Raw genomic sequence first — 70,707 nt, 5'->3', positions numbered from 1 at the left:
GTAGAGGGGACGAGTACAATCGGGATCCCTGGTAGAGGGGACGGAGTACAATCGGGGGATCTCGGGTTGAGGGACGGAGTACAATCGGGATCCCTGGTAGAGGGGCGGAACAGTACAATCGGGGATCCCTGGTGAGGGGACGGAGTACAATCGGGGATCCCTGGTAGAGGGGACCATTACATTCGGGAATACTTGGTAGAGGGGACGGAGTACACTCGGGGATCCCTGGTAGAGGGGACAAATACAGTCGGGGATCCCTGGTAGATGGGACGGAGTACACTCGGGGATCCCTATATAGGGGACGCAGTACATCGGGGATACCTGGTAGAGGGGACGGAGTACAATCGGGATCCCTGGTAGAGGGGACGGAGTACATCGGGGATCCCTGGTAGATGGGGACGATACAACAATCGGGGATCTCTGGTAGAGGGTAAACGGATTACAATCGGGGATCCCTGGTAGAGGGGACGGAGTACATCGGGGATACCTCTGTAGAGGGGACGTTGTACAATCGGGGATCCCGTGGTAGCTGTGACGGAGTACAATCGGGGATCTCTGATGTAGAGGGGACGGATACGGGGATCGGTAGAGGATATCCCTGGGGGAGGGACGGAGTTTCCATCGGGGGATCTCTGGTAGAAGTGACGGAGTACCGTCGGGGATCCCTTATATAGAGGACGCAGTACACTCGGGGATCCCTGGTAGAGGGGACGAATTCCGTCGGGGATCCCTGGTAGAGTCGACGGAGTACACTCAGGGATCCCTTATATAGGGGACGAAGTACATTCGGGAATACCTGGTAGAGGGGACGGAGTACAATCGGGGATCCCTGGTAGTGGGGGACGGAATACCGTCGGAGATCCCTGGTAGATGGGACGGAGTGCACTCGGGGATCCCTTATATAGGGACGCAGTACATTCGGGGATACTGGTAGAGGGGACGGAGTACAATCGGGGATCCCTGGTAGAGGGGACGGAGTACAATCGGGGATCTCTGGTAGAGGAGGCGGAGTACAATCGGAGATCTCTGGTAGAGGTGACGGAGTTCAATCGGCGATCCCTGGTAGAAGGGACGGAGTACAATCGGGGATCCTCGGTAGAAGGGACGGAGTTCACTCGGGGATATCTGGTAGAGGGGGACGGAGTACACTCGGGGATCTCTGGTAGAGGGGACGGAGTACACTCGGGATCCCTGGGAGAGGGGACGGAGTACAATCGGGGATCCCGGGTAAAGAGAACGGAGTACAATCGGGGATCTGTGGTAGAGGGGACGGAGTACAATCGGTGATCCTTGGTAGAGGGGACGGAGTACAATCGGGGATCCCTAGTAGAGGGGACAAAGTACAAATCGGGGATCCCTGATGGAGGGGACGGAATACCGTCGGGGATCCCTGGTAGAGTGGACGGAGTACACTCGGGGATCCCTGGTAGAGGGGACGGAGTACACTCGGGGATCCCTGGTAGAGGGGACGGAGTACAATTCGGGATCTCTGGTAGAGGGGACGGAGTACAATCGGGGATCCCTGGTAGAGGGGACGGAGTACAATCGGGGATCTGTGGTAGAGGGGACGGAGTACAATCGGTGATACTTGGTAGAGGGGACGGAATACCGTCAGGGATCCCTGGTAGAGGGGACGGAGCACAATCGGGGATCCCTGGTAGAGGTGACGGAATACCGTCGGAGGATTCCTGGTAGAAGGGACGGAGTACACTCGGGGATCCCTTATATAAGGGACGCAGAACAATCGGGGATCCCTGGTAGACGGGACGCAGCACAATCGGAGATCTCTGGTAGAGGGGACGATGTACAATTTGGGATCCCGTCCGTATGGGGCCGTGAACACCTACCAAGCTCTCATCCACCGAGTTGAAAGCTTACCCGTTTGACCTGGCGGATCAAAACTATAATATTCTCATAATTGAAGCAAGCATAGGCAAGGCATAACACCACCAGATAAAGGTACATTTTGTTAAAATAACATTGAATTTTATCAATGTGAAGCATATATACACACAAATCGGTCTTCACATAATCATAGTCCTACAATTTCTTGGTATACAGAAAAAACTTGTAAATCAGATTGCAACAAATTCTAATAAAATGTATGTTTGTTTTAAGAGGCCTTTTCCCAGATTTTGGCATGTTTTTAAGTTTTTCATTAAATGCTTTTTATGTTGATAAATGTAGACAAACTAGACATTGGATCTAAAAATTTCCAGTAATAAAATAACGCAAGAAAAATGTAACACTCAACTGGGCTCGAACTGCTGACCCCTGGAGTAAACGTGTGTCGCTTAGACCACTAAGCCATCCGAGCTCATAGCATGAGTGATGAATTTTATAGTTTATATAAGCGATTTTTGTAGTACTGTATCACAAAATATAACGACAACAACGGAACTCTCCAAATTATTCACTCGTTTCGCGTTGCATCGCTTTATACTTTTCAGGTTTTTAAATCATTAAACGATGCATATAATGGTTATTTTAGGGCATGGTAAATGTTCAGTATTACTGTTTCCTCACAAATATCAAAACGAATCTGAAACAATTTTTTTTTATTTTGTCAATTTACCAAACGTAAAAAGGACCCTGTTAATATTAATTTTTCAATATACAAAAAATATCGGGTATTTGCTAAATCTAATATGTTAACAGTTAAACTTCATGAAATATGTGCATTATATAATACATTGTATTGTATGCTCGCGTTTCTTTATAACATTCGTTCTACAAAGTTTTTTTGTTTGCTTTCGTTAAAATGTGTTAGTTGAAACTTATTTTTTTTAGCTCGATTGATGCAAGCCTAAGGCTTATTTGAAACACTCTCGAGTCCGTTTCCTGGGAATAGAACCAGTACGTGGTGTCAATGGGGAGATCGAAAGAACGCTACCACAGTGTGGATCGAACCCGTGACCTCCCGGTCGCTAGGCGGACGCCACATACTTCGCCACGGCGACCTGGTTTATGTGTCATGACCCCCGTCCACACGTTTATATGTTTGCCTTGACAAGTAGTGTTTAAGAAACTTAGAAACACGCGTGGAATACTGTATCAAACGCACGATTATCAATGCACATTTTAACAACATAACATAAATAAACTAAAATTAAGCTAGCCAATACAACAGTCAAAGTGTCAGTGGTTTTAATTATATTGTACAAGTTATTGTTTTTGTTTTTCAGGCATCAGTGTTCTAAAAAACGCTTTCTCGTGAATATTTTTCTGAGAAATAAAGGATTTCGTGATAAACGAACAATAAGCAGACAATAACAATAAAACGAGATTCAAAGATGAAGCGTCTTCCACACTCCGACAAGACACATGTGATCGCCGCATGATGGTCGCAGATATTGAATTGAAAGATAACGCGCTGACAGGGGTTTTCCACAGGCTACAAAACACTACAAAGCCTGTAATTAGTTTTCACGATAAATTGAGTTTTATAGTTCTAATTAACCGCATTACTCCACCCACCGCCGGTCATTGTGCGCGTGTTTTGTTCCTCTCGAATATCACCGAGGACGCCCGATTGTCACCCGTGTAAACACCGGTTTCCGATTTTTGGGATCACGTGGCCTGTATTTCTGCGATGATTGGCGTTATGGGCCTCGGGATAAATCTTAGAGAGTGTTCAGCAATTCGAAATATTCTATATTTACAGGAAGAGGCTACGTTTGACCAAATGTTGCAATTTATTATTGTGTTCTCTTTATTTATTAGCAGGGTAACATTATTGTATTTTAATATTTATCGGTATTATGTAAGTTATTTATAGTTTATTTTTTACTTTAATAATTAAAACAGTTAATACTTTAACCTTAGACGTTTTGAACATATGCATACACGTATATAGGTCACACTCCGTAAAACACAGATACAAATGTACTTAATATTTTAAAAGACATCTTGGCATGTCACGACTAATAGCTTTATGAACGTTAAACACGTATTTCAAACTACTTCGTCACTGTACCTACGTTGTAGTCTGCAGCTCAGTTTTTGTACGTATATACATACTTAAGAAACAAAAGATTTTTAACACGTCATCTATTTTTGCGACAAAATAGACTTGGATTGAAAGTATTATACAAACTTCGACGTTTTATTGCAGGTATATACATATCTCAATAAAAATATACAATGGGAGTCATTATTTTGTCGCGCATTGTACTCAATGTTTCGTAAAATATTATCTGTTCAATATACGCTTTTGTCCACCATTGTGTTATACATTCTGTGTATGTTCAATAGAATACAAATTGATGGGTAAGGTAAACAAGAATTGATTAAGTGCATTTGGTAACGCACCTTCACCTTCAAAAAAAAATAAACAGCTTTTGTTATCAATAGACCGAGCAAGTTTTCGCTGATTTAAAGTTAAATGCTTTTCAGACGAGATAATAACAAAATACCATTTTTACAAAACGTTTGGTAATATCTCTATTTTGCACTGTACCTGATAACATAACTTTCAAACAAACATTTTTAGCCCTAAAATCTTTCAGATTTTGTAAAATCATCTAAAACTGGACGCTGAAAAAAAACTTGCTTATCATTTATTGATATTTCTTTCGTTTGAATGTGTACGATATCTTCTGCTTTGTTCTGAGCATCACACAATCCAATCTATTTAAGCAAACAGTTTGGGTTTTCAGAAATCACCAAAGAAGCGATTTGTGATTCAAAGTTTGCAAGGATAAAATTATTGGCCGATGTGATATTGTTTTATTAGTCATGTTGATTTACTTGAATGGAACATAGGTTAACGTCCATAGAGCTGTGATAAGTCTATATCTGACTGTCTATAATCAAAAAGCAGCTAGGGCATAACAAAGATCAGATGTGCAAACATTGTAAAAGAGTAGTTGAATTTAAGAATAAGTACAAAACGAAACGTTTTTTAAGAGACAACAGACTTATAAACTTGCGACAATAGGTGGCAACAAAATATATATACCCCATGGGATACCTGCATTTATGACATATTTAAATTTCAGTTTGTCGAACTTCTTCATAATTGTGAATTGATAATCTTTTTATTATTATTATTTTTCCGTTCAATATATTTTATTTTCCTCGTCAATAGGTGTGTGTGTGAGGGCATCCCACTACACACTGTACAAAGTGTACACGCAATATATGCATATTAAAACACATTTTACTCTCAATAGCTTTATCGTTACAATAAAAACAATATTTGTATCGTTAATTACTTGATTTTCACAACTGCTGGAACATCGGAAACAAACAGTTCTAATTCTCAACTTTTAAAAAAATAATTAAAATAATTATTTTCATGAAGTACATGGCAGTACGATTTGGCTGCTTTCAAAGTGGGTCTAGATTTGTTCGTATTACAATTATATAAAAAATAACACATTTTAATCAGAACAAATAATACATTTAAAGGTCCATTGGTATTTAGATGTCCCAGTATAAAGGATGGCATATTTAGAAAGTAAAAAAATGATTACATTGAAAATCTTCGCAATGAAAATTCATTTTACAAACCATATTGTTGTTTTTTTATATACGTTAAAGCATGTTTTTTTTTATGTTAATTCGGTATATTCTATAATAAATAGCTTTAGCCAGCTTTGAGTCCCTGTTGTTGAAGAAAAATACCACAAACGCGCACAATTATACGATATTAGAGCCTTGGAGATGTAATAATACTTGTTTTTCACCAAGAAACGAATTAAGTAAAATTGTTTTGCAAAATTACTTTTTTTAATAGAAGCAATAAACATGTATGTTACACAATGATGTTTTCACATGTATTTATGTATTACCATACATGTCCACCAATTAAGATTTTGCCCATGAATTACATAGCAGCTATCATCATGTTGTTATCTATATTATAGATATTGCCCATTAACATGAACTAATTGAGGAACTTAACCGATTTTCTGCTTCAAAATAATGATATTAAATCATTTTGATTTTTATTACAAAAAATATATTTTGAGGGTTCGTTTACTTGATACTGGAGCAAAGCTTATTTGACGCAACAAGCCGTGCAGGGTAACTTTAATGTATTGTGCTACACAGTTACAGGTTTTTTGAAGTCGATAAGGGGGTCGATTGTCAACTAGCTACTTACGATGGCCTTTCAATTTACTGCATACTAATGAACGACTATCGCAATACACTCGAATTGTGTTTGTATACGGCAGGAGTAGCGTCTTGAGTCGAGATACTCGCCTCCTTACCCTCGTAAGTGTCTATTGTCCCCACCCTCCAGGACAAGATACAGCGTCTGTGATCTTTCACCATCATTCCGCCATTAATCATACCGGATGACGAGTGTACTATGGGAAGATAAAATATTAAAGGCGGGCTTGATTTGTAGTGACGGAATTGGGATCGATTTGGTCCACCCGATTAGTTAACCGTGAAGTGCTCGTTGGTGAAACCGGTTCGCACATTTTTAGTCTCATGGAATATTTGATAAATGGATTGTGGCCCTCTCCACGCGGCTTTACATAATTGAAAACGAGGCTTTTGTTCTGCCATACTGTCGGCTGCACGTGTTTCGTTTAAATGCTTTTCAGGGTCACTCATGGCCCCATACATGAGTTTTATTATAAAATATTGTAGAAAATTGTGGAAAACAGCTTAGAAATCTGCGAATTTAGAAAAGTGGATATCTTGAGAGTGTCCCATAATTCTGACGCAAAATTAAACTTCTAAGAAAGCTATAATTGAGTCTTGAAAGCAATGGTAACTGCCTTAGATCATTTGCGTAAACCCATGCATGCCTAGTGGACTCTTTCATCCTTCTAACTTGGATCAATTCATTTCCAAAATAAGGGATTTCTAGTATACTTATTTCTATATTTAGAATATTTCTTACAGAAATTCCACATCATGCGGCGTCTCATCTGGGTCTACGCTGTTTGCCAAGGTCTTTTTTCTAGACGCTAGGCATAAATGGGTTAAAATAGATCTCTGTTAAACGTTTGATCCAGAACACCAGTTTCAAACACTTTAATTATTCAATCCAACTTATTTATTACATTTACGCAAAACAAAACAACAAATGTGTGAACAAGTCCATTAAAGACGAAAGTATAACTATGTTATCTCAAAAGGCTATTATGTTTTTATTACGAAAAGGACAATATTACGAATAATTACCGAATTAAAAGCAACGTGTTGATGTTAATGTCAATACGCTTATTACTAGATTGAATCCAAATGAAAGTTAGAAAATCTCACGATGTGATTTGTTATGACGAAGTGTCATTCGCAAATTATCACCCTTCATGTAGACATTGTAAAGTGGGTCGTTTTAAACTAAATATGCTCACATGTGGATGAACTAAACATTATCATAATAATGACATTTAAATCTTATCGGCGCACTGTCCGGCTTGATATAATGCATCTATTAAAGATGGTACAACTTAAAGTGAAAAATATTTTATCCGGCTCTTACCTGAATGATGCATTATCACATTTTCTTGTATGTTTTTTCAGGCCTCACTATCGATAACGGACAGACGGGCGGACGCGCAAAGAAAGGGATTCGCAGACTAATAAATGCCAAAACTACACACCTTGATTAAACCCTATGTAGTTTCGAGTCATAACAATGTTACATTTTAAGAACAATGACCTGACCCTTAATATCCGAATATCCGATGACAATAATCGTGTATAACTCTTACCTGCCTTATTTGTTGATGTGAACGCTAATATTGTTAGGATTAAACTGGTACACGACCCCCCCCCCTATATACCAAAATGGTTTTATGTCATCAAGAAATAACTTTCCGTCAGTTCATCTTTCAGTCCCTCTTTCGGTGAAGTGGTGTTGTGGATATGGTGCCCGCCTAGCGATCGGGAGATCATGGGTTCGATCCCCACTGTTGGAGCCTTCTTTAGATTTCCCCCATAGACACCAAGTACTGGTTCTAGTCGGAGGAAACGGACTTGAGTGCGTTTCATATAAGCCTTAGGCTTTCGATGCAAACGAGCAAAATAAATAAAGATTAAAACCAATCCATTAATCCATCCAGCAATACTACATCCCTCACTTAATCAAAACTTGATCAATAAATCAATCAATAAAACAACCAATCTTAAGAAAATATTTCCCAGTGTCAATCAACAACGTCAATTTTTCTCAGATCATTAACAACGCTAGGTATCAAATCGGATTTCAAAAAGTACAACCATTCACTATTCTAAATTGTTTGTTCACAAATCATTTCAAATGCATTAGCCTTAACATACGTCCCGTAGTGCGATATTTGACGGATGTGTCACCAAAGAATGCTATTCATTTGTCAAAAATTATTTTCTTTTCACCGAATGTATATTTCTTTAAATCAAGGTTAAATATGCGGTTGATCACACAAAACGACGTTTGCTTTTCTGAATGTTTGAGCCTATAAACCCATTTATGCTTGGTGGACTGTCCCATCCTTTTAAATTGGATCAATTTATTTCCAAAATTAGGGATGTCTAGTATATTTATTTCTTTTTTTATAATATTTCTTACAGAAATTCCTTTAAGCAAACAGCGCAGACCTAGATGAGACGCCGCATCATGCGGCGTCTCATTTGGGTCTACGCTGTTTGCCAATGCCTTTTTTTCTAGACGCTAGGCATAAAAGGGTTAAACAGTATTTTAGTTCTATCCGACAGGCATTTATCTCTTTCCCTAGGAAAGCTCGTTTATCGGTACTAAGTGCACATACTAATGTCAGTTATGAACTCCTTGCGCATAAACTGTTTGCTAAGAAGAGGTTTCCTTTTAGTGAAAAATACAATAAAGCGGACTGCACAGTCTAATCTGGGATGACACTTTACACACACGCATTAAGACCAGATTTCCCAGAACGAGGCTCAAAATATCGTGACATACCCCCACGTGACATACCCCCACGCAAGGTTTATGCTACCTTGCAAGGAACGGAAACCGCTATTCTAACTGTGCTATAATTTGGTTTTCTTTCCGGTAATGTGAACTCATATTTCTTCAATTTACTGATTTCATGTGAGTAACTGATCCCAATATTTTAATACACGGAATTACATTAGAACAAGTGCGGTTGGTTGAAGGATGGCCTCGATGATGATTTCATATCACTGCATGCTCAATCCACATTCAGCTGAATATAATGTGGTTTCGCGAACGAGTTCCATTGCTGTTGCGAATTAATTGTACTCGGAACTGTTCTGTTTTTCTCTTCAACCCCTCTTGCAACTAGTTTTCGCGACTGTGTGCTTTTTAATCTTTTGGACCTAACGCAATACTAAACAAAACAACAACGACAACAACAACAACAACAGCAGCAGAATTTATTCAGCCCTTTAAAGTATACACACTCATATGCCACAAAATAGACGCAAGACGCCCTTAATATGGTGAAAGGCTAATATGCTTCGCCCTGGAAAAAAGGGGCTTAATATACGTGCGTAAATGTTCGTCTCAGATCAGCTTATTCAGTCTGCGCAGGCTTATCAGGGACGAGCTTGTTCAGTCTGCGCAGGTTTATCAGGGACGACATCTTCCGCCTAAACTGGATTTTCGCTAAGAAGAGACATCCTTCAAACGAAACATACCATAAAAGCAGAAAATGTGGTCCCTGATCAGCCTGTGCGGACTGATCTGGCTAATATGAAACGACACTTCAAGCAACTGCATTAAGCACCATTTTCATAGAGCGTTAAAATGAAAGCATACCGTCGAATACAAACTACCACCGGTGAATCTATACCAACGTATACCCGAGTTGCTCGCATTCTGCCTTTTTGAGTGTACTTCGAAGTTTGAAGCAATTGTCGATTTGTTTATGTTTATCACATATGAACATGTACCCGTGTGATGCACTCGATAGACGCTATGTCAATACAGTCGGCAATTATGTCTACCTTTAAAGAAATATTATGTTTTGATTTACTCTCTAGTAGGAAATAATTCATCCTCCGTCTACCACCAACGATGAAAATGTGTTGTATATAAGAAAGTCGACGAGTAAATTGGAAGCAATTGGTACATACTTATAAATTAAAAAATAAATGTGTAAATTAAGAAATAATTATACGTTTTATATATGTATCCATGGGAGGATATAATAATTTAAGTATGATACTTGTAACTGTGTATTTCAAAACTGTTATATTAAGGTTTAGTACAGTGAGTGCATATTTTAACCTTAATTATATCAATAGTTTGCCTTGTTATATTTTTAAACGTTGATACGTGCCATGTTAAATATTTGAACACTATTATGGGTATCATGGGCGATTTAAAAACAAAATAACTATCTTAATGTTTTTTTCTTCGGCCGAAACTCAAAAGTCATCATTCCACAACATCGCCAATACAATTCGGGAAGGAAGGTCGGATGACCTTTTTATCATTAACTTGTTATCCCACTTTAACCCATTCATGCCTAGCGTCTAGAAAAAAGGTCTTGGCAAGCAGCGTAGACCCAGATGAGACGAAAGTACAAATATCAATTCCTGATCCGGGCAAAGGAGATCACGATGCAATGGAAGCTCCAGGGCAGTCCTCCAGACTCGCAGCGCACGGCTACCTTTGCGCACACCGCCGGCGTGTCCATCTGAGGGGTTGACAAGTCTTAGTCGTCACAAGACAAGAAGGTTCAGAAACAGAAACGAGTAGTCGGACATATCAATTCGGTTAAAACGAACAGACGTTTGTCCCGATCCGGTCAAGAGGAATAGCATGTATTGTTTTGCCATTGATAATTGTTTTAATAATAAATTAACAATAATGTAATGCATCTTGAATTTCTAATTTACGTCTATATTTTAGAAATAAGTAAATAATAAGAGATGTGAAACTTAAAAATGTGTATTTTAAAAACACAATGTAATATGTCAATACATATTTACATGAATGAAAAAAACACAAACAAATACTTTAGTTCCATTATGTCCCCGTACTAAATGCGCTAAATGTAAATCCTGCATTTTTATATATCAAGAACAAAAACTATGATTGGAGAAATTAACAGGAAAATAAAATGAAAACAACCTTTTAACCATGTCGCTACTGATAAATTTCACTGTCTGCGGTAACGCACGCAATTCGTCTTGTAGTATTGACCAATTAAAATAGCTCCAGAGATAAACAGGCGGGGTCTATGAAATCAATACTGTCATAAGTTATCATTGTGCGACCAATCAGCGCTTCGCTAGTGTATTCACTGAACACGGGTTCAAAATCGTTTTACGACAGCATACACAATTTTTTCATCAAATCGCTCATCTTAAAATCTTAAGGAAGTGAAATAGCGAAATTGTAAAATTAAATAATCCAAAATGTGTATGGGTGTACTGTTTTTTTCGTTGTTTTGCGGAACGCAAATTGTTAAAACTTCTAATGTATGAATCAATTGAAATAAACCATTTAATACATGTCGGCGTTATGTATTTAACTGCATGCTAATCGCAAAATACAAAACGGATTTACACGAAAGTGACTGTGCTCATTAAAACTGGACACAGGACAAGAAGGTTCAGGAACAGTAACGAGTAGTCGGATATAACAATTGGTTCAAACGAAGAGACGTTGGTCGCAATCCGGTACCCAAGCACTCGCGTGGGAATATTGCAGTAGGAAATCGAGTGTTGATTTGCAGCAGAAGTCGCTAGTTCTGGGGAGTGTTGGTTCGCTCTACAACTCTGTCACCTTTGATTTGCTGACATTTGAACGGGACTTTCGTGGGTCTTTATAAAATGGTCACTTTGCCTGGTGTGGCAGTATTTGCAAATGAATCTGTCACGCGCTGCAATCGACAAACATACTTGCCAGTTATGCATGTTTTATGTAACTACATCGAGTGTCCATAGTGCTACTAATATAACATATAGTGCCGATCTATCGCATGCAATATGCAAAAATAAGACGAAAATATAAGAAATAAAAAACGCAAAGCATTAATGCATTAAAAGGTCATTATAGGGATATATTATTAACAGAACAGATCTTCTGCACAGATTGTGTTTTCGTTTTTTAACTAAAACGTTTGGAACCCGACAAGCGACTTTCTCTATTTTTCTGGATTCATTTAATAATATACCATAAAAATCCATCAGTTAATACAGTGGTAGTTTGTTCTACGTAACAAAACTTTGATACGTTGACATGTGGGATAATACAATAGCGTGCACGAGAAACATGGGGTTCGCCACCAACATGAACCACCTCGCGGGTTCTGCGCTTGCATACGACGGATATACTGGTATGTCAAACAGGGTAGCATTTGTTTGATTTTCATTATGAGTTGTTGCATTTTTTTCATTATTATGAGTTGGTATTTATATTCATTTTTATTATATCTTTAATGTTATAGTGATGATATCGCATCTCACGTGTGCACTGAATCGTTTGTAGCACGATACATTACGTGTAATCTAAAAAAAAAGAGTTAATGTTTTAAAAGACCATGTCAATATTGTGCAAATATCATATTTTGTATTTCATTCTTCAAGTAAAAGACGCATTTTATAACGAAAATAATTTATTTTAAAAGAAAGTGCATATAGCAACTTTGATTTTATTTTGTAATATTTAAAGCGTATGATTTTATGATTCTATCGTGAACACTTTGTAACATCCAACGCTGTTTATATTCAACATTACCCTTTTTTCATTGCAGTAAAAACACAATATTAAATTAATGCTTTGTGAATTTAAGGACGTATTTCAATAACGGTTTATTTGATATATTAGTTTTAACCCATTTATGCCTAGCGTCTAGAAAAAGGCTTTGGCAAACAGCGTAGACCCAGGTGAGACGCCGCATGATGCGGCGTCTTATCAGGGTCTGCGCTGTTTGCTTAGAGGAATTTCTGTAAGAAATATTCTAAATATAGAAATTAATATACTAGAACATCCTAATTTTTGAAATAAATTGATCCAATTTAGAAGGATGGGAGAGTCCAATAGGCGTTAATGGGTTAACATAAAGATCTAAATAGTCGTGTTATGACCGTTTTTATTAATTACTTTATATATAATCGCGTCGAACAAAATATACATTTAATTCGTGTCGTTTTGTGTATTTTATTACTTTAATTTAAGAATCGAGAGCACATTTATTCTCTTATAATATGTGTTACAATCATAGCAAGCTATAATATATAATCAAACAATAGGGAGCAATTGCAATTTTGATATATATTTTTTAATCTGGAGAATTATAAAACTGTCTAATATTGTCATATATTAAGTAAGCATGTGCAATTATTTCTCATTGCGTACGCTGTTTTCGCCTTCTTTCTACATTATTTCTATATCACTGTAAATTACGCATTAGCTATATATAGTAAGGTGCTGTCCGTGTTTGTAACACTATACTACCTCTGACTCAGATTTATGTTGGTCTTGTAAACAACAAACACGAAGGTTCTTAAAACATGTTAATGTATATCAAAACAGTATGAATAGTGTGTCTGTACTTTAATATCAAACAGTATGAATAGTGTGTCTGTACTTTAAAATCAAAACAGTATGAATAGTGTGTCTGTACTTTAATATCAAACAGTATAAGTGTCCTGTCTTATATCGAACAGTAATAGTGTGTCTGTACTTTAATATCATTAAACAGTATGACATAGTGTGTCTGTACTTTAATATCATTAAACAGTATGCATAGTGTGTCTGTACTTTAATATCATTAAAACAGTATGAATAGTGTGTCTGTACTTTAATATCATTAAAACAGTATGAATAGTGTGTCTGTACTTTAATATCAAAACAGTATGAATAGTGTGTCTGTACTTTAATATCAAAACAGTATGAATAGTGTGTTGTACTTTAATATCAAAACAGTATGAATAGTGTGTCTGTACTTTAATATCAAAACAGTATGAATAGTGTGTCTGTACTTTAATATCAGTATGAATAGTGTGTCTGTACTTTAATATCAAAACAGTATGAATAGTGTGTCTACTTTAATATCAAAACAGTATGAATAAAGTGTCTGTACTTTATATCAAACAGTATGAATAGTGTGTCTGTACTTTAATATCATTACAGTATGCATAGTGTGTCTGTACTTAATATCATTAAAACAGTATGAATAGTGTGTCTGTACTTTAAATCATTAAAACAGTATGAATAGTGTCTCTGTACTTGAATATCAAAACAGTATGAATAGTGTGTCTGTACTTAAATATCCAAAACAGTATGAATAGTGTTGTTGTCTGTTACTTAAATATCAAAACAGTATGACTAGTGTGTTTTGTACTTTAATATCAAAACAGTATGAATAAGTGGTCTGTACTTCTTAATATCAAAACAGTATGAATAGTGTGACTGTACTTTAATATCAAACAGTATGAATAGTGTGTCTGTTACTTTAATATCATTAAAAACAGTTATGAATAGTGTGTCTGTCTAATATCAAAACAGTATGAATAGTGTGTCTTGTACTTTAATATCATTAAAACGTAATTTCTTCACTATTATCAAATGCTTAAAGCAGCATCCCACTGTTTACCAATCATGATGGTTAGTAGGGGAAGAAATAAACAATTGGCGGGGCTGCACCATCTCGTTATTTTAACAAAAAGCTCTGTTTTTCTTACGATTCAATCTCTATTATTTATCTATTAATTAAGTCACTGATTGCCAATTTATTATTTGTTATGTATTGACACTTTTCGTTTTGAAATGGTGAATATGCTAACACAACTTTCATTTGACATTACTTATTTTGTATAGCTACTAATTACAAAAATTATACCTGTAATGACCTGCATGTATTTTGACACGGGGAATCAGATTAATAAATTGAGCCTGGTTTTGTGCAAACTGTGCTTAATGCATGTGCGTTAAGTGTCATCCCAGATTAGCTTTTGCAATATGCTCATGCTAATCAGGGAAGACACTTTCCGCCTAAACTGGATTTTCGTTTAGAAGAGACGTCTTTTAAACGGAACATTCCATTAAAGCGGAAAGTGTCATCCCTGAATAGCCTTGTGCAAATTATGTTTAGTTCAAAAGTTATGTTATAAGTGCCCATATACGTTTTTTAACAACTTAACTGTAGCAATTAAGTTAATTCAAATCCATATGAAGAAGGCAACAGTTATAATTATTATTTAACAATTGCCATATGTTTGCAGTACGTTTGCATTCACTTAATTAAGAAAATTCAGTGTTGCCGCATTAAATCAAGATTAAAAGTGAGCTCCGAGAGCTGCATTGACAAAAACAGGTAATGTTTGTCAATTAAATCACACATATCTTCAGGGAAGGTCAGGAGTTACGGACGGGCGGATGGAGCGAGGGACGGACGGAGGGATCCAATGATAAAAATGATCATATCATAAAATAACCAAGACCTGCTGAATGTAACTTTCCTAAAGTCACTGACCTACGAAGGTCCGAATTACTTTTGTTAGTGCCGATCAGAAAGGACACGCAGCCTGCAGATATGAGTGTCATGATCGCGTTATCAGCAAAATCAGGGTCCAACCGTTCACTCTTTTATAACATTGAACACAATCTCCGAAACGCAGCAAAACTATAACATCTTTTATATGACAAAATACTAAAAAATTTATTGCCGTGTCTACATAACGATAAAATAAACTTGAAAGACTTATGGTCATTATCACACACAAAACTTGCCACAAACGTTTCACTGAACGAGAAAAGTACTCAAAATTGTTAAATTTGTTACTATAATGCTTTCACTGCGCCATTGAAAGCGACGATTTTATGCTACATTTTCTACATTATATAGACATTAGCGGCGCTAACTGCGCCTATTTAACTACCATGATGCCACGGTGCGTGCGTAGATATGATCTCGTGTGTTTAAACCGAGGACCCAACTCAGTCGTTCCGACAAAACAACCGGAATCTTTCCGGCTCATATATTTTGCCGCGATGTTAATTTACGACATGTTAGTGCGACTTTGGAAGTATTTATGTTGTTGTCACATATCGTGCAGTTTAAAAATGTATGCGACGGGGTTAGATTTATGCTAACCACTCGCTAACTAGCCTCGGGTATTCGACAGACATTGCAATGTCACCTAAGTTAGACCCTTCAATCTTCCAGAACTAAACTGTCCTGTTTGGAAACCGAATTAAATATTGATCATTATAATCATATATGTTTGTGGACTATGTGTGGAATATTATTTAATTGCAAATCTGAATACTGAATAAATATTTCATACGAGATGAAAAATTTAATTATGTTCCTCTAAAATCTTGAGTAGTATTCTTAAAATCACGAGAGGCTGTATGCGAATATGACCCATGTACCGAGTCTATGCACGAGGCGGTATGTGAATATGATGTTATGTTATAATCAGAATGTGATTTGCAATTTGTTATATATTTATTTTGCCTATGTAAAACATGACACAAATAACAACGATGATATTGAATAGGGGGAAAAGAATACGGCCCTTGACGCAACGAGCTCACCGAGCCTTTTAGTAGTATTAAAGTTTTTTTGACAAGTACACACTAAAAGTTGTTATTTCCGGCAGTTTAATAAAAGGCAAAAAAAAAGTAACTATAATTTGTCATGTATCATAACTATTATGTAAAAATCGTATTGTACACGCGAAACGATTCGTATCGCATGAATTAATGAGTACCCGGTAAATCAGTTGCGCGTGGATAAGTTGTTCTTATACGTACACGCATCGATGAGCGAACAAGAAAAATAACACCCAAATAGCATCAAATGATGTTTAAAATGTTTTATATTTTTGTCAATATTGATTTATATTAGAATTATGACCATATTGTAGTAAGAATAAGACACATTTCAATCAACTTCTCGAGAATATATTATATATCCAAATAACTTGTTCTTTGACACTCCAATGAAACACATACACACAAACAAAACATACGGCATTATAATGTTTTACATGAACACATTAGCATATAATTTCCAATAGTGAAAGATATTTATGTTAAATTATTGAAAACTGTATAATCGGTAGTGAACCTAGTTACTGAACTATAGGTTAATAGTCTATTTTTTTTATTATAAAATTTCTGAAAACGAACTTTCTAACTACAGACCAATCGTTTTATTTAGTAATGTGAATAAATTATTCATTTAGAGGTTATTATAAAATAAGATTTTATTGGCGAGCATCAAACGGGAGTTCGATAACAATTTTCAATAGTTGACAGTATGTTCGTCTTTCACGTGCTGATTTATATTAATAGAGCTAAAACGGTTATGTTTCTCTGTGTTTGTGTGCATTTATCGATTAAAAAGCTGCATTTGGTACGACACATAAGTTATTATTGTGGTATAAATTAGCCCAGTAGAGTTATATGTGGACAGTTACTAAATATTTTTAAAAGTATGTACAACAATGCCAAATCATTTGTCATGTGTAGTGGCGAAATAGCACACTATTTTTCATGTCCGATTGGGGTGCGACAAGGAGCCAATTTATTCTTATACTATTTTCATTCAATTTGAATGAACTACGTTATATTTTGAAAATAACAGAGAAGTCGAGGTAGTAAAATCTCCTACATAGTAACACAACAACGAAATGCCTACCTTGAATATGCATAAGTGTTGTTGTAGGTTGCCGATACTCTAAGCATAGCAAAGTCAGCAACCGATTAACAAATAAAGCAAAATCAAAAATCAGTTTTGCTTGAAAGCGTATTGCCTCCAAATTGTTCAAAATCATAGCTAGCTAGATATTTGTTCCGTAACAGTGACATTTTCTTTCCAGATAAAAACAATTATCTTGCAAAACAGGCAGCCAGAGCCTTGTACTTTCCCAAGAAATATGAAATCTTGCTTTGCCCATTGATGTTAAAAACTGGTAGATTGAACAAGATGGTTAGACCTATTCTTGTGTAATATCGTCAATGTTGGAGGTTCGCAAATAATTATGTTATTATAAAAAATTCAGTCGAAGTTCTTGAACATACTAATGTAATATAATATAAAGCCAGTACTAAATCATGAATCATAAACGGAGAAAATAGGATAAGAGCCCCTCAAAATAAATATTGAAACAAGGGTGATTTATTTTGGACCAAATCTTTGCATCCACTGTGTTGTAAACTATAATATCAAATCAACAACATCATTTAATACGCGATGCAGAAATAACCAATGGCGACTAAATAGATTAATGGTCGAAACATTTTAAACGCGGAATGATGAATATTTTGCTATCTCATAATTTTGCCACTTTGCACTGGATTTCTTTAAGTATGGGACATAAACTATCAGATCTGTTTATTTACGAATGACACTTAAATATAAAGAAATGTAAACAATCATATTAAATTCCACTTTTATAGATTATATTAAAGATATATAATAAATAACAGGTTAACTGTCGAAACTGGAAATGTGCATGGAAGAGAACCAAACTAAAGATTGTGTATTTTCTGATAACTCCACTATTCACACGTTGAGGAATTCCTTTTTGACTTCAATGATCTAAAAAAAATGTTGTTTTGATACAAAAGGAAACACGCGACCAAATATTTAAAACAAAATCAATCTTAAATATCCATAGACTCGAATAATATAAGTAATTACATGAAACTATACATGCTCGTGAAAGAGATATTTTAACAATTCTAATGCAGCATGTGTTTTTTCTCTATACTTATATATTGCCTGTTTTCCCTACTTTATATCTTTATATATTTTCGTATCTGTTGTAAAACTTGTTTATATCCACTTTAGGAGAACACAAAAGAAATTAGCTGATGTATACTTTGCAACCTCTTAATTATTTATTAATGGTATTTTGTAATCTTTGCTCATATTGCCATGTTACGAATAAGCTGAGCTTGAAATAAACTGAGGAATAAAACCGAATCATGCCGCAGTATTGTGGCTTATCTTTTTCAAATAATATTTTTCACTATCAACTGTTAAAATTATATTATCTTTTCACACGTGTGCGAATTCAGGATAGAATTTTTCACACAAGTGATAACGATGATGAATGAAGTGAATTCGTATATGGTCTGACTCTCGTCATCAACTGACCATCAAAATGCATGAGCAAGATGTCTTCATGACGCATTCTCCGTTCTTATCCAATCATGTAATGCACACTTTAAATGTGACAACCCGGATTCTATTCTTAATAGGGACGGTGGCTAATATGATTTGCAAATTTCTAATCTAGTTTCTTTTGAGATTGTGGTTGTTTCATACTTTTTATGTACTTTTGCATCTCATACCCTTTCATTGTTTACGAATCGTCAGGACAAATTGTCAACCAGTTCGTGCAGGGTGTTTGAAAACGGTTCCTCAACGTTAATAACGGACAGCACAATGTTAATGAAAATAAGTGTAAATATTATTTATATTATTTGCAATTAAATTAAAATTTACACATGCAAATAACCTGCGCGAGTCTATGCACATGTAAACTTGAAAGATGGACATATTTTCACCAAACAGTCTGGGTTTTTTTATTTAGAAATTTATAGTAAGCTTTTACTTTCAATCATATTTTATTTTTATGTTATTTCATTTCAAAAGACTCACTCAGAATCGTGTAACCAATTTTCAATCCTACTAGAAACAAGTATTAGGGTCTTTAAAATATCAAATGCCTAGTTGAAACTATTCAGACACATATACAGGTATTAAATGGTATGTTATCTTAACAGTTGGAGAAACATCTAATAATAATAATCCACGATAAATCTATACCTACTATGCTCGTCAACATAAAATTACAATTAATAGCTTATGCATGTATTGATAAACTTCGACTTAAATAAACTTTTATTCAACTTTACTTTAATGTTATATATTACTAACATTCTTGTGTAATATGATTATATAAAATATGATTAAACATGTACACTTATAAGTTATAAAACGAAATGTATTGTTTCGAAAGATAAAGAAAAAAATACGCCTTATAAAGAAATGTGGCGAAATGCAAATAATATCTTACAGTTTCAAGAATTATCTGTTGCATTATCTCGTTTTTGTTGCTGTTGTTTTTGTGGCACAATATATTCCAATTAATTTTCTGCAACGATATTTATTCATACGACACACGAACACGGTACACGAACATGTGTTGAATATACTGTCCCACAAAAAAGAAAAAGAGCATTTTGTATCTTGTTAAATCTATGTTACCAGACCACATAGTCGGAATTTTGGCTATTGCTATAACGAATTTTGAAATATTATTGTGTAACTTTATTTTTCGTAATATTGTACGAAATATTCGTTGATTTTGAGTGTCTATAGGCGTTGATTTTGAGTTTATATAGGCTTTAAAGAAGACACTTCCTTCAAACGAAAAATTCCATAAAATTGGAAAGTGTTTCCACTGATTAGCCTGTGCGTTATGGGACGACACTTTACACACATGCATTAAGCTCCATTTTCCTACAGCGAGGCTCATCTGTTACCGTCCTGTATACGGTGCTGTAACGTGTATTTTTCAGTCCGCGTCACGCGGTGGAATCAGTCACCATACAGGAAAGGTGCGCTGATTGTATGCTATCACACAAACAAGATGGCGATTCACTTATTTCAATTCTATTGTATTTTTTTTCATTTGGCATGCAATTCAACGCCGGCCAGTGGATTCTGCTGTGCACCAATGTGGTATGATGTAATGTGAAGATGAGATTCACCAATTTCTATTCCTTTAACCTTCGTAAATATCTTTGCATATTTTTCAGTGGGCATGAACGGAAACGGCGGCCAGCGTGACCTGTGCGCAGGATGTTGCCGCCCCATCGAGGACCGCTTCCTGATGCGCGTGGTGGACCTGTCGTGGCACGAGCGCTGCCTCCACTGCTGCGTCTGCCAGATGCCGCTACAAGGCACGTGCTTTGTCAAGGACCGGAAGTTGTATTGTCGGTTGGACTACGACAAGTAAGGCTTGCGATTAAAATTGTGAAACATTTTGATTCGTAGTCATACAGTAGTTTCGCAAGTATACTCAAGCCTGTAATTTTTCTTATCGCATATAGTTATGTGTATTTACTATTAATTAAGCATTATGTCATGGGCTTAAATTTTGTTGCTACACAGGCAATATAGAGATCTACATGAAATATTATATTTACGCTGTTATTATTTATAGATGTCATTAATTAAACAAAAAATGCGTATCTTTTGAAGATGGAGTTGATCTAGATTAGTTTGCGATAATTCAATGCGGTTGGAACTTTAACTGCATATAGAATTTAGCAAAGTTTCGTTATTTATTTAATGCAAACATGCAGGACGGTTTAGTGTTACACAACTAACTGTTTGATATTAAACTTTACATTGTTGCCTAAATAAGAAGTTAAAATAGATTGAGACGTGTTATGAACATACTTTATATATTCAAGAACTGAACATATTTGTAGTATTGTATGTTACAATCAAAATGCTATAATCATTGACAGAAAGAACATAATTCTTTTTTCTCGGAAACAAACAAAACACGACACTCTAGTATTTCAATTGAAGCTTTTCAGGTTTGAAGTAGATTACTACGTAACGATATATCTTAAGCGTATTGGCCATATAATCATTTCGCACAAAATAAATCGCATTGTAACTGAATTTGTCGACCCAAGAATTGCTTGCGAATTAAAGAATCTCCGAATTAAGAGTATTTAAAAAAAAATAGCACAATGATGTATTTACAAACAGCAATTAATAATGGCATTTGCTAATTTATCGGTTGACTATTGGTCGCCTTGTACATATGTAAACGAATTTAAATTTCAGCAGCCCCAACAAAAGAGCAATCTTATAATAGCAAGTAGAAATTTATTCATGCCAATGAATCAATTGCTAAACAGTATGACGCAAAACAAATATTCACATGGAGAAGACAATAATGAAGACTTCTTCAACAGATGTTATTCAAACTACAGTGTTAAACACCGTGTTTTAGTAAAATGATTTAATTCGTCAAAATGTATTTACGTTAATCACTGCACGTAGCCATTAATTCACAACTTTCCATATAGTTTGTAATAAATTTATCTAAATAAAATTATCTTACCTAAAAAAACTATCCGTTTAATCCAGATTTTTTTCTCATTAAGCTAGTTTGTAAAATTTGGCTGAACTTTATAAATAAAGTATTTTAACGAAAAATAACGTATGTTTGAGTTTATTGTAAATCATGATACTATTTTGTGGTATATGTCGCATTATTGACGGTGCAGATTTTTAATACAAGTTGGGTTGATCTCAAACACATAACAGGGGTACATGGAGGATGGTGTCCGAAAAAAATCAGAATTTGATAAGTCTAAATAGCAAGAAAAAATCGATCATCAGAAAAATAAAAATTAGCTAATCTTCTTTCTTGTATATTTAGGACGAACATGAAATCCGTTTTAGTTTCAGCTCCAGTTTTTCTTTTTGTTTTAAGTCATAACTAGACCTACTTTTGTCTACAAAACGAAGACTACCTTTAATATATTTAGCTTTGTACAAAACAATCTCTTTATCGTTCCATGTCTGAGAAGTGTAGTCATTTCATCAGCATTGCATGAATAGATGCAAACATCAGCGCCTGCGAATTGTGCGCAAGGTAACTGTGTGATATATAAGCAACACGCATGTTAAATATTCATCTTTAAGTTAGTATCTATTATTTCTTCATATGTTTTTCATGTGTAATATTGTTTTATTTTAATAATACTAATTCAATCGTCGTTATTACTCATTATAAATAATTGTATAACAGCTCCACCTTTTATTTTAACACATGCACGCAAAACAAATTCACGTTGATAATTATACGATCGACCCGGGTTGACCATAAACAATGCCGAAAGACATGGTTTACATCTGTATAACAAATTTGATACATTAGAACTCGAATATATATGCAACTAATTATTATGAAAATTCTAAATCAAACCGATGTGCATTGGTGACTTTTGAATATCGCGAAATATTTAACTTAATGTTAATTGAAATTATCAAACTGACATCGGACACTTCGGTTCACTTGCCTAAGAACGCGAGGCGAAGCATCAAAGCATTTCTTCAGTGTTTGCTACTTAAGATTTCTTTTCATTTTAAAGAAAGATTTGCGCTAATCCTATTAAAGCAAATGAACACGATTTCCGTCACAGTACAGTGTAGTTATTTTGTGGTTTTGTTCGATTCTGTCACCACGTGCTAAACATCTAACCTGATTCAATTTAATTTCATACGCCGCTATGCGCTAATCGCTGGAATTAAAGGAGAATTACACGTTCTTTTGACTTCAAAATCAATCTGTAATTGATATACTCGCTAGTTCGACATGTACTGCGACCAAAATTTCGTGTATGGCAGGTTTACCGGATCAAAAATCTGAGGAAACAGTGTGATTGTGTCAGTTATACTCCCGGAGTGTTAATCAAGCACGCTAGTCATTTAAACGCTTCCGGATCTCAGAGCTGACAAATGCTTCTTGTTTTTCGCAGAACTACAATGTGAACGATCTTGTATTATATGTACAATTGTCTGGATTCTATGAGAAGTTTCATTTTGAAATACAAAAAAATAGTTTAATATATTTTAAGAAGTGTTAGTATTTAATTACTTCTAAACAAATATTCCTCGTATTTTTTTCATAATAATGACACTTGGTCAATATAAGGATGGGCCCGGGAAAATAATAATTTACTATTTTGAATCCTCATGAAACCGTTTATTGAAACACAAAATGCTGCCATTACAAATGCATATGTTTTCAATACGATTTTCGCACATTTATATGTAACTGCTAATGGAACAAATAAATGCATGCACACATATGAAATTTCTTTGTTTAAGAGAATTAATAAAATAATAATAATAATTGTCTTAATCATCATCAACATACGTTTAATTTTTATAAAGAAATTTATTACGATATCAGGCCTTCAAACAAAAGCATGAAATCTTATCTGAGCATTCGTAAAACAATAAATGTATCAAACGTAACAACAAGATTATTCAATGTTATTTACGTGAAAAATCATCTATATGCTCCATTAAATATAAATGTATTGCAATGTTCGACATTTATTGAAAAAAATACACGTTAAAATAAAAATTAACACCACCCATCCGCTCGATGCTGCATTAGTGCTTCTAAGACATGAGCTTGCTGACACGGTTCTTGAACGTGTTGGAACTATTGTTTCAACCGGAGACACGGCAATTAATCACCGGAGTCTCGCGAATGTGTTCATTTAGCATACTTTTTGCACGGCTTGTCAACGTTGGGTCTCGATATTAAATTCACCAGTTCCTTTCGGTCGATTAATTTGCGACAAATCGCTCAAACTGTCAACCGCCTTAATAACGCAGCGTTCTGAGAAGTTGTTTTCTATGTTTTCTGTCTAGAAAATGTATTTGTGAAAGTTTACCAACATAAAGCGGATATATGAAATTTCGTCTTTCATAGGCATTTCGACTTGTTGAGAAGACTTTCCCTATCGAGTTCATTCTGAAGCAAATGCTTGCAATAATGAATGGTCCTTCAATGCAATTCGAAAGTACCGTTACATAATCACAGAAATATATTGTCCAATATTTGGATAAGTATAATAGTGGATTATTATTATTATTAATTATTATAATTATTAGTTAGTAGTAGTTGAAGAAGTAATAGTTTCATTCTTCTTCTTCTTCTTCTTCTTCTTCTTCTTCTTCTTCTTCTTCTTCTTATTATTATTATATAGTTTTATTTATTATTATTTATTTTATTTTAATTATAATTATTAATGTTTTTATCATTATTTTATTATATTATTATTATTATTATTATTATTATTATTATTATTATTATTATTATTATTATTATTATTATTATTGTCTTCATCATTATTATTATTAAAATATGTGGTCATCTGCTTCGGTTATTCGGATGAACCATTTGGATCAGTCACAGATTTGACCTGTTGTAAAGACCGTCCGGACCGATATACAGTCTTATTAGGATTTTATGTGAGAACAGAAGAAATTAGGTCCAGAACGATCGCGTGTGTCAATGTCATTATAACTAATAAAACACTTTGAACGCAGATAAAATTCACTTGAATCCGAACAGATTTATTAAAACTAATCCTGATACCTTATCTGAGCAAACACACTGCCCCTGTGCGCGTATCTCGATGAGCAAACCCCCAAAAGGGCTCCCAAGTTTGTCCACTTCACGAGGCATTGACACTGTTTGCACTGAAGACCCGTGTGGCAGATACAATACCGTTCACTTTCGATAGTAGGCAAATACTGTGACGTCGCTTTAGTAGCGAGGAAGTCTGATTGGCCTATATATACGGTGCCTATACCACGTGACTTTTTTAAGATCTGTGTTGGCAGAAAAAAAGCGCGACACAATTAACATTTTTAATGATGTCTTTTTAAATAGTTCACCATTATGGGATAAAGTGGAGAGCCCGCTCATTCGTGAGAGTTTTGTATAGGTATTATGATCTTTTAAAACAAATAAGTATTTTTTCAGTAAAGTGCAACCGCGCGTTTGAAATATGAAGTCACCACACTGATCCGACATTTTTCTAACCGTTCAAACGCGCGGTTGCACTTTATATATATACATGCTGGTGTCCAGTACTGTCCTGAAGTGATCAATGTCAAGTAATGCCAAAGATATCATCGGTGTACTTTTGTTACGAATGTACAGTTATATTCTTCGGAAACAAGCTTCTGAAGAAAATGACGTTTGTTAACAATACTGCGACAGCGTCTTCTTTTATAAAAAAAAGTGGTAACTTATATGATTGTCTTTATAAAAGAAAAAATACCCCGAAGTTTGCACGATACAAGTACAACCATAGTCACGCCAATGTATGTACCACGAATGGTAGCCGATTCTTTTGATGATTTCTTAAACACGTCCTATTGTCCAATTTCAAGTACACTTTCCAAAGTTATATATCTAACTATTATGTGTCGTTGTCTTCAACATGTTTGAATGGTCTTTACCTATTCAGTTTACTATATATGTCAATACTACGTGGGGTTTTGTACGAATATTTGCCATTCAAGTTATATATAGAACAACATTAACATATCATCGTAAGTGATTTTGGGTACAGTAGAAAGTTTCGATTTTGCAAGTGCCAAGTCTTGGCTACTCATTATAATTCGGATTACTTCTTTTATCTACCATTGCTTGTATAGCATAGTCATCCCGATAAGGCTTTTGTCACTAGATAGTTGTAATTGTACAGGAATTGTGCCGTTGCTTGTCAGTGACTTACCAAGGTAGATACCACTTCAAATATCTGGGGGCGGGTATCTTTATGTAAATTTTCCTGGCAATTCACAATCAAATAATTATTTTAATGACATTTTTATTAGCTCTCGTGGTACTTCAGAGTTTTAATAATAGACTTTGTTTCAGGTGTTGTTTCGTCTCGCATCTTTTGTCAGAATTGCAATTATCTAATTCTGTAAGAATGATTTTATCCTTCAATATATCATTCTTCTTCGGTTAACTGTTTTGCGTCCCAAGCAAGTTCTATTCCTCGATTTTTTTTTACAATTTCTTTTGTTCAGTCTGCTTATTGCTTAATATAAACATTGTTCTGTAAAGCTCTATTCGTGTTCTGTGATTAAACCAACGCGATTGTTTTTTCAAACCGGAAGTGATTGGCCATAAATCAAGCGGAACGAGGTGTACTCGATTAGCGATTTATGATGTCTTGAAATCAAGCACGCAATGCTCCACGTCCACTTCCGTACATCTGAAACTCGTGCCTACACCACCCGTTGATTCCATTCCACCATTACCGATTGATTCTTGAGAGACTTGCCTCCACTAATAACATCTCTATTATATTTGTTCACTTGCAGACTTTTTAATTCTTACGTCGTCTGCAGCAAAATGCCACTTTTGTCGCCATTTTAAGACGTTTTTCAGATCGGGCCACGTCCCAAGCTGTGAATACACATATATCAATTTATTAATCGATCAAAAGAGCGTCGGGTCCGGAGAAACTCTGATTTGCGTTACCATATCGTCACTTGTAAATCAATTATCAAGTTGGGCGATTGTCTCGCACAAAAATATATTGCTCTTAAAACGCCGGGATACCGCACGTGCGGCCTATCGTTTTATGAATACAGAGTTACCGGGAAATGATGAGGGAAATCCGTTAAACGGTGTGGCAATGCGCTAGTTACGATGCGTTGACGGAGTTCTAACAACCCCTACATACATGTAGGTCCGTCACTTGTTTTGAGTTAACGGATGTTAACGGATGGAATGTCTATGGACGCATCAAAACTAATTAAGCTCTAATTGTAATAGATTTTAAGATAATAATTTTTTAATAAACATAAAAAGTTACCTACAGAATCATTATTAGTTATTATAATGGAGCACTGGTAAGTATGGTGTCAGAAGAAATAAGGTGAAGAAAGGAAACATCCGACATTTTTTTTCACCATATATTTCAACCGAATAACAATTATTTATAAAAAAGAGCATTTGTTGTAAACAAACGTATCGATCGACTTTTATTGAATGCCGAACACGTTTACAACGATGCAGTCGAACATTCGTATTTTCGCACCAGGAAAGCAAAATAGTAGTGCTGCAGCGAATCCAAAATTTCAATCGGATCCGAATTCGAATCCAAATGCCCGGATATCGAATATCGGTTTGAATCCTTAATTTGAAAGTAAAAATACGCAAAATAAATTATAATTTATATTGCTATAACCATAATTATGTTTTGAAACAGCAGAACTTATATATTTCTTATGAAAAAAAGTAATTAACTTTTATTATTATTACAAACTTTACAGCTTCTAATATGTATACTACTTTAGCAGCATTAGTAGATGCAGCTGCAGCCGCAACAGCAGTAGTGGAAGCAGAAATAACGACATCAAAAAACAAAACAAATACTAAGTAGATGAAAACAAAAAAATAGGACTTACATTGTTCGAACACACTTTTATACCCGGGTCCAGATTCCGCAAATTTCTCAAAAACTATCAAAATCGTACATACACGAAAAGTGTAAGCATTTTAACGACAAACATTAATAATAATGTCTCAGTATTAAACACATCTATTTCAGTCGGATATAATATGGATAACGCTGTATTTTAACAAGCAATAAACGCATCAAACCCAATCTGCAATAAGTATCAATAAAATACTTCGTAACGACCACATATAAGCCAGAATTAGTATGCTGATAAAACCCAAAATGCTTCCACACCGAGGATTTTAATTGTGTATGTGCATCGCGAATTTTTCTTCTGCGCCATTTCGCACCATCGAAAACGAAAGTAGCCTGTGTAGTGCCATGTTTTTGTCGAAAAAGTATCGATAATTGTGACAAACTACATACCAGTCAGCCTTTCAAACAGAAAGAAACAATTTAAGGTTACACATGCGCAATTAATTTTCCTTCTATATTACATATAAAATAGTTGAAGTTCGATATCAATTTTTACCATGATCAAGCGCATTCCCACTATATCATCATACATCATTGGAAAGATAAATGCGTAATCTTTTGAAAAAAAATGCATGCCATTAAATTCTATACGTGCTAACTCAAAATATTTAGCTTAGAATAGGCAAACCGGTTTTGACAGCTGTGCAGACAACCATTTTGGGCTCAAATAGTATGACCTACTTTCAAAGCCGGGAACCATCAACACAAAAAGTAGAGCACAAAAATGGCTTATTTTCTTATTGCTTACAAATATACCTTCAAGTTGATACCAAAACTAACCATTTGCAATGTATTTTACAAATCCTAGGCAGCATGCACTCAACAATGTGTGCTAAGTATCAAACTGACTGCATGTAACCCTAAAAACAGGAGTTCCGGTTTGGGGTTATGTGACCTTTAACGAAAAGTATTAGGGCGTAAGAAACAATTACCGCAAAGGAAAGGTTAAACTCAAATAAGATCCGGAATGGAAATCGATTTTACCAATCAAGGTTAGATCCGCGAATCCTCGTTTGGATCCGCGAATCTCGGATATTTTGGATATCCGTTGCAGCCCTAAAAAATTGCGTTTAACGTTTGAAAATTATTTTTTGGGGGTCTTGCTTACTATCATTGTTCTTGGATAGAAACATACGTTTAAGTCTGTTTCCATTTCTGGCTATGCATGACTATGGAATTCCACTCAATGTTTGTTTGTCCCCATTCGATCCTGCATAATGTTACAGCATGGAAAACTAATTTATTGGTAGCAGAAAATCGGAGATCAAGTTATATTTACACTACCGTTGGAAAACGATTTGCACAGGACATCATGCGAGTAAACATTGACATGGAACAAAATCGGAGCGCGTTTCTAAACAAACCGACGTCAGCTTTTTCCGTATTGCGTTACCTCGATTCAATCAAATTAAAATTTATCTGCGTTGTTTTATAATAAGCAAATTTAAAGTTTTGTCTAATGAAATATCGCGATCCGGCGTCGTTGCGCTGATAAGAAATAGTTCCACGAGTAGCTATGGAAACCGATACAAGCGGCGGACTCAGAGCATATGGGGCACTTCATTCAATTTGACGGAAGGAATTACCCGACATAAATGACTGCGTATTAATTGAAAGCAAATATTGCGTCGTGAATGAAAGTGCTCGGAAAAAGGATTTGTTGGGGATTACTCTGCGCAATTGGACGGTTGACATAGGGTTACAAATCACTTTAACCGGCCACTGTTGCGACCGAGGTCAATACGCGTGATGTAATAACATCCGGGCATTCAGCGGTGCTCTCTAACATGTGTAAGGGCACGCGCTGACCAAACCATGATCTTGTCAACTCGCTCACAGTAATGTGTTTTTGAACATATAATCAAGATGTGCATCCTACAAACCTAAAACATGGCGATCCAAATTTTAATGGGCAATTTGCAATCAAAATGAAGATGTACACAGTTGGTTTATTTCAATATTAGTATGTCGTTATTCTCCAACATATGAAATGAATATCTCGGTTGTATGCTCGGTAAACAACAATTATGTAAAATAGCATTAAACATCATATTGCGATGTGTACTGTAATAATTAATGGATTAATTAGACAGAAATATTGAGTATCTGCATATTTAACAGTTTGGTGGCATTTTAATAACACTATAACTAAGTCATCTTTTTAAATAAATGATCGGTTCAAAAGTGCTAAACACCTGCGTCTACTGTCTGTTTAATGCAGCTTCCTAAATCATGTATTATCTTAATTTATTTTGACAAGCTGTTTATAGCGTTTGATGTTGAACACATATTAAATACATACATTTCTTATTTTAATGCAGTTCATTTTTGGAAAATGATCATGATTTTTAGTCCGCCTTAACAGCCCTGCATTTAGGTAGTTGCATTGCTATGCAGCATAATAAATGATTTTATAGAACCCGTTCTGGTATAAGAAATACAATTAAAATATCTTAATATATTATTTTATATCAACTTAGGTGGCAAACCCGCGATAACATCAGTTTCGTGAAATGTTAAGGACAGTCGTATTTTTATATCCGTAAAATTGTGTTTTATGGCGCGTGACACCATGGCAACGCTTTGATCAGAAAAGTGAAAATCAAGTATCGAAATTAATTGTGGTTAAATTAACTGGATCGGGTGGCTAATGGAGCGCCTAACGCACCGAGCACAATTTATGTTAATAATAGAAAAATATGGAATATTATACAATTAAAACATTTTGACAGCTTTATCTTGGAAAAATTTAATTGGTGATAATTTGGATCATTATTTATAGCGTACCACCAACAAAGTTGTACTTGATATTGTAATTGTTAGATCGTCATGTGACAACTTTATTCAGTTTTATAAACCGGCGCGGAGTCATCATACTAAATATTATTCCAACAAAAGGATGCTTGCACCGTTGCTTATTTAAACTACTCCGGCGACCGCGGGATGTGCAATAAACATGTGGTCCGTTGGTACACGAGAACTCGGTAACTACTGCTTGTTTGGATGGAGTGTAACCACTGGATTATTTCACTCATATTAAGGCGGTCAGTTAAACCACTCAATCTGTCCGAGGGTTACTAGTATCTGACGCATATACTTGTACCGGTAACTGACAGCTTCCCTACCTGCATCAGACAAAAGGGGAGACGTTGACCAAGCCGGGAATCAACTTCCATACCTGCATCAGAGAAAAGGGGAGACGTTGACCAAGCCGAGAATCAACTTCCCTACTTGCATTAGAGAAAAGGGGAGACGTTGACCAAGCCGGAATCAACTTCCCTTCCTGCATCAGAGAAAAGGGGAGACGTTGACCAAGCCGGGAATCAACTTCCCTTACTGCATCAGAGAACAGAGCAGACGTTGACCAAGCAGGGAATCAACTTCCCTTTCCTGCGTCAGAGAAAAGGGGAGACGTTGACCAAGCCGGGAATCAACTTCCCTACCTGCATCAGAGAAAAGGGGAGACGCTAACCAAGCCGGGAATCGATCCCGCAATCCTCGGACTGTAACACAAGCACTCTACTAACTTAGCTAACCGGTCAAAAAAGGAGTCACATACCCGACATATCAGAGACAAACGAGTTTAATGTTTAAAGTTTGTCGGTATTCTATGAAAACTGGTACTTTAATTATATGGTATAATTTAGAAGATACGTGCCAAATCGATTTTTCGTGAATATCACAGTAATCTGAGGTTGTCCAACGCAAGTTTGAATTCAAAATATTTGTCATCGTCAATTCAATCAATGTTCAGAAATAATAATAATCGAAATCGCGTTCAGAAAATTGCAAACCGTGTTGAAATTGTCTGGTATAAAACGCGGATTACGTCCGCAGCGGGTTCTGAGTGTTCGAATCCCGCCACCGCTATCTTAATCCATAGCCGCGGTATCGCGCACTGGGCCTGTCAAAAACGACCCGCGTTGTCAGATTTATGATAAAATATGAAATACAAAATGTTCAATAACAATTGTACAGATAATCCGCCACGTTTTGAATCAATGATTTTCTCGCACATTTGTGTCGGGTTATGTTTTATATAAACACACTGCCTCACACGCTTCTCTATCGAGGGTTTATCGAAAATTTAATTTCGAAACTTGATACAAATATCTTAAGACTTGTTCACACACACTCTCATTGCGAATAATAGAAGTTCCGCACAATGTAAATCAAACAATTTATCAATGAAATATAAGCATACAGGTGCGCAAGGAAAACACAATGGGAGCAATATACCCTCTAGATAAAATGTACGTGACCAATTACATAATTAAATAACCGTTATTTATTAGTAGAAATATTTGTAATATTGTGTGTGTTTTTTTGAAGAAATTAACAAATAAATAAATAAATGCATAAATACATAAATAAATAAATAAATAAATACGTAAATGAATAAACAAATTAATAATAATAATAATAATAATAATAATAATAATATATAATAATAATAATAATAATAATAATAATAATTTATAATAATAATAATAAAAATAATAATAATAAAAATAATAATAATAATAATAATATCACTATTAATAATATCACTACGACGACGACGATGACGATGATGTTGAGGAGGAATCAACTATGCCACAACTGCCCTCGAAACTTTGCTTTAAATGTTCACATCTACAGAAACTTCATGTAAAGAAAGTTTGGAAGAAAGTCTGCCTGACCTAACTTCTTGATAGGTCTGTGTCAAAACATGTGACGTGACGGCACAATAGTCTGTGACAGATATATTTATTAAAATTGTCATTATCATTATTGTTATTATTATTATTATTACTATTATATTTTATAAATTATTAATACTATCAAATTATTAATAAGTATTATTTGAGTATAATTATTAGTTTATTATTATTATTGCTATTATTTTGCGAAATAATTCGCAATAGTTTTGAATGTGTTTCAGTAACTGAGTGATAATCATCATCATTATCATCATCATCATCATCATCATCATCATCATCATCATCATCATCATCATCATCATCATCATCATCATCATCATCATCATCATCATCATCATCATCAACAACAACATCCTCAACATCATCATCATCATCATCATCATCATCATCATCATCATCATTATGCAAGTTACTTACATTTGAAACATTAATTATTCTGGAAAATGTCGACCTTGTCTATCTTTAGAACGGTTGTAGTAAACACACGAGTGATGCCATATTTTCTTGCCTGTAAAAGTGTTACTTGTGGCCTTTAATCTCTCTTTCCTGCCATTTCCTATCTTCTTTCAAGCGCTAGGTTTCTCTCGTTGACAAATACGTGCCACTAAATTGTAATAGTGTAATCATATGTAAACATGTTAACATCTTTGATGTTTTCTACACAAAGCAGACGTTATCAATAAATACTAAAACATGTGTACATAAATGACTTCAAAATCCATGTGTCTAGAATACAATTCTGATTTATTGCGCCAATCCAAGATAAGTGAATTATTTACTGCGGCACCGCTTGAAATTCACCCCGGTCCGGCAATGGCGGACTCTTCGATGTCGTTTGGTGTCAAAATAAAACAAAGCGAAAACTGTTTTAGAGCTTTGACATCAAAGCTTAGATCATAGAGGGACAAACAATGTAGGAAATAGTAAACACGGACCGCTATCGAATTCTTTGGACAGAATATAGTCTACTCGAACTGCAAGAGCTGGTGGTCGAACGTTCACAAATAAATAATACACATTTGACAGCGTTCTTATACCCGCCTTTTCACTAAACGGTTAAAAATATTATTTGAAAAGGTATAAAAGTAACATCTTATTCAATATGAAAGACATTACGTGTTCCTTTTCGCGTTTTGACAATGCATTTGTCTGAAAGAAACCACAGCATTTGGAATAACATAAAAAATGACCACCATGTTTGCTTATGCGAGTGTTCTATTTTGAAAGCTGACATGATGGTATTAGTCAATTTTGCTACAGGTAACACACGAATACCATAAGAACGTGATACACCTCGGGATTTCAATTTAATTGTTCGTAATATAAGATGCCACATAAAGGAAATTACGAGAAAATTGACGCTACTGCTTTGTTCTTGGTCCTACGGAATGGTTTTGATGCCTAGTCTCCATGGCGATTGAGATTTATTGTTTTAATATTTCCAACGAACGGAGATTTGGACAATGCACATTATTGCTAATAAAAGTGGAGATATATATATCTGGTACTGCAGCATATGATTTTGTCATTTTATCTCCTTCTCACTTATTTCACAAATAAATCATTATTTTTTTTATAAAGATTGATATGCGCAATGTTTATTGCATTTGAGGTATACTAAAAAAATACTGGAAATTGAAGAATTCGCAGAGAACAAAGCCTCCCAATACCCATGTGTCAATGTGTGTTGCATGGGAATAAGTAAGAGTTCTTACATGTTATGATACCACCACGAACATATATGTATAGGGGATATACTGGAGTAACCATAATGGTTACCTGGCCTGTTGGTATTTCTTGTCATTTAAACAACATTTACATCGTTCGATTTATTAAAAAAAAGCATGGGTCATATTACATTAGGGTAAGAAATGCGCGACATTTTTTTTTTGCAACCGTTTGGGATTGCATTTTGCCACTTTGTGTCGCGGTGTTGACGGGCTTTTCCTCGTTTGGCTGATTTACATGACACTGCATACACTTTATCTAACGCCCCATAATGTGTGAACTATTTAAATAGAAAATAATTCAACTAGTGACCATATTGAAATGTTTGTTCTGTCAGCTTCCTCTGCAAGTGTTGGTCGATTAACGTGAAACTTTTCACTTTATATAAGACAAGATTAACAGTGCATGCCGTGGTACACCGTAGTTTGTGCATGGGTCAGATTCAATGTCGTAAAGGTGTAGCAGTCTCGGACAAAAGCGTTATGTTAGGGTATTCATAACATTTTGATTACTTTTTTAACTGGTTCTGAAATGCAGCATATCCCCGTGAAATTAGGAATTACTTCAAATTATAAAAAATATATTTGTTTGATAAATTAAATTACAGTACTAAGTGATAAAACTTATTAAAAAAAAACATTATGAAAAAGACTGTCAGTATAATAGTAGTTACAACTTCAACGTTATATTCAAACATCTGTCAAATCCCCATCAATTGAGGAAGTAAGGACTGGATTTTTGGGAAACCTTACTTTTACAATGAAGAATATGACCCCCAAAACGGCTATACGAACGATCCCAAAATGACTGACTGCCTATACAGTGTAGTTGATTTTATTATTTTATCAATAATAAAGCATCGATATACCATTGTTCCATGTTAACACACTATTATATTATATTTTTAAATATTTAACTCATTTGCAAATCTGATAACATTTATTAACAAATCATTGATGACAGATAACATATTTCAGCAAAAATGTATATTGTTTCAATTTTTAAATATAGACAAATTATTTAAAAGAGTGAAAATCAAAAATTTCAAAATATTTTGCATCTGCCAAAATATGAGACAACTTTAAAACCCATCTAGACTGCATCGATGATATAACAAAACTTTCCTAAGCAAAATGCAAATACCGTACATTACTCGGGTGTCAGTCACAGCAATACCAACACTAATATCTTCAAATCAGTTGCCGCTCAACGTGAGGCCAAGTGGGTAGTTCAGTCTGATATGTTATACAGCGATACTTATTTCTCAATGAACGTTGACAATTAGAGATCTACCGGTACATATATAATATACAAATACAAGTATACATCGATTTGTTCTAGGATATTTCGCGCCAAATGCAGCGGCTGTCTTCAGCAGATAATACCTCCAAATCAACTAGTGATGCGCGCGCTCGACCACGTGTTCCACATCCAGTGTTTCGCGTGCGTCGCGTGCGGTCACCCCCTGCAGAAAGGCGACGAGTTCGCGGTGAGGCACGGCCAGTTGCTCTGTCGGCTGGACTTCGAGAAGGAGATGGTCATGATGCCGTACAGTCCTAAAAGTAAGCTAACCACTCTAAGAGGTTACCTCCCGTATGGGTTACCAATAACAAACTTCCGACAGCGGTTACCTCATCTATCGGTCAACGGTCATACTTGCGTCACAACAATATAATACTCTTCACAAACCGTTCCGAGCCAATCATTGGTTACGTGAATTGATACATGTAGTGTCTTCCCTCGTTTGATGTGATGCCACGGTGCTTGATGTTTTATTAAATGTAATTGTGTAAAATTAAATAGTAAAGATATATTTAACGGTGGGGTTGGACTTATCCCATTCCTTAAACCCGCTTGCAGGCGACGACAGCGACAGTTACGATGACGACAGTGACTCCGGGAAGCCGCCGAAGCGACCGCGCACGATCCTTACCACAAGTCAGCGCCGGAAGTTCAAAAACGCGTTCGAGCTGAACCCGAAGCCATGCCGAAAGGTGCGCGAGTCTCTGGCGGCGGAAACAGGCCTTAGCGTGCGAGTGGTGCAGGTGTGGTTTCAGAATCAGCGGGCAAAGGTACGAAGCTCCGACCCCTCCTCTCCATACCCCAATTTCGCACTGGAACTCTTTATTAGTCCTTACTTATTTAATTGCATTTACGTCCAGAGCACTCATTAATTGCATTACACATTATTATTATGATGATGATAATGATGATGATGATGATGATGACGATAATGATGAAGATTATTATTATTATTATTATTATTATTATTATTATTATTATGATTATTATAATTATTATTATTATTATTATTATTATTATTATTATTATTATTATTATTATTATTATTATTATTATTATTATTCAACCAGAACACTCGAATAATTCACAAGTAACCCAAATGATTCAATTTTAACGCAGGTAAAGAAAATAGCTCGGCGCCAAAATGCGGATGGTGGTGGAAAGAGTAAGAAGGACGGGGGAGGCAGCACCGGAAGTAGCAATGGAGACTCTGTCGGCGACAAGGGGAAGCTGAAGTCACCGGAAGGGAAGAAAGAGGATGACAGCGAGTCTGACAGTAGCAGCCTGATAGGCGCCGCCGACCAGACGGGTGAGTGTAGATGGAGGGGGGGGGGCGAGAAACACGTGAACGCGAGTTTCTTCGCAGTTTTGAACAAATCAGAGTTGATAAATAATAGATCTCTGTTTTGAAATAGAAATGAATTATTTACATTTCGTCGACATGCACAAGAACAAGTTAGGTGTTCCGTTTTTCAGTACCAGAAGAAAATATATAAAAAAATCAATGCATTAAATCGTTACATTTTCTCTTTCTTAATTGGATTTTTTAATCGTTCGCAGGCGTGTCGCCGAAAGGTGAAGCTCATCTCTATGGAAACGAGTTAAATAGTTTCGACACAGATCATTCAGGTAGGTGAGTAGTAACGTTCGCACCGTTTAACGTAAAAAGCGAACATATTTATCGGTTTTCCACAGAAAAAGATAGAGATTCCGAATGTATACATACATTTAGTGGGAGTTCATATCATTGATTCTGATTGAATACAAAGATATAGAGGTATACCGGCTGGATATATATTTAAGTAAAATTAAATCATTTTTAAAACTGAACTCCAATTAATGCAAGGTTGGTGTTTATATAAAAATAACATTTGGTTTTGTAAAAATAGTTAGAAAAAAACACTACGGTATTAAATAGCGATAGGCCAAATAAATGTTAATAAACAATAATACTAACTAGTATATGTAATATAGCAGAAGCCCTACAAAAATTGTAACAGTCGTTTTGATCCAATGTAAATGACTTTAGCTAAAATCTACATGTATACATTCAGTTACGCTCAAAGTATATAGGTTCAATATTTAAATAAACACACACTATATTTTACAGTGACAACCAAAACTGTCGATAGGTATTATTTGACTTCAAAAGTCATTTAGCAGGGAATTACTTATGGTACAATCAAAAACAGAGGAACTATGAAGCAAAACATTTTATATGTGTGTGTAGCTATAAAAAAATAAGCCTCGCTCTGTGAAAACGGTGCTTAATGCATGTGCGAAAAGTGTCGTTCCAGATTTGCCTGTGCAGTCCACACAGGGTATTCAGAAACGACACTTTCTTAATTTATATTATTTTTCGTTAAAACAAGGTATCCTCTTTGCGAAAATCAAGTGTATGTGGAAAGTTTCGTCTCTGGTTTCGTGTCTGGTGTGCGACACTTTACGCACATGCATTAAGCCCCGTGTTTACAGAGCGAGGCTGATATATGTTTTGTTAATATTTCCAGATTCTGCGTACTCTAGTACGAACACCGTCTCCCGGACGACCTACAGTAACGGGTCGGTTCTCGAGGACAAAATGGAGGCCCTGGATCAGCTACTGGCTGACGGACGGACGAACGGTCTATCCGCGTCCAGCAGCCTCATCAACCCCATCGACAAACTCTACTCCATGCAGTCGTCGTATTTCAGTGCGGACTGAATGAACCCCTCACATGTAACGTGTGCACCGTGTTGTATGAAAGCATAAGCATCGTATTTGTTCGTACCGGTGTTACCTTCGGTATGGCAATGAACGGTGATTTTACTGGATTTGCTTCGATTTCGATAGATTTTGTTTCTGTACGGTTCTGGATTGAAGAATACATACCCAATAACAATGTATCGGGTTTTGTGAAATGAAGAGTTATGGGTGAGCGGCAACAAATAACGGAGGCGTACACGGCTTTAGTACTGGTATGGTCGCGATGGCGTGTTTAAAACGGATTTTCCACGTTTCTTGGAATAAGAATAAACGAAGTATGTTTAAAACGAGTAAATCTCCCCTCCACTTTCACATGTTTGATGACCACAGAAAGAAATGGTATTTACACTCACACGATGTGTAATATGAAATCATGGTGGCTTCATGAATGTCCGTGAATTGTGATGAAGAGTTTCCTTGAAATTAACTGGGGAAACATTGGATTGTTGAAAGTAAATGTCTCCGAAATAATCTTCATTGAAGAATATTCCAGTGTTATGTAGCGCTTGTGTTTAGGTTTAGAATGAAAGATCGTGTCCACTGACCAATGATACTTTTGTTAATTGCATTTTTTAAACACTGTCTTGATGCTGTAGTCGGACGCTTTCCGTAGCCGTTTCTGCTATTGAAGCGTACAAGTATTTGTGTCGCGTTCTGAGAAAACTGGACATTGTGTATGTGCGTAAAGTGTCGTCCCAGATTAGCATGTGCAGTCCGCTAATCAGGGACGACACTTTCCGCTTTTATGACATTTTCGTTTAAATAAGTCTCTTCTTAGCAAAAATCCAATTTAGGCGAAAAGTTTCTTCCCTGATTAGCATGTGAGGACTGCACAGGCTAATCAGGGACGACACTTCACGCACATGCATTAAGCACAGTTTTCTCAGAACACGGCTCATCTGTACACTAACGGAATGGCACTGACAGTAAAATAGACAAAATGTTGCATCATCGCCCATCATTATGAATTAAAAATTATCAATTTGAATGTGTTAAAGCACGAGTACCACGTTTTGTTGGCAAAAATAGTGTAAAACATCAATTTTCTGTTTCAATATATTTTTCATATTTTCCATGCAAAAATATATTTATTAGCTTTGCTGTGAATTAAACAGACTTGTTTAAATATCAAAATGTATGTACTCGAAATCTGTTGAATGTAAATAAGACATAATACAGATTTTTATTGACATAAGGGTTTATCCCTAATAATAACATGTACAAAAGATGCTATGTTATTTCCTCAAAACAAAGGTATGTGCACACGGTATAAGAGCTATATAATGATACTGATTTATTCGTGATTAATTAACAACGCCTAATTATGTAGTTTTATAACGTATTTTACATTTCACAAGACGAAAACGCTGGGTTTTATCTCTTATATTTGTAGGGTTAATTCGTGGCAACATTAATACTGAATTTTGCGTGGTTTGCAATATAATGACAAAAACAATCAATTTATTGCAAAAAAACAACAACAATTTATATAAATTTATCAAGTAATTCATTTATTGATTAGTTAATATGACACATTGATTTAACTTTTGATAAAAGCCATTTGTTAATACAATTCGCTCCGTCCTAAATTATCAATTTAATGTGAACTATATTTGTATTTTATTTCACTTGATTTCTTACATTTGCAAAATTTGTTCAAAGAATTGTTTTATTGAAATAATTTGAATGAATTGTGTAACTTTCATATTTTATCAATAATCATATTCATGTTTATTTTGCCCTCATAAAATGATTTCTTTTTAGGCAAATGATATAAAAAAAGATAAAATCGATGAAAAGCTTGAGCACATTCAAAACCAAACAGGGATGCCATAACCACGTCGAAGAAGTAGTGTTATTTGCAATATAGTAATTAATATGTTACTATAATACTTAAAAATTAGACTCGTATGTTTGGCTGCCCAATTCATTTATTGCATACATTTTAAAATGTGTACATCAGAAAGAATTTGCATTTATTTGCATTCCAATTAAGTGCTTTGACATTCCTTAAATTTATTTGCATTCCATTTCGGTTATTTTTATTTTAATTATGTTGTTCCATTCCATTTTTCATTTTTCACCACTTTCTGTTATTTGAAGGCCAGAAGGATGAATTGTATTCCTGTTTAGTTATGTCCGTTCCATGACAGTGTTTGCAATATGTCATTACACTCGATAATATCCATGTGGTTGTGCGGTACACATATTCTTTAATAAACCAGCCATTAATCGCCGATAAGACAAATTCAAAGGAATTAAAGTCTATATAATTTATATTCATAATTAAAAATCCAGTACAATCGTTATTTTTTTGTCCAGGTTATGCATTTATAACGCTTCTTGGTTAAAATGTAACAAAAAAATAAGCGTCTTTTAAGACAGCAAATTGTTTAGAGTTTGATGACGGTTTCATATAAAGGTCAGTTGACTACCAAAAAAACAACATTGTGTTCGTGTAAATATTGTTGTCATTTCATATTTTTAATGTAAGCAATGAAATTTCGCATACGCGCGGCCAATTGCTCATAAAGTTTAATTTACGAAGCCTTATGAAAACTGACCCCTACCCATCGTTGTTTTGTGCAATATCGTTTTACAAGTGCATAACCCTTACCATGTCATCATTATTTTCATAGGTGAATATGTGCATACCTTTAACATTTGTGAAGTTCCATGTTTAACATTAGTGTTATATCATAGGTGAATATCTACCTACCTGTACTTATTTGTGGTGTCAACCAGATCTGGTCCATACCATCATTGTTGTCATGGTTGAATATGTACAAAATGTCTCATTTGTGCTAACCACGACAACGCTTATCTGTTTGTTCATACGATGTGTCATAGCAAACGCTGCGGTTGCATGTGTGTTTTATATACGGTAGATGCTGGGCCTAACCTGTAACAACACTTAACCTTCAAAGATTGACAACACTTTTTTGCAAACGTCTTCAATATCGTCTTGGGGTTTAATGCATGTGCGTAGAGTGCCGTCCCAGATTAGCCTTGCAGTCCGCACCGGCTAATTAGGCATGACACATTCCGTCTTAACTGGATTTTCGCAAACAACAAGAGATTTCTTTCGAACGACAATAATCCATAAAAGCGAAAAGTGTCGTCCCTGATTAGCCCGTGTGGATGCACAAGATAATCTGGGATGACGCTTACACACATGAATAAAATCCGGATTTCTCCAAGCAAGACTCATATATAATAATGTCTATGAATATCTTTTACTGTCTTTATATCAAATAATCCACCGGAAGTTCTGGAATACTATATGGCATCGTACAATTGGCTACTGGGTTTAAAATGCTTTTTTCTGACGCTAAAAAAGTCATATAACTAATCATCTAGAGTGTTATCCAATCGACGAAATCAAATATCTGTTGATAAACTATTAGCCTTGTTAAAGAAGTGAAGCTTGTAAAATGTAACAGATACGGTATAATTATATGTATATAGTACTTCTTGAGCAAGAGTGATTGATTTAAGAATGTAAACATTGAATTCGCCCACATTCAAATCAATTTTACCCATGCAATTTTTTGATAAAGAGGGCTTAACAATACTTTAACATATGCATACAACTAGTGAAATTCGTGCATCAAAATTAATTTCATTAACTGATAAAAAACGGGTGTCCCATCATTTTTAAAAGTCAAACCCTTCGGCGTACAGAGTATGGATTCGCAACTTGTTATTTGCCAGTATGATATGTTAGTTACCATTGTATTTATTTTATTTATTTTATATGAACGTTTACAAATTGTTTTACAACAATAAAATGTGCTAGCTGTGACCACCAAAGAGTTTGTTGTATATGTCTCATAGGGGTGGTATTCGTTCAGCAGTGAATTTGAATGTTTCTTTTTCATTTGTGAAACGTGTTTGTGACGGCAGTTATGAGTACTGATTACAAACATATTAAATCAAAGTTAACACTGGAAAAAATAAAACCACTAATGTTTAATAAAACCAGTTTAAAGATTCCAGTTTGCATATATCACGAGGGAATTTTTTTAAAAGACGCTAATGACATTTTAATACTTTTAGCGGCCATTTCATTAATGTTTCTATTAAAATAAATACAAGGTCAAATTATAGTTCGTCATTAAATGATAATTAAAAAAAAATCAATAGGCACCGAATTAGGCCACGTTAGTTTAATATTTATTATATTAACATTAAATATATTAAGAAAAATATGTTTAATATTCGATATTTTACGTGACTGGTGAGTCCTGTAAGCCGAAATGATCCGTAAAACAAAATCGTGTCTTTGTGTCGTACGAACGAATCTGCACTAAAACTATATTTATTATCACATCGTACATGCATGATCAGTTGTCAAACGAAAGTACGGTTGATATTCAAATGCATTATTTTTCTCTTTCCAGGATATTGTGTTAGTATGTTGATGCTGAATTAACAAATATAAGTGTATATAAAGCGAAAACACCAAAAAATAAACAACGGTTGCGATAGACACCTGTAAACTGTTAGATGCCCATAATATCACTTTAAATATTGTGAAGACTACATTCATATTAGCATACTTCAATAAGAAACAATAGTACATCAAATGGGTAATTCCCAGATATGCGTACGATTGCATGTATTTCTCAGTTTCATGACGGAGCGAAGGTAGATGATTCAAACATTAAAGAACGATCAAATTGCTACCTTTTATCTCAACAATATTTTAACGTACTGTTGCAAATTGTTTGAAGATATTCTAAACCAATCGCTCCTTTTTCATGAACGCCATCACCATCCTCGGTAAACTGTACCTCTCCGGCTAATAGATGCTGGTCGGTAATATAATCGGTTCTATATCTTTATATCTCAGGAAAAGGAATTGATTTGGTAGACCACGGGATTTTATTTGATAAATTTCGCCGTAATCATTTTTCCGACTTCGCTCCAGTGCTTATATATAAAAATTTATAGAACAGAAAATAAATCAAATAATGCATGAACATGGGGATCACTTAATCCTTACAACAAAATATTTAAGTGACTTTCCACCACCTATTTAGATGTTTCTCGTTTTCAAATAAAAACTAACTTCGCAAAAATCTTTGACAAACATTTCCATGGAAACATGAAATAATATCATTCTATCGTTCGTGAAACCGATTCCTTGCCAGGATTTAAGCATTAATAAGTAAGAGGATATATGTATGCTTTCGGGGTAATACTGTGAATGATTTTTGTCAATAAAGAGAGAAAAACGTGAAAGGACATTCAAATTCTACTCGAATTTCAATTACATTTTCAAAAAAAACGTAGATCCTAGTCAGGCTAGCGAGAAATTATCATTTAGTATTAAATGAACTAATAAACTGTTTAAGAATTCTGAACAGAATGAGTGCATGTGTTCATAATTTGTTATGACCTTATGGGTGTGTATGCAAAATGTTATTGAATTGTATGCGTTATATTATAATATGTATGCGTGTGTATGTGTGTGTGTGTGCGTGCGTGCGCGCGCGTGCGTGCGCGTGTGTGTGTGTGCGTGCGTGGCATTTGCTTGCGTGAGCATTTTTATATTTAATGCATATTGTTTTCTAATGTTTATGTCAATATATTTGAAAAAGAATCCCACGTCGTCAAAATATAGCCATGTAATAACGCGTTTTATCTTATTGTATCATCTTGACAGAATTACTGTATTCATCATAATTATTATGTATTATTGTGCGGGTCTGTAAGTTAGGATTTAACAGTAATAAGTTACTTTATAATGTGTCTGTGCATGTGTTTAGAAGGTGCATTTGAGTGCCTGTTAATGTCTATGAAATTATTTTTGTATGTGTGTTATATACAAGAAATAATTTGTTTTACAGAAGACTGCAGCTTAAAAAAGATAACCATGCTGTTTAAACGTGAATCATCCGAATGTGTTATCTTTTTAAACTTATGATATTATAATTATCATTATTTTTTATATACAACATACATATATGCATAAAAGTTTTAGGAATAACCGTTAGCGCATTTTATGCTTATTGTTATTCGGTTGCTATGACAACAATACGCATACATGATATTTTGACAATTGACTTTATATAAATATGTGGAAGCTTATTCGTCTAAACTATTATAAAATGGCCAATATCTATCCGGCTGCACACGCGACACTTACATCTATATAGATAAAGACAATAATGATGTTACAAATGATGATGTATTTTAAATTATTATTATCATTTTTTTATTATATATGCACCATATTTAAGTCCCTATCAACAAATACGGACACTTTATTTAAGTCCCTATCAACAAATACACGCACTATATTTAAGTCCCTATCAACAAATACACGCACTATATATAAGTCCCTATTAACAAATACACGCACTATATATAAGTCCCTATCAACAAATAAACGCACTATATATAAGTCCATATCAACAAATACACGCACTATATATAAGTCCCTATCAACAAATACACGCACTAAAGTTAAGTCCCTATCAACAAATACACGCACTATATTTAAGTCCCTATCAACAAATACACGCACTATATTTAGTTACCTATCAACAAATACACGCACTATATTTACGTCCCTATCAAAAATACACGCACTATATTTAAGTCCCTATCAACAAATACACGCACTATATTCAAGTCCCTGTCAACAAATACACGCACTAAATTTAAGTCCCTGTCAACAAATACACGCACTATATTTACGTCCCTGTCAACAAACACACGCACTATATTTAAGTCCCTATCAACAAGTACACGCTCTATATTTAAGTCCCTATCAACAAATACACGCACTATATTAAGTTACCTATCAACAAATACACGCACTATATTGACGTCCCTATCAACAAATACACGCACTATATTTAAGTCCCTGTCAACAAATACACGCAATAAATTTAAGTCCCTGCCAACAAATACACGCACTATATTTACGTCCCTGTCAACAAATACACGCACTATATTTAAGTCCCTATCAACAAGTACACGCTCTATATTTAAGTCCCTATCAACAAATACACGCACTATATTTAAGTCCCTATCAAGAAATACACGCACTATAATTAAGTCCCTATTAACATATACATGCACTATATTTAAGTCCCTATGTAAATCGCATTTGGTAGTACATAATCGTTTGTCAGCATAACTTGCTAATAATTTAGGCGCAGAAGGAGGACATACTCAAACTATATCTGCATAGCGATAATATGCACAACAAACACTAGAGCGCATACGACAGAAACAAAATTAGTGAAATCACGGATGTATATACAAGTGTAAATGAATGATCTAACTTACATATGATACTTATATCTGATGTGTCGGTTAAAGTAAAGCCATCGTTATTATCATATATAATATCATTATGGTTAAAGCACCTGCACATTTAACATAATTCAGTGAATTTTCATAAGCATTTTAAAATATCCAATACAAGTGAACGACGTTAGTATCCGTCGACAACTATTTAGTTTGCGAGAAAAGCTTTCAATAACGTCTATGTTTAAAGGCGCATTTTATGTTATTGACGTTTGGTTCGAACACGTGCTTCATTGAAAGGCTCCAGAAGCTTCACCTGTATGACCTGCTAATATTGCATAGAGTGTGTGTGAGCATTTCGAAGTTTATGAGTTCCTTTCCGTACTAGAGGCTACATTGTGTGTGGACCAGGAGTGTACCCTAGCTCTCCTACTTAATTGAATTACTGGAACACGAAAGTTGGGATGAATTTTGAATTATAGCTGCAATTTCCAATTTTCAGCTACTAGTATTTCGTTGTTACTGAAAGTTTTTGTGATGAGTGAGGGCCCACATGTCCGGTATGGTGACCACCAACCGAACTTACATGCTGCAGGGTCGCCAAGATTTGAGGCGAGTGTACCAACCACTGCACAAGCCGGAAACCCATACTAACATAGTATTATATACATTAGTATTATATACATTACTCGTAAAATAGATACCAAATCGCTATTATTTTACCGCTTTCAATGTTTTAATTTTTTAATTTTTTTTATTTTGCTCGTGAAGATGTCCATAATAAATAGTGTGTGTGTGTTTCAAAAATATTTATATTGCTATGACTCAGGGGCTTTGATATGTTTAAAACGTACACGGGAAACGCTCATGTGACGCTAGTCCCAGCTCAAATGGACGCTCATGTGACGCTAGTCCAAGCTCAAATGGACAAACATGATTAAGAAACAGTTTATACATGCAGAAACTGATTTAAAATTGTTTTCGATTTGAAAGGTGCTCGTAATTAATGCTAATTTGAGCCAATTCACAAATGTTTTTGAAAATGACGCATTTGTTTGTCATTGAAAGTGGAATAGTTAAGAAACTTTGCGGTGGTTTTGAGGCGGTCAGTACTTTATCAGAAGTGAAATATGATGAAAGGCTTTAATGCTGACACACAGAGTCAATGCACAGAATGCACGAAACTAAAAATGACATAGTGCGCTGAAAGAAAATAGCTTTGCATCTATGATGTCATGTTTGTTAAATCCGCCCAAGTAGATAACACTACATAAAAGGTGTCAACACTTTTATTTCATTGAACTGACATTAATATTTTCAAGACAGTTTTAACACATTCAATGTGTATATTTGTTCGCGGATCCATCACTGTCACTCTCTTCGCTGTGTCGAATTTTCGCGAGATTTGGGAAGAGCGCGAGCCGACCGCGGTTTGATAAATGACACAATAACCGAAGCAGATGTCACCTTTATGAAGACAAAATACACGTGGAAATGCTTCTAGATTTACCGGTAAGAATAGCAAGATAATGGACAGATAAAAAGAAGGATTTAGAGGTCCTATATCTGGCAATTATACCCGCAGTATTTGGACGGATTACTGGATAGGATATTCGGATGTCAACATCGGACATTCAAATAATATTTACTGCTCTTGCGGAAAGCTTTAGCAAACAGTCGACTTTATATCGACATTAATGTTAAGTTTTCTGAAATTGATGATACTTGAGAGTTGTTTTTAAGTAGGACATACTCAATTATCGCTTTATCAAATTATTGTTTACTTAACGGAATAAAGCTGCGTAATACATTAAACATGAAATTTGAAACTTTAAATTATCAATCATATTTAAGGTTTGAAGAAATTTATTGGTACATAAAAAATACGATATCAATTTAAGTTTGGATGCACCAAAGTTATCGGATTATGAGCTGAAAATAATAAATACTAGTGCGGTGAAATAATAATATGTGTAATGCTTATACCTCACAAATATGCAACTTCCATCAAGTAAGAAAATATTTGTTTTTGTTATTCCGTTTGCCTGAGTTAATGCAATGTGCAGAAATAATTCCACCCACATAATTATTCATGTAAAGGAAAACATAGTAGATCATCAAGCCAATGTCAAGAATTGCGGCAAATTGTGAGCATATATGGACATATATTTGTTTGATGAATGATGAAGTTAGAGTAACATAAATACTCAAAATAAAGCCCAGTTGAGGGTTACTTTTAGGGCACATTACATTTACTCAGGTAAACGGAATAACAAAAATAATGAGTTTCTTATTTGATGAAAGTTGCATATTTGTGAGAAATAAGCACTAAACTATTTCGCAAAATATTTCGTAAAAAAAGCTAACCCATAAATGCTCGTTTTTATTTTTGTGGCACAATATATTCCATTTTAATTTCCAGCAACGTGATCTATTCATAAGATACACGAATACTAACTTGGTACATGAACATGTGTTGAATATATCTTGTTGAATCTTTGTTACCAGACTTCATTTACAATTTTGGCTATAGCTATAAGGAACATTGATTTTTTATTTGTTAACTTTATGTTTCGAAATATTGTACGAACTATTCGTTGATTTAGAGTGTTTATGGGCTTTTTAAGGGACCTTTTTTTTACATTTTTTGGCATGTATTGAAGTTTGTAATTAAATGTTTTATATTGGTAAATGTAAACATTTGATCTAAAAAGTTCCAGTAAAAAAAAAACAAGAATAAAATAGAAAATAGAAAACAAGTAACCCTCAATTGGGCTCGAACCACTGACCCCTGGGGTAAAAGTCTAACGCTTACACCAATTGGCCATCCGTGCTCATACAATGAGTGATGTATTGTATAATTTATAAAAGCAATCCTCGTAGTGTCACAAAATATGACGACAACAACAGAACTCTTCAAATAATTCAATCGTTTCGCTTTGCGATGCTTTATGATTTTCAGGCTTTTAAACTCGTCAAAAGATGCCTATGATGGATAATTTAGAGCATGGTAAATGTTCAGTATTACTGTTTCCTAACAAATATCCTAACTACAACGAAAATTTGCGAATCTGAAACGATTTTTGTTTTAATTTTGTCAATTTACAAAAACGTGAAAAGGTCTCTTTAAAGGCTTCACAATATTTATAATGCCCATAATTTTAGCTTTGATCATGACGCATGGCTTTCATCGTTGCGATCGGATACAGATCTTGCAGGCGACATGCTGATTCCACATTGTGAATAGTTTTGGAACGTAGTTGTACAATTACCAAAGGACTTACGAAGTTACATTTCGGATATGCTGCGTTATGCCCAAATTGACATTTGACCTTAAAGTGCGACCTTGACATTTGAAACAGGCAGTGCGTTAACCGGAGAGCCATATATTACATTGGCAAGCATGCTATTATTATCTGCGCTGATTGACATGTGGAACAAGAATAAACATCTACTAGCATGTTTGAACCTTATTACGGATCGCTGCAGTGTATGTGTTTTGTTTTGTTATTTTCAAAACCATTGAGTTTAACTGCCAATAAAATGCTGAAAATATAACGCATTCCGTTTCGTTTGTCATGGTACAATCATTGAGTTTCGAACCCCCGACATGTGAGCAAACATACCGATGAAAAACCCTTTATCAGAATTAACGGCGGAAGCTCATTCTCTGGTGACTACTTATTTTTAAATATTTAAGCAAAGCTCCAAAAGCGACACCGCTATTCTTTATCTATTTGGAGCGGCCCTCAAGCTTACATTTGGTAATATAAACAATACATGAATCCTGGTAAATTTAGAAAAATCTATAAATCAAGTGAAAAACAAATAAGTTCAAACCCCAAAACGAATCCCCCATTTGATTTACGTCTCGGTAAGGATTTAATCCATGTTCGCGGCTATTTTCGGTAATCTTCGGTAATCCCCGGCATATCCCGGCTTTACACTAAAACTAATCCGAATAAACCTTATGTCATCATCGTCATCAGTCTGAGCGGTGCGAGGTGTTAACATCAAACATTTATCATTATTTTATAAGATATTCTTTATCAATATCAGGTGCAACAAATGGACGGGAATACCTGCGACGTACAGATGGACGTTATTAAAAGGAAATGATTTAGACCTCCGTGCCGGAAAAAAGTATTTAAAAGGTTTTTTCAAACATTAATTGTTGATTAATAGGTGACCAAACTTGATTATCGGGTTCATGGTGATATCATTTAACCTTATAGTAAATACGTATTCCAGATGGACATTTGACAGTTTATCACTTCACAAGTGACAAAAAGCAATGCAATATCATATTGTCTGGAGATGCACCAATTCACAAAGGAAACAAGACATACCTGTACATGAAGAAAGACGACACTAATTTTAGTTGTTTTGTTGGTAGAAGACGATTTTCCGTCAATACAATGAGATCTATAAAAATCTATAAAAATCAAAGTACTGACAGTACTGGTGTGACGATGCTTTTGAGAGGATGGATATAAAAGCATCAAGTTAAGTTTATCTACATCACCACATTCACCACAATTGTGTATGTTGGTACGAAAAAAAAATTTGGTACACAAAATTTGCGAAAAAAATTTGGGTATGAAAACAAATTTGGGTACGAAAAATATTTGGGAACAAAAAAATTGGGACCGAAAAAATTTTGGGTACGCACAAAAAATTGGGAATGAAAAAAAAATGGGTACGAAAAAAAACACTCGCACATTTTCGGCCCTTTCCGTCAAACATCAGATAAGTTCCTCGAAGGCAATAGTATGAATACACATTTAGGAAGCGGTAATGCGGTCCTACCTACGCGCGTCAAAATGTAAGCGAAATATGTACACAAGTCTGTCAGGAATTATTGAATTAACGAAGAAAATCGTGTATTGATTTAAGTTTTTTGAAGAAATGTGCAGAAAATATATTAAACAAGAGCTGTGTTTGTGAAACACAATGCCCACTGCTGCGCAGCTTTGAAGCCATATATTTTACCTTTGACCTTGAAGGATGACCTTGACCTTTCACCACTCAAAATGTGCAGCTCCATGACATACACATGCATGCCGAATATGCGGTTCCTATCTCAATATTGCAAAATTTGACCTTTGACCTTGACCTTGAAGGATGACCTTGACCTTTCACCAATCAATATGTGCAGCTCTATGAGATACGCATGCACACCAATATTGAAAAAGTTATGGCTAATGTTAAAGTTTTTGGACAGACAGACAGACGCTTTATATTTGACATTTGACCTTGAAGGATGACCTTCACTTTCACCTTTCACAACTGAAAATGTGCAGCTCCATGAGATGCACATGTATGCCAAATATCAAGTTGCTATGTTCAATATTAAAAAAAGTTATGGCAATTAAAGTTTTCGGACGGACGGACAGACTGACACACTGACTGACTGACTGACTGACTGACAGTTCAACTGATATAGGCCACCCTACCGGGGGCATAAAAAGCAATGGCGATATTTTTCTCAGCCACATTATTGTTAATAGTTTGATATCACAAAATAAAAGTGAAAGTAGAACTGTCAAAAATGACAACCTGTCAACGTGTTGTTTTTGTTGGCATGAGAGGGCGATTACACTCAATGTGTTCACATTTTGATCATAGGCTTTGTCAATGACCTTTATAGTATGGGTAGCTTTGATATTATTTATTGCCATCATGTAACTGCATGATTGTGTATATGTTTACAATACACAAAGCATACATAATGATATAAATATACTGATTGAGCTTATAATAATCTGAGAACTATAGCCAGGTCAATTAAGGACTTAAAATACAATTTTGTGTCCTGATTTCATGAAGAAATGACCATGCATGTCCTAGATTTAAAATTCAAGGCCCTGGTGTGATACATTGGTAGCATTACCGTTTAACTGTTACCAGGCTTATGAAATTAGTTTTTATAAAACTATCTAAGAAAATCTAAATCAGGCACTGATTTTTCTTGTTTTAATACAGTCATAGATCAGTTGTGGCCTCTGGGTAATGACCAATTTTTGCTTACTTGTCACACCCATAAAACTTTCCACACGTCTATAATAGCAAATCTGGATTTAGGTGATCTTCAATGGTACGTTTAAACTTTAGCTCTGTTACAAGAGTGCTGGTAAAGTTCAGTCACATATTTAAATCTAGGCCATGTCAAAATCAAAGTGTCAAAGACAAATGAAAGATGTTTACTACTGCTGTAAGTTTTTATATAATATGACTGATGAACATCATGTGAGAGAAAATTCACATTATCATTGTAAATCAGGTTTAGCAGCCTTTTAGATAACAAAGTATGCTAGTTTTCAAGGTCGCTTCTGAGGATCAAACCCGTGAGGCTTTTAGGAAGATTCTGAAATTTTCGATCCCTCGAGAGCAACCAAACCAAAAGTTAAGTCAAATATTGCCAACTCGGTTTTTTGAGTCGGTTCATGAGAGATAATGGAGCTCGATTGGACATTGTCGGCTCTGGTACTACTTACATGTACCCCGGGTACTCTTAAGTATACTTACATGTACCCTGGGTACTCTAAGTATACTTACATGTACCCCAGGTATGGTAAATAAACGTAATTGTACTCGGTCCATATTAGACTGTACCCGAGTTGTATTCGCGCCCAAAATCCGATGTCGTAAAACGCGCAACCTATTATCTTAAACACACTTCTCTTCAAAAAACACTGCATCAACATGCTTTTTGAGTATGTGTTCCGATAAAATGGAGTCCATTCTACAGAAAATTGACATAAATGTGCAGGGCTTAACACTAAGGCTCGTCCGAACGACATTCACTGCCTGTACCTTATTCCGGGCTAGCCAATGTCCCAGGAACATGCCCGACCGGTCGTGTGTATTTTGGGCGGGATTATATGTTCTATATCAATAAACTGCGTTTTAAATAAGCTTTTCAAAGATGCAAAAATCTTAATACAGTACGATCAGATGACAATTAAATCCCAGAGTGAGTTCGGAGACAACAAACGGATCGTATCTCGAAATAGATTCGGAACCCCCCTGATTGCAATCAAAAAGAGGCCGACAATTCAGAAAATCCCCGGCGGTTTTCCTGGTAAAACACGTCAGTACCTATTCTTAAACGGAATGCCGCTAGACACGGATTTTGATTGGTTTCCTCGAAGTGACGTGTTTTCTCAATGAAAATACGTTTGAAACTAAAAGCCGGGATCGCCCAGGATCGTCCGGAATGATGAAGGTATAAAACTCGACATTAACACAAAGTAACTATAAAATTAAAAGTTATTTATCAATTTTAAATAATTTTAATTTGTTGTCATTATGGAAAAGTTATTCCACCCTTTAGACGATTAACGAATCCATTTAGAGGAAGATAGAGACTTTATTTAGATTAGAAGTGTTTTGACAATATTTTTTACGCAATTCAATTAGCAAAACTAATATTAATGGTCGATCCCGGCTTTTAGTAGAGAGTTAACCGTGTACAATTGTTACAACTACCGTAAAACGTTATTTTGCTAAGATTCACTTACCATTTCTTGTAAGACGGTAACCCGGCAATCTATGTAAAAAAGGTTTTAACGTTCATGTCGTTGTTTAAGTTTGGCTTTACGGGTGGGGATGGGGGTTCCTCGGATACGAAAAGAAAAGGGAAGGAGGAAAGTAAGACAAAGTATGAGGAAATAAAAAAACAAGAAAATTTCTCCAGAAATGGCGTGAAGATTACAAATAGATGTCTTAAATAGATGAATATTGAATTCAATAGCATAAGTAGGGCAAGCGTATAAGAATGATTTCATCATAATTGCGCATCTCCAAGCACATGAAAATACAAGTTGAATGATAAATACAAAGGTTTTTATAATACTTGGGTCAGGGCACATGAAAGATTGGTCAGGGCTAGTAGGTTCTGCATTTACTAGCCCGAACGGACTAGTTAAAAAAAAATAGTGTTAAGCCCTGATGTGTATATATAATGATTACAAAAAATAGTCGACAACGACGGATTTAGGGTTAAATTTCCCGGGTACATTTTAGTATATTTACCGTACCCGGGATACATGTAAGTATACTTAAGAGTACCCGGGGTACATGTACGTAGTACCCGAGCCGACAATGAACAATCGAGCGATACTGGGAGGTGCAACATCTCTCACGCCCCCTAGCATCGCCTTTAGCAGTATTCAATTCTCAACAGGAAAGTGCTGGAGTCATTGATCCCGAGGGACAAGAAAAACTATTGATTAATGTTCGAAATAATTAATTTGATTACTAACAATTCTATTATTTGAGCCAGGTCACAGGAAAAGCGCAGTCAAATCAGTATCCAATTAAATTATTTGTTATTGTGAGAAAAACGCTTTTAAGCAAACAGCTTTCAAGCGACTGCAGGCTGATCTAGATCCAAACTGGCCACAATCGCCTTAATGTCTCTTTTACTGTGACACAGTTCATTTAACTTTAAAATGATAAAAAGTACTAACACTAAGAAATAGTACAAACCAGTAAAGAGTTTGAAATCAATGTTGAATTTCAGGATAGCTTGGTGATCTGCAAATCCCCGATGAAATGTTGATATCGGGTATCATAGTCATTTTATAAGTCGCAAAATGCTCGAATACAATTTATAAAGCACAATGTGACTTATATTGATAACTAAAAATACCAGTATGCCTGTTTTGCCGTGTCAAGCTGTTACGATCCAGAAAGTCCTTCATTCACATCGAGTATATATCCTTCGAATTCCAACTATTGTTGTCATAATCCAGTACGCTTGATTTAATATATCCGAATTCTGCATTCGCTAATTAGAAAATTACATAGCTGCAACGTGGGCTTTTTTGCATTTGTTACTTTGATCAGCATGTTTGTTTTCCTGGAACCAACTTGGAGATCATTGTTTTGCATATTGAGTCAAAAATTCGTTCTCAGACTCAGCTCGATCCGTTCAGACATACTGAAATCAGCCTTTCTAAATGGTTAATCTTAATTTGAAATAGTTGACAACGAGATTAACAAAAGTCTACAATTATATCAATGTAATGTTTCGTCTGTATGATCTGTCAAGAAATAATTAATATAATACTATATAGACAATTTTCTATTAACAAAGCATTTCCTCACACGATGGGCTAACGGGCGAATGTACGGCCACATTACGAACCATAGGCTTAGTACACATAAATATGATCCTGAAAAGACAGGTTTTTCATTTATATCCGAAATTATTTTGATGTCCGGATATTGATCAGTCCAAGAATTATGGAAAGTATGAACAAAAAACGACGTCCGTTGCAAATAATTACAGCGATCGAAATTAAACATTTAATTTATCACCAACATGTCCCAAAATGATCAACCACAATCCAATATCTCAGCACATTCATTATTAATCATAGAAAGTTAATAAAACAAAGCAAAACTCCAGTGTGAGTTTGGATAGTGGTCACCATACGGGCAGGTGGGGTTTCCTCCAGGTACAGCGGCTTTCCCCAGAGCACAGGACCACATAAAATGAGTAATAATCAAACAGCTGGAAATTGCAGCTATAATTCAAAATGCGTCCAACGTTCGTGAGTCAAATATTATTTAGGTTTGGAGTACTCGGACACACGTCTGGTCCTCACAAAATGCAGCCTCATGCGCTGAAGGACCTCATAAATTTCGAAATACACTCATACACGCGATTTAATGATTTAGAAAATACTATTAAGAGCCCATGCTAACACAGCAAACATGAAGAAATCAGTATATAATCACGTTTAAATATCACACGAATGATTCTATCGGCCGAATATTGATCTGCGTTGAGCCAAGGGAGGTATTTTTCTTAAACGGTCTCTGACACTGTTTGCAGTGTGTTGAAAACACTTAGCGTGACATGTATTTATGGGATACAAGTAATCTATTAATTTCACAATTTTATCATTTTCACGCTCGCAATAAAAATATTGAATTCTATAAGAGATACAAGCTTGAGGAATATAATTTACAATGTGTGAACAATACACCAATAATATTACAATAACGACATGTTGGCCTTTTTTCTCAACTGAGTTCACGGACACCAATTGCTGTAGACTTGATCAGGCGATCTAGCACACTTGATTCAGATTGAAATGTATCCTTTATCTTGTCATGATAAACATTCTTAACAAGTTACATCAAGGATGAGAAATAAATGTGGCCATAGCGTAGTTACACGTTTTTTTACATCTGACCTAGTGACCAAGTTTTAGACGATTTGACCCAAATTAAAACTTGGCATATACATTGGCAATATAACATTCTGATCAAGTTTTATCAAGCTTTAGTAATAATTGCTGTCTCTAATGTTCATAAGTTTTTGTAAGATTTGGCCTGGTGACCTTGTTTCTTTTCATTCGCACCAGACCCAGATGAGAATACAACCTTGGTATTGCCAAAATGAACATTCTAAGTTTCAACAAGATTGAATAATAAATTTTGCCTCTAAAGTGGTAAAGTTATTTTGATCTGGTGACCGAGTTTTTTAAATCACGTGACGCAGATACGAACACAGTCTTAACAATTTGAACATAAAATTCCGACCAAGTTTCACCAAGATCGAAGTCATAATTGTTGTTTTTTGTAAAGTGGTTACAAGTTTTTTCTAACATTTGACCTGGTGGTCTTGTGTTTTGACGCTCCTGACCCAGATTCAAGCTTGGCCAATATATGGTAAAACTTTTACCTGATGACCGAGTTTTTTTAACTCACGTAACGCAGATTCGAACATCGCATAGAACATTTGGACGTAACATTCCGACCAGGTTTCACCAAGATCGAAGTCATAATTGTTGTTTTTTTCTAACGTGGTTACAAGGTTTTTCTAAGCTTTAGCCTGGTGACATAGTTTTTAATGCACCTGACCAATATTCGTGTTTTGCCTATATTTGGTCAAGATAAACATTCTGACAAAGATTTATCAAGATCGAGTCATAAATGTTTTTCTAGAGTGGTAAGAAGGTTTTTGGACTCATGTGAACCAGAGTCGAAGTTGCTCAAAATAAACATTTTGATAAAGTTTCATAAACATGGAGTCATATAATATGGCGTTTGAATAAGTAACAATGTGTTTATTTTAAGAGATATGACCTGATCACCTACTTTAATGACGCAAGTGACCCAGATATGAACTCGGCCAAGACACTGAGAAGAAAACCATTCTGGAAAGTTCTGTCAAATTTCAGTCTTAAATATGGCCTGTGAAAACAAGTTATTTTCTAGACTATGTTATATAGACTGTTCTGACTTTCGCGAACCGTCCTTTCAAACATAGACTGTGGCCATACGAGTTATATTTTGCATTTAGCTGTATGGTATTTTCACTGTTCACCACATATCTGACAAACGCAAGATTGTGATATAGAATTGAGAAATTGTACACAAATAAGTGTGTACATCGAAATATAATAATTTGTTTGTTTGAAACTGTTTAACTTTGAAAGCGGCGATTAACATGATTAATGAGGACTTTGACTCACAACAATGCAATTTAAAGAAAATCATTCTCAAAAGACAAACAAATACTTAAAACAATTCAATTGAAACACGCCTTGTTGTAAAATATTTTCTTTTCCTTCTATTTTTCTAGATATAAAACCTCTATGTTTCGTAAAAATAAATTATTAATTATATGTTTTGAGATAAATCACAAAGTTCTTTATATGACATTAACACTGTTAACATTGTTTAAAATATATTCACGCATTAACTAAATATTTGACATGTTCAAGTACAAAAAAGTACATATTTTCAAACACTATCTTATGTATTCCGTTTTCTGGTAATTATCGATGTATACTACATTGTAAAGAAATGTGAGAAATAAATGAGAAAAACAACAACAAAGCATTCGAAAAATTATTATTTTAAACAAACAATATTGATATTATGCGATGAAATTAAAACATGTAAATCGTTTTTGTAATAACTCATATTGAGTAACAGAATTGCATCTTAACCTATTTATGCCTAGCGTCTAGAAAAAAGGCCTTGGCAAACAGCGTAGGCCCAGATAGGGTCTGCGCTGTTTGCTTAAAGGAATTTCTGTAAGAAATATTCTATATATAATAATAATAATAATAAAAGCTTTATTTACAGAAGGTAACACATAAAGACAATGACACATTATACATATTATGCAAATGAATAAATACTTTTTTACAATGTGGCCTTCTTAAACTAACATACACAAATAGTTCTATAAGTAAGAATATTCAAACAATATTTTCTTACACCCATACATAACACACATAGATAGACACACATGAAATATTATTGATTATAATAATAATAATAATAATAATAATAATAATAGCTTTATTTACAGAAGGTTACACAATAAGACAATGACACATTATACATATTATGCAGATGAATCAATACTTTTTTACAATGTGGCCTTCTTAAAATAACATACACACATAGGTCTATAACAAGTAAAACATTTAAACAATATTTTCTTACACCAATACGTAACACACATTTTGCCTTTTAGACAGACACACATGAAATAGCATTGATTAGGAAAAAAAACAACAACCCCCCCCCCACAACATATGACATATTATTGATAAGAAAATAAATGTGCTTTATATTGCCTTTTAAAGGCAGAGATAGAGCATGCCAGTCTTATTCCAATCGGTATACTGTTCCAAATATCCATGCTATGGTATGAAAAAGCTCGTTTCTTATAACCTGTATTTGCTTTGGTATTAACAATATCGCTATGGGTGGCAGATCTTAAGTTATATTTTTGATTTTGAGAAAAAGTTATAATATTATTAAAATATTCTGGAGTCTGAGTGTTGACACATTTATATATAAAGATTGCCGTGTGGTATTTACATCTATTATTAAACGAGAGCCAATTAAGCTGTAAAAACAATTCTTTGGATGGTGTTCTATTTGGCTTTTGTAGAATGACTTTCGCTGCGCGTTTTTGTAAAATATTCACTTTTTAAAATTGGTTTTATTAGCGTTGCCCCAGATCGTACAACAGTACTCGAAGCATGTTAGAATGTATGAATTATGAAATAATTTCTTCATATCAAAAGTGAGATAATTTGATATCTTTTTAGTAGAGTTATTTTACTGCTTATTTTAGAGCATGTTTTATCAATGTGTACTTTCCATTGCAGATGTTTGGCAAAATAAAGTCCTAAAATGTTATGGCTAGTGACATTTTCAAAAGCATTATTATCTATGTTTAGATCAAGGTTGATATTCTTTATTTTTTGTTTTGATCCAATAAGCATGCATTTTGATTAACGAGGGTTTATCATCATGTTATTGAGGGTGCACCATTTTTGTATGGAATAAATATCATTTTGTAAGTTAGTTTGAATTTCTGAAGGATTGGCCCCTGTCTATAGATCCCTAATTTTGGAAATAAATTGATCCAATTTAGAAGGATGGGAGAGTCCACTAGGCATAAATGGGTTAAACTCATACTGAGTAACATAATAACATAGTTACACCCACCGAGCGCCTTATGCAATTAGCCTGATCCGGATTGTTGCGCCCGATACAATCGAACATATAATATACATAGAGACAGTTAATGTTAGGTATGCGTGTTTGTATCCTGCTGTCTGTAATGTTAATGTTCGATTCGAAAACGGTTGGTACGCCAGTAATTGACACTAATGCACGTTGAGGTTGACTGCATACATCTCACCATTTATCGCATTAAAAGCTGATGAAAATTCGCGATAAAACAGTAAAATAAATATGTTATTGTATCATTGCATATATACACAGTTTTATTCAGTTAATATTACTATGAATTATTGTGCATGTGTCGTTTTGTCATTCATTACTGCTTATATAATTTATGTACACCCTCTGTTTGAACACACACAAATAACAAATAAATGACATACCGGTATTCGCCATATATATTTTAAACATGTGAAACAAACGACACAAGAGTGTGCTCAGGTAATTATACTTTTTTCCATTGAACATGGCACACAATACTTTTGCTGATTTTTTTTATAAAATATATTGGATTAATTATAGTAACTTATTGCATGACGATCAAAAATAAAACATACATCACAAGGGAAGTAATCTGTATTGGTAACCTAACAAAACTTTTATTAGTTATCCTCCTTTAAAGGGGCCTTTTCACAGAATTTGGCATTTTTGTAGTTTGTCGTTAAATGCTTTATATTGATAAATGTAAACATAACATCAAAAAAGCTCCAGTAAAACATCAAGAATAAAATTTAAAAAGGGAAAAAAAGTTGCCCGCAGTAGGGCTCGAACCGGTGACCCCCGGAGTCCTGAAGTAAAAACCAATTAGACCGCTTGGCCATTCTGCCAAGTATGAAAGAGAGACGTATTTTATAGTTTATATAAGCAATCTTTGTAGTTTCACAAAATAAAACGACAACAACTGGACTCTCCAAATTATTCAATCGTTTCGCGTTGCAACGCTTTATACATTTCAGGTTTTTAAATCGTTAAAAGATGCATATAATGGCTATATTAGGCCATGGTAAATGTTCAGTATTACTGTTTCCTCATAAATATCATAACTAAAACGGAAATTTGCGAATCTGAAACAACTTTTTTCAATTTTGTCAGTTTACCAAAACGTGAAAAGATCCCTTTAAAGACTTTAACAAGTGCTGTCAATATTGATAAATGGCCCCAAAGTACTGTTTTGCCCATAAATGTAATCTTGGCCTTGGAAAAAATCAAGTTTTATTTTTTTATTTAAAACAAAAGCATTAAAAGAAAATTAACAAAAAACGATAACGGTGAAATATTGATGAGGCATGATATTTGCTCTTTTTACTGTTAATCAGTGTTCTTAATAACTAAATTACTTTCGTAAGACTCTCTTTAATGTTAATGGATTAATGCTCATTGATTAATGCTCAAAACAATAAATATTTGAATACTCACGGATTTTTGCTCCACTCGCACAAAAACAATAACTTTGTAAGTATTGAGTATTTGACTAATAGTCATTGTATTCGACATTTCTCTTAAAGCTATATAATATTGTACAGAGTATTCGTTTGAATATCTTAAATACTTGCAGAGTTATGCTCCACACAAGTAACGGACTAAGCAAATGGCAATAAGTCCAAAGTTACTAAAACGTTTGATGTTGTTCTTGTATTCTGCAATTACTCTAAATATTCAATATCCTTATGCATGTCTTGAGTTTCATTTGAAACCTTTCTAACACGCTTAGATTATGCTCCACTCAAGCAGTGGTGAAGACTAACGGACAGACAGATAGACGGACAGTGACGCAAATGATGAATTACTGACAATAGCTATACATGTATATTACTTCGTGTGTGGACGATACTTTCCTTATATTCATACATACTTAAAATATTCAGTTTTAAATTTAAACACAAGCACTTCATAAATGTGTAAAGTGCAACATTGCATTCCATTAGTTGAATAAGTACGTGCTACTTATATTAAGAAATCTTCAATAACTAGTACGAATGGAGTGTCGCACTTTCAAGACACATGATGTGTAGTTATTAACTACACATCATGTGTCTTGAAAGTGCGACACTCCATTCGTAACCTACTTTCGTATTTCTTCAATGTATTGTATTTTCGAAGTGTTTGAGGACCTTCCGTGCATGATGTGTGGACACGGAGTGTGTCCCGTCACTCTTTCCTAACTCACAGGGCACATACAAGTCGGGATGAATAATTACGTAGAGCTGATATGTCCAGCTTATTAGTTTTAAGTGAAATATTGAAATATAGACATGTCTCATGCAAGCGGGGGGGGGGGGGGGAGGGGGAGGGTCCAAATCAGGACACAAGTTCGATTCCTTGTCCGGCTCTAACCTATCAAATCGTCTTTCGCTTCGTCTTTAAATCGAGTTGCGCTGTTGTACATACTTTACGCACGGCTATAAAAGACCCAGGAGGGCATCGGTGATCAGCTGGAGCGTGCGCGTCGCGACCAGGGCGAGAGTCACCGGCAGAGCATTTTCTTAAAGACTTTGTCGGATAGGGGAACTTCTGCGGCTCTGCTAATCCAGCGGGTACCGTCACCCATTGAGCCGGACGTCTTCTCTACTGCTAGGTTCGCTTTCTCCCAGAACTCGAAGATCGGGGTTCCCCAAGCGGTATATCCGTAGAGGATAAAGATACAGTGGTTTAGGGTTGGTCACGGTAATCGCCAGGAGTGGGACGGGCCTTCGCGGTCTCCCAGAACTCGATGATCGGGTCCCAAGCGGAACGCATTTTTTTGTTCGTAGAGGATGAAGATATAGTGACTTAAGGGTTCCCACTATAATCGCCAGGAGTGGGACGGGATCAGCGGGACAGCGGATTTACCAGCGTAGAAGACTGACGGGGCAGACCTGAAGCAGCCATGCAGTCCAGAACTTCGAGCGGTGGCCTTATGGAAGTGTTCTAGGACGGCGATACTCAGTACGCTCAACGTCCTGGGGACCGGGTCGACGGCTGGCGACGACAGGAGTGGCCATAAAGGCGACGCAGCGCGCTAGATGCAGAAATAGCATCTTTGCCAAAATGTCAGCACTCCCTTGGCGGAGTAACCTTTCCCTTTTAGGGGCAACAAGACATGAATTGTCTTTAAATTGTCTCATTAAAGTCTCATTTGCCATCGTGTACTGGTCTATTTGGATAAAATTTCTTTTGCGAATACCCTGATAGCCGGGGTAAATGTGACCTACTTTGGCTAAAAATAAAATATATTCCCCGGAAAGATCACAGGTAAATAAACTTCTGATATTATATATACTGGAACAGGGCGACTACTATCGATTCACTTTAACATAACAAACAAGTCATCTTGGGGCGATGGACATATTTGGAGATTACCGGCTCATTCGATAGAATTCTACTCTGCACACATCCATAAGACTCAGAGGATACCGGTACATGCCGATCCTTAAAATGAAGCATATGTATATACGGACGATTTTGAAATGTAATTTTAAAAGCTGATTAGATCTATATTCAACATACAGATGATACAACATGAACATGTACTGCGGTTTCTATAGTCAGTGTAGTGTGTGTAACCACGGAGTGTATATTGTAATCTAGAGTCCGTGGTGTAACGCAAAAGCTTGATGATTTGTTTTTCAGAGACGATGCATTGAACCCTATATTAAGGGACTGTTTGAAATATATATACATATCTTCAATATTAATGCGTGGGGATAACAACATGCCAAGTACACGTGCATTTAAATGAATGTGAAGTGAAGCTACGCTGAACACTTGCCGCTCTCACCATGACGTGCGAAGTTATCCGAATGTGTGTATCAGTCCAATTCACTTCCTGTGCTGAATATTGCGAAGCATTTCGATTTTATTGCATTAATTCGTCAATTATATAAAAGCTGATATTTTTTACGTTTTCATGCTAACTAACTTTTCTTCTCAGATTTAATGCACTATTTTGTGTCATGGACTTACCTGCAATGTACCTGCACAAAGGTGTGGAGTTGTAGCGTCAAAACAATCACAGGTAAGGAGAATTTAGATTTACGTTTCATTTAGAAATGTGCAGTCATTTTCTAGCTTCGTTATGCTGATTTGCCATTTGATTGAATTTGATTGTCAATTAATCATATTTTACCTAATTTCATATTGTTTTTAAGAATATTTATTCATATAGATAATACTTACACTGTTTTGACAATTATTGAATATAGGTTACACTAAACTATTTTCTAAACGGCTAATTATCCATTAAGAAACATTAATTGAGTTATGATTTCTTTATAATAGAAATATAAAGAGAAGCCTGGGCAGTCTTCATCATGTGTTTAATGTCCACATTCAAGCAAAGTATTAATATTAATGTTTGTTGGCAAGAAAGGCTAAGAACCCAGCATAACCTTGTGATGCCCATATTGCCAATTATTGAGTCTTTTGATGATTTTTGCTTTGACAGACTCTTTCTGAACGCGAATCATTTCAGCTAGGGCGATATTACCTCATGAAAACACTAATTTAAGCTCTTTATTAAACCCTGACCCTAATAAATAGCATGTTGATGTCTTCATTATTGTACTCAAATTTCAAAATAATTCTTCACAAAAAAAAGCAGAGTAGAGTTTGTGCAAATACAATGTAGTAAGTAAATTGTTTTATAATAACTTTGAACTGAAGTTAACAAATATTTATTTATATATTGACTTGAAAAAAGGAATACTTTAAATTAATAATCTTTTTATTATTAAAGATTGTTATCTGATTTGTAGTAAGTATTGTGTATGAAAAATGAGCATGTCAACATTATGTTTGTCAGAGATCCTGAAAACCTTGGTCCAACAAGACTGACACATTTTGTGTTGGTCTGATAGTTACAAAATATCGGTCCAACCGTCCTACTGATTTTTAAGTCTTAATTGGATATGTTACTTGTTAAATAAAACAAACTTATACCAGAGTAAGACGCATTAAGATGGTCCACATTCAGATGGTCCACATTATTGAGATGCATTCAGATGGTCCACATTATTGGATAAAATTAAATGTTTTTCTTGATAGATATGGCTTGCTTCGAAGCTTTAGTACTTTTATTGATAATATATATGAACTCTCTCAACACACCCACATCAGCTGACCTTGATATTGACCTCTATTTGGACTTACATGTGAAAAGTGCCAGATAATCTAAATACTGAAACGGCATCTACTGGATTCATATACATTTAATAATCACAGCAAGTCAAATATATTGTTCAATTATGTATTATTTTATGCTCATGAATGTGAACAACAACAAAAATTGCTTTGAAAGATTGTTAAAATGCTCTAGATTGTATTGGTCCTTTAAATTTAATTTCGGTCTGTCGAGTTTAAGCAGGTTGTTGGACCTAATGTCTTACACTTTTTTTTAAAGCTTTCAGGAAGTCTGGTTTGTGTTTCTTTCAGTCTTGAAGGGAATTAAAAAAAATTGAAGTAAAATCAATAAATGCCTCGGATATTTGATAAAAATGCCTTTATTTTGTTGATTGTATACAAACATGCCTCTTTATTTCCATAATAATGTTGAATCCAACTTCATTTGCTTCTAATGGCATCACTCTGTATGTAATATCACTTAAAGTCACCAGACTCTTGGTATTAACAGATGATAACAACTATATCTGAGGCTGATTTATTGTGTTAATGGATTCTTTTTCTACATTTTACTTGCTTGTTCAGTTTTATTTTAAAAATTTGCATCACATAACAAAATTATTCAGCATTAAATTAAACCCTCCAAGTATGTTTGTTCTGAATGGTTACCTGAGTTACAGCAACTTGTTGCTAATGGCTGTATCATTTGCTCATACAATGTGGAGTGTATATGACTGAGTAGCTGCCTCCCTGTAGGCCCACATAGACAGCTGATATATGAGGCCGCTATGTTATCTAGGGATGGCAGAACTAAACTATTTATTGCAGAGATAAACAATATGAAATACCAGTGTCAGATATTTTATATACATCTTAATAGCATAATCCTCATAAGGCCAGACCTATTAATAAATTGAGCCTGGGAAAACGGGGCTTAATGCATGTGCCTGTAGTCCCAAATTAGCCTGTGCAGTTTGCACAGGCTTATATGGGATGACATTTTCTGCTTTTGTTTGGTTAAAAGGAATTTTCTTGCCACAAAGGAAGCAAAAATCATGTTTAGGCAGAAAGTGATGTCCCTGATTAGCCTGCATGGACTGCACAGGCTTATCTGAGACTACACATTAGCCTGCATGGACTGCACAGGCTTATCTGAGACTACACATTAGCCTGCATGGACTGCACAGGCTTATCTGAGACTACACATTAGCCTGCATGGACTGCACAGGCTTATCTGAGACTACACATTAGCCTGCATGGACTGCACAGGCTTATCTGAGACTACACATTAGCCTGCATGGACTGCACAGGCTTATCTGAGACTACACATTAGCCTGCATGGACTGCACAGGCTTATCTGAGACTACACATTAGCCTGCATGGACTGCACAGGCTTATATGAGACTACACATTAGCCTGCATGGACTGCACAGGCTTATCTGAGACTACACATTAGGCATATGAATTAAGCCCCATTTTCCCAGAGCAAGGCTCGTATGTTTTAACTCTGCCACACAATCAGATTCTGAAAGTTAACTTCAGTACTTAACTAATGTGTTAATAAACATTGGATGTTCAAACCAAACAATCAGCACTTCTAACCTTCAAGAAAGTAGGCTTAGATAAAAGGACCTTGTTCACAGAAATATTTTTTATTCAAATTATTGTGCATATCGTCGCTGTCGTTCTCAAACCTCGTAGCTACAAAATGCCAACTTTTCAGTAGAGAAAAAAAACCGGAACATTTTGTTATAACGATGTTTAGAAATTGAAATTCTGTAAAAATACAAAACAAATGAAGCTGCAAAATACGGAATAAGCCATAGATGCGTAAGTCATACTGATAAGTCATACTCAGATACTAGTATTCAGAAATGGTAGCTACGATATTTTGTCACCACAGTTTTGTCATTTTTAAGAGGTACGACAATTCGTCCTGATAGCAAACCTCGTAGCTGCAAATATAAAAACGTTTTTGTCCAATTTGTCCAAACGAAATGACGTACCTATAGGTGAAATGACGTCGCTATGACTTTTCGTCCCCCAAAAAAAGCCAACAATCAAGCTACTACATTTCGTCACATGGCGTTTCAAGGGTTCTGATTGGCGTAGAGCTACGAGATAAAGCACAAAACACGCGCCAGACTTCATATATTCGGAAATGACGAAAAAAATAATTGGAGCTACGAGGTTTGAGAACGACAGCGAAGATATATTTTTTTCTAAGGACCTTGTTCACAGAAATATTTGAATTATTCAAATTATTGTGCATATATTTTTTCCATTTTCTTGTCGATCTCTTAAAATTAACTGGAATATTAAATCCTAGGAAGTTACAAAACTGATGATGTAAAATATGGAAAAAAACTTATGGAAAAAGAGAAATAGAAAAAAAGTTCAGTCTGTCGTGCTTTATTATATTCCAAATTTCTAATGTATTGTTAATTCAAGGCTTAAGATACGATATGCTTAAAAGTGCAGTTTTAAAAAGTATATAACATGAAAATAATAATTGTGATTTATGAAACTGACAGAGATTACCTGATTTTCAAATCTTACTTATTTTTTTGACGTGTGTGATTCAGAAAGTCAGATGAATAATAAAATAAGATCAGTTAATTATTATATTAATATGTGATATTTAAAAACAAGGTGTAACAAAAGAATAGCATTTATGTCCTACAATAACTTGTATTTTTGCATGGCCTTAATTTGTGGCATGTATATTGTGTATTTTTTTCTCCTATGGGGTGGGGAATATAAAGATATATATCATGAATAGACTGCATGTATCTTGGATCTCATGACTGTTGTGATATACATATATATCATGAATAGACTGCATGTATCTTGGATCTCATGACTGTTGTGATATACATATATATCATGAATAGACTGCATGTATCTTGGATCTCATGACTGTTGTGATATACATATATATCATGAATATACTGCATGTATCTTGGATGTCATGACTGTTGTGATATACATGTATATCATGAATAGACTGCATGTATCTTGGATCTCATGACTGTTGTGATATACATGTATATCATGAATAGACTGCATGTATCTTGGATCCCATGACTGTTGTGATATACATATATATCATGAATAGACTGCATGTATCTTGGATCTCATGACTGTTGTGATATACATATATATCATGAATAGACTGCATGTATCTTGGATCTCATGACTGTTGTGATATACATGTATATCATGAATAGACTGCATGTATCTTGGATCTCATGACTGTTGTGATATACATATATATCATGAATAGACTGCATGTATCTTGGATCTCATGACTGTTGTGATATACATGTATATCATGAATAGACTGCATGTATCTTGGATCTCATGACTGTTGTGATATACATATATATCATGAATAGACAGCATGTATCTTGGATCTCATGACTGTTGTGATATACATATATATCATGAATAGACTGCATGTATCTTGGATCTCATGACTGTTGTGATATACATGTATATCATGAATAGACTGCATGTATCTTGGATCTCATGACTGTTGTGATATACATATATATCATGAATAGACTGCATGTATCTTAGATCTTATGACTGTTGTGATATACATGTATATCATGAATAGACTGCATGTATCTTGGATCTCATGACTGTTGTGATATACATATATATCATGAATAGACTGCATGTATCTTGGATCTCATGACTGTTGTGATATACATGTATATCATGAATAGACTGCATGTATCTTGGATCTCATGACTGTTGTGATATACATATATATCATGAATAGACTGCATGTATCTTGGATCTCATGACTGTTGTGATATACATATATATCATGAATAGACTGCATGTATCTTGGATCTCATGACTGTTGTGATATACATATATATCATGAATAGACTGCATGTATCTTGGATCTCATGACTGTTGTGATATACATGTATATCATGAATAGACTGCATGTATCTTGGATCTCATGACTGTTGTGATATACATATATATCATGAATAGACGGCATGTATCTTGGATCTCATGACTGTTGTGATATACATATATATCATGAATAGACTGCATGTATCTTGGATCTCATGACTGTTGTGATATACATGTATATCATGAATAGACTGCATGTATCTTGGATCTCATGACTGTTGTGATATACATATATATCATGAATAGACTGCATGTATCTTGGATCTCATGACTGTTGTGATATACATATATATCATGAATAGACTGCATGTATCTTGGATCTCATGACTGTTGTGATATACATATATATCATGAATAGACTGCATGTATCTTGGATCTCATGACTGTTGTGATATACATGTATATCATGAATAGACTGCATGTATCTTGGATCTCATGACTGTTGTGATATACATGTATATCATGAATAGACTGCATGTATCTTGGATCTCATGACTGTTGTGATATACATGTATATCATGAATAGACTGCATGTATCTTGGATCTCATGACTGTTGTGATTAAACATATTAGATTATTAAAAAGTATATATATATATATTGTTCAATATCACTGTGTTAATTAAATTGCTGCAAGATTTTTTTTTTAAGTATTCGGCGTTTATCCTGATTTTAAAAACAGGAGCAGAAGGTTTTAATTTCTAAATATAACAATTAAACCAAAAGGTAAATTTTTTATTGTGGCTGTTTTTTCCCATTGTTTATCCTGTATCTATTGCATGAAATATTTGTTATGTATTGAATTGCACATTTTAAAGGGCTGTGCATATATACAGTTTATAAATCAGTACGTACTACATATAACATTTGCAATTCACTTTTGTTAACCTAAATACCCAGGTATTTACATAATAGAAAACATAGGAAATATCCGTTAATACATGTACATGTATATTCAAACTGCACATTTATGAAGGTAAATATGAATGATACATTACCTTTCCTTTTCATGGAAAATTTAAGTCAAACTGTGTTATTAACAGCAAACAGTCACATGTTTATAGCCTATTCTGGCTTTCAATGAAAATATCAAGACTGTGCCCTGACCTTGGAATCCTGTAGATGTAATAAAGGTTTAAAGAAAGTGCACAATATTTGTGCTGGAAGCTGTCTTAATTATGCGCACCCTTATAATTAAAAAAACTACATGTATTTAACATGATTTTTAGTAAGTATATCATGGTATGGAATATATTTGGGAACAGCAGTTAAAGCGGGTATATACGATTTTTATATGTGCTGAATTGTTAAATATTGATACAAATATGTTATAATAACACACAATATGCAAGAAAAATGATACATTTAAGACGAATTTCATAAAATACAGCAAATACAAATTAGGGCCCTGAGCCGATTGTGACGAAGATAATTCGTAATTATTTTCCTACAATAACCGATGCATTCGTCTTTTTAGTAAGTGTTTGTGTGTCGTATGAATCGATATCGCTGCAGGAATTTCAAATGAACCGTTAAACTAAATTTAGATTCACATCGTACATGCATGATATACATGCTGGCGAATTCGGCTGTACAGCCTTTTTCGATTTCAGAATTAAATATCTGGCTTATTTAGCATTTTTCGACACATGTTCTTCTTAACTTTTATTTTAGTTCATATTGAAATATATGTATAATAAATTTTTACACATTTTATATTAATAAATAAATATTTGACAATATCGTATATACCCGCTTTAAAACATGCATATAAATTATATTTGTGCACATAATGCAATATGAATCTAATTCTTTAACATAAGAACACAGCCTGTAAGTATAAACACTGTGGCTAACATAAAGAGACACACACAAAATATATTGATTCGAAAAGTTAAGTGTCACTGTTGTATTTGCTAAACTTTTCTAAATGATGTACATGTACCACAGCCTCAGACTCAACCTTCATGGTGAAAAGCAATGCTGCATTATGCTATAATTTTCAATTTGGCCAATTCACGGAACTAGAATTTATTCACTCTGGCCTACAGGAGGGAAAGTTTTCCAATAATTTACTGAATGTTCATGAAGGGAAAGTCAAAAACTGAAAAAGAAATAAAAAGTTTAAGAGAAAAAGTTTAAAAATGTATTTGATTTTTATGCAATAGTTAATATTTTAATGACACAATTAAATTATAAGCATTTTGTTTCCGAAGTGCAATTTTTGGATCATTAAAACATTTATCTGTGAGAGAGCAGCCATGCCCTGAACTGTTGAAAGTATATCAGAGGATACAGTAACTGTTGAAAGTATATCAGTGGATACAGTAACTGTTGAAAGTATATCAGTGGATACAGTAACTGTTGAAAGTATATCAGAAGATACAGTAACTGTAGCTATTTGCTTGAAAGTAGACATAAGAGAGGAACAGAGGTTTGTGACCAAAAATATGTATAATATTATAAAATCAGAAAATGTAT

The 70,707-nt window shown here is 34.9% G+C and overlaps 2 protein-coding genes across 4 annotated transcripts in view; both read left to right on the top strand.

Moving 5' to 3' along the window:
* Positions 1-11,211: 11,211 nt before the first annotated feature.
* On the top strand, positions 11,212-42,218 carry LOC127838714 (LIM homeobox transcription factor 1-beta.1-like). Of its 2 annotated transcripts, XM_052366668.1 has the most exons (7): positions 11,213-12,233; positions 20,684-20,879; positions 35,707-35,927; positions 36,226-36,437; positions 36,787-36,976; positions 37,228-37,296; positions 38,178-42,218. In XM_052366668.1, the coding sequence occupies exons 1-7, from the start codon at positions 12,137-12,139 to the stop codon at positions 38,369-38,371; spliced, it is 1,179 nt and encodes a 392-aa protein (XP_052222628.1). In that variant the 5' UTR covers positions 11,213-12,136; the 3' UTR covers positions 38,372-42,218. The 2 variants fall into 2 exon arrangements, with proteins under 2 accessions (XP_052222629.1, XP_052222628.1); XM_052366669.1 differs by lacking the exon at positions 37,228-37,296 and having other exon boundaries at positions 11,212-12,233.
* Positions 42,219-62,706: 20,488 nt separating this feature from the next.
* Positions 62,707-70,707, top strand: part of LOC127837864 (breast cancer anti-estrogen resistance protein 3 homolog) — a 39,070-nt gene continuing 31,069 nt past the window's right edge. Inside the window, exon 1 of one of the 2 annotated variants that reach the window (XM_052365284.1) lies at positions 62,707-63,188. The gene's annotated coding sequence lies outside the window, so the exon portion shown is untranslated. The remainder of the gene's footprint in view (positions 63,189-70,707) is intronic. The other variant, XM_052365283.1, reaches the window with a different exon arrangement.

This window comes from Dreissena polymorpha, chromosome 7 (genome assembly GCF_020536995.1).
Source record: "Dreissena polymorpha isolate Duluth1 chromosome 7, UMN_Dpol_1.0, whole genome shotgun sequence".
Taxonomy (NCBI): Eukaryota; Metazoa; Mollusca; class Bivalvia; order Myida; family Dreissenidae; genus Dreissena; species Dreissena polymorpha.
This window is presented reverse-complemented; position numbering and strand designations above follow the sequence as displayed.

Coding starts and splice junctions, on each gene's coding strand:
- LOC127838714 (XM_052366668.1), top strand. CDS start 12,137: ATGTGGGATAATACAATAGCGTGCACGAGAAACATGGGGTTCGCCACC. Junction 36,977..37,227: donor AGGCGCCGCCGACCAGACGG/GTGAGTGTAGAT, acceptor AATCGTTCGCAG/GCGTGTCGCCGAAAGGTGAA. Junction 37,297..38,177: donor TTTCGACACAGATCATTCAG/GTAGGTGAGTAG, acceptor TAATATTTCCAG/ATTCTGCGTACTCTAGTACG.